Source organism: Danio rerio, chromosome 4 (genome assembly GCF_049306965.1).
Source record: "Danio rerio strain Tuebingen ecotype United States chromosome 4, GRCz12tu, whole genome shotgun sequence".
Classification (NCBI taxonomy): domain Eukaryota; kingdom Metazoa; phylum Chordata; class Actinopteri; order Cypriniformes; family Danionidae; genus Danio; species Danio rerio.
The window spans coordinates 63354500-63423656 of NC_133179.1; the positions used below are offsets into that span (position 1 = coordinate 63354500).

At 43.6% G+C, this 69157-nt stretch overlaps 1 protein-coding gene and 28 non-coding genes across 29 annotated transcripts; 17 read left to right on the forward strand and 12 right to left on the reverse strand.

Moving 5' to 3' along the window:
• Nucleotides 1–19810: 19810 nt before the first annotated feature.
• Nucleotides 19811–26619, reverse strand: LOC141381817 (uncharacterized). The gene is made up of 8 exons (XM_073948746.1): nucleotides 26188–26619; nucleotides 26030–26098; nucleotides 25358–25571; nucleotides 25167–25242; nucleotides 23566–23912; nucleotides 23401–23474; nucleotides 23200–23291; nucleotides 19811–23122 (listed from the first exon to the last, which is right to left on the reverse strand). Exons 1-8 carry the CDS (start codon nucleotides 26193–26195, stop codon nucleotides 22914–22916), a joined length of 1089 nt encoding a protein of 362 aa, XP_073804847.1. The 5' UTR covers nucleotides 26196–26619; the 3' UTR covers nucleotides 19811–22913.
• Nucleotides 26620–41922: 15303 nt separating this feature from the next.
• trnam-cau (transfer RNA methionine (anticodon CAU)) lies at nucleotides 41923–41995 on the forward strand. The gene has a single exon. It is a non-coding gene; the product is annotated as a tRNA-Met (tRNA).
• A 779-nt stretch (nucleotides 41996–42774) lies between these two features.
• trnam-cau (transfer RNA methionine (anticodon CAU)) lies at nucleotides 42775–42847 on the forward strand. Its single transcript has one exon. It is a non-coding gene; the product is annotated as a tRNA-Met (tRNA).
• An 883-nt stretch (nucleotides 42848–43730) lies between these two features.
• On the reverse strand, nucleotides 43731–43813 carry trnal-cag (transfer RNA leucine (anticodon CAG)). The gene has a single exon. It is a non-coding gene; the product is annotated as a tRNA-Leu (tRNA).
• A 94-nt stretch (nucleotides 43814–43907) lies between these two features.
• Nucleotides 43908–43980, forward strand: trnam-cau (transfer RNA methionine (anticodon CAU)). The gene has a single exon. It is a non-coding gene; the product is annotated as a tRNA-Met (tRNA).
• Nucleotides 43981–44585: 605 nt separating this feature from the next.
• On the reverse strand, nucleotides 44586–44668 carry trnal-cag (transfer RNA leucine (anticodon CAG)). Its single transcript has one exon. It is a non-coding gene; the product is annotated as a tRNA-Leu (tRNA).
• Nucleotides 44669–44762: 94 nt separating this feature from the next.
• trnam-cau (transfer RNA methionine (anticodon CAU)) lies at nucleotides 44763–44835 on the forward strand. Its single transcript has one exon. It is a non-coding gene; the product is annotated as a tRNA-Met (tRNA).
• Nucleotides 44836–45440: 605 nt separating this feature from the next.
• On the reverse strand, nucleotides 45441–45523 carry trnal-cag (transfer RNA leucine (anticodon CAG)). Its single transcript has one exon. It is a non-coding gene; the product is annotated as a tRNA-Leu (tRNA).
• A 94-nt stretch (nucleotides 45524–45617) lies between these two features.
• trnam-cau (transfer RNA methionine (anticodon CAU)) lies at nucleotides 45618–45690 on the forward strand. The gene has a single exon. It is a non-coding gene; the product is annotated as a tRNA-Met (tRNA).
• Nucleotides 45691–46295: 605 nt separating this feature from the next.
• trnal-cag (transfer RNA leucine (anticodon CAG)) lies at nucleotides 46296–46378 on the reverse strand. The gene has a single exon. It is a non-coding gene; the product is annotated as a tRNA-Leu (tRNA).
• A 94-nt stretch (nucleotides 46379–46472) lies between these two features.
• trnam-cau (transfer RNA methionine (anticodon CAU)) lies at nucleotides 46473–46545 on the forward strand. The gene has a single exon. It is a non-coding gene; the product is annotated as a tRNA-Met (tRNA).
• A 605-nt stretch (nucleotides 46546–47150) lies between these two features.
• Nucleotides 47151–47233, reverse strand: trnal-cag (transfer RNA leucine (anticodon CAG)). Its single transcript has one exon. It is a non-coding gene; the product is annotated as a tRNA-Leu (tRNA).
• A 94-nt stretch (nucleotides 47234–47327) lies between these two features.
• trnam-cau (transfer RNA methionine (anticodon CAU)) lies at nucleotides 47328–47400 on the forward strand. The gene has a single exon. It is a non-coding gene; the product is annotated as a tRNA-Met (tRNA).
• A 602-nt stretch (nucleotides 47401–48002) lies between these two features.
• Nucleotides 48003–48084, reverse strand: trnal-uag (transfer RNA leucine (anticodon UAG)). Its single transcript has one exon. It is a non-coding gene; the product is annotated as a tRNA-Leu (tRNA).
• A 94-nt stretch (nucleotides 48085–48178) lies between these two features.
• Nucleotides 48179–48251, forward strand: trnam-cau (transfer RNA methionine (anticodon CAU)). Its single transcript has one exon. It is a non-coding gene; the product is annotated as a tRNA-Met (tRNA).
• Nucleotides 48252–49134: 883 nt separating this feature from the next.
• trnal-cag (transfer RNA leucine (anticodon CAG)) lies at nucleotides 49135–49217 on the reverse strand. The gene has a single exon. It is a non-coding gene; the product is annotated as a tRNA-Leu (tRNA).
• A 94-nt stretch (nucleotides 49218–49311) lies between these two features.
• Nucleotides 49312–49384, forward strand: trnam-cau (transfer RNA methionine (anticodon CAU)). The gene has a single exon. It is a non-coding gene; the product is annotated as a tRNA-Met (tRNA).
• An 883-nt stretch (nucleotides 49385–50267) lies between these two features.
• On the reverse strand, nucleotides 50268–50350 carry trnal-cag (transfer RNA leucine (anticodon CAG)). The gene has a single exon. It is a non-coding gene; the product is annotated as a tRNA-Leu (tRNA).
• A 94-nt stretch (nucleotides 50351–50444) lies between these two features.
• trnam-cau (transfer RNA methionine (anticodon CAU)) lies at nucleotides 50445–50517 on the forward strand. The gene has a single exon. It is a non-coding gene; the product is annotated as a tRNA-Met (tRNA).
• Nucleotides 50518–51122: 605 nt separating this feature from the next.
• Nucleotides 51123–51205, reverse strand: trnal-cag (transfer RNA leucine (anticodon CAG)). The gene has a single exon. It is a non-coding gene; the product is annotated as a tRNA-Leu (tRNA).
• A 93-nt stretch (nucleotides 51206–51298) lies between these two features.
• On the forward strand, nucleotides 51299–51372 carry trnam-cau (transfer RNA methionine (anticodon CAU)). Its single transcript has one exon. It is a non-coding gene; the product is annotated as a tRNA-Met (tRNA).
• Nucleotides 51373–52153: 781 nt separating this feature from the next.
• trnam-cau (transfer RNA methionine (anticodon CAU)) lies at nucleotides 52154–52226 on the forward strand. Its single transcript has one exon. It is a non-coding gene; the product is annotated as a tRNA-Met (tRNA).
• A 603-nt stretch (nucleotides 52227–52829) lies between these two features.
• Nucleotides 52830–52912, reverse strand: trnal-cag (transfer RNA leucine (anticodon CAG)). The gene has a single exon. It is a non-coding gene; the product is annotated as a tRNA-Leu (tRNA).
• A 94-nt stretch (nucleotides 52913–53006) lies between these two features.
• Nucleotides 53007–53079, forward strand: trnam-cau (transfer RNA methionine (anticodon CAU)). Its single transcript has one exon. It is a non-coding gene; the product is annotated as a tRNA-Met (tRNA).
• A 782-nt stretch (nucleotides 53080–53861) lies between these two features.
• On the forward strand, nucleotides 53862–53934 carry trnam-cau (transfer RNA methionine (anticodon CAU)). Its single transcript has one exon. It is a non-coding gene; the product is annotated as a tRNA-Met (tRNA).
• Nucleotides 53935–54539: 605 nt separating this feature from the next.
• Nucleotides 54540–54622, reverse strand: trnal-cag (transfer RNA leucine (anticodon CAG)). Its single transcript has one exon. It is a non-coding gene; the product is annotated as a tRNA-Leu (tRNA).
• Nucleotides 54623–54716: 94 nt separating this feature from the next.
• On the forward strand, nucleotides 54717–54789 carry trnam-cau (transfer RNA methionine (anticodon CAU)). Its single transcript has one exon. It is a non-coding gene; the product is annotated as a tRNA-Met (tRNA).
• Nucleotides 54790–64251: 9462 nt separating this feature from the next.
• trnat-cgu (transfer RNA threonine (anticodon CGU)) lies at nucleotides 64252–64325 on the forward strand. The gene has a single exon. It is a non-coding gene; the product is annotated as a tRNA-Thr (tRNA).
• A 2989-nt stretch (nucleotides 64326–67314) lies between these two features.
• trnar-ccu (transfer RNA arginine (anticodon CCU)) lies at nucleotides 67315–67388 on the forward strand. Its single transcript has one exon. It is a non-coding gene; the product is annotated as a tRNA-Arg (tRNA).
• Nucleotides 67389–69157: the final 1769 nt, after the last annotated feature.

Here is a 69157-nt window from a genome sequence, read left to right on the forward strand (position 1 = left end):
CCTTGTTATATTATTCTACTTGGTCTGTATAGTCATGCAAACATTTGTTTGTAGAGCAAGTAGTTTGATCGTTTTTTGCCGTTTATTATTCCTTGTCATTTCTCCCATAGGCGACTGAAACGGAAGTTCTAAGACAATCGCGAAAACAGGCGCACTTTCGCATTTTAGAATAAGGTCAATACTGTACTGTGGTTAAGAAAATCTCTGCTAGTGACAAATAAATAACAAAAATAGACACAATTTAATTTCCAGATCAAATTAATTATTAACTTATATAGTTAGGCTAATAGATTATGGATTTTATTTATGCTATTTTCTTTTAATATATTTTATTTAAATTAGCTCTCCTTATGGATGAACTATGCTCATTTACACATCAATTATTAGCAGTTATGCAAAATATTAAAATGTGATATTTTCAGTGGTGTAAAGTAACTAATTACAAATACTCAAATTACTGTTAATACATTACTTTTTCTCAGGATTTGTCATTTATTGACTAAGTTTAAAAATCTGTCTTTTACTCTTACTTGACTACATTTTTAGTGCTGTATCTGTACTTTTACTCCACTACTTTCCTTCAACCTGCAGTCACTACTTTTTTCTTGTCTATAGAGATTAACAAAATTAGTCCTGTGATTCCTGTCCAATTAAATCACACATAGAAGGTAAATAGCATCATAATGAACTACCTCAAGGGTGATTTATAAATGCAGCAAACTGTTTGGAAGCATTAAACGTGTCCAAGAAGTAGCCATTTTTTTTGTTTAGTTTTTCTATTTGTTTTATCATGTTGTGTTCTATATACGAATATATATATATATATATATAATAGCGTTCAGTAATCACATCCTGTTCGGTAACTCCAACAGTATCCAGATTTAGTGGGGGCAGAATGGGGTCCGAGGGTTGGATTAGGGTTTTCTCCGTAACAGCAGGGTTAGGCACTTTTTATGAAGACAGCTGACAGCGAGATCCATTAGCTAGCTCAAAAGTGACTGGTCCAAGTTGGCTTTTGACCCGGAGGGGCTCAGACAGAAATAAGCTCAATTTATTACTGCGGTGTGGCCTACAGGCTCTCACCCAGTCTTGTACTCTGATCTTTGTGGGCCGAACATGATGCTTGCTGTCATACCTGGTTCTCATGTTGAGCTGATGTTGGTGAACTCGTGCTTGAACCGAAGTGTTCATCGGGAGCTGATAAGGTGGTCTCAGCTTGTTTAACGGTAATTCCAGCTCCCGGCCAAGCATGAGACAGTCAGGAGACACCCCAGTGGTGGCATGATGGGTAGCGCGATAATGCAAGAGGGTCTGGGAGAGAGCAGCCTTAAAGGGAAAACCTTGGGCAAGGTGTGCACGTATGCCATTTTTTAGACTTTGATTGAATCTTTCCACTCCGCCATTAGCTTGAGGATGGTAGAAGGCAGTGCGTATATGGACGATGCACTTAGCAGTCAAGTATGATAAAACTCACTTGAAACACACTGTGGCCCATTGTCAGTGGTAATGACTTGTGGAACTCCCCATCGGAAAAGAGTTGCTCCAAGAAATCGACCATTGCGGAGGCTGTAACTGAGCCCATAGGTGCAACCTCTGGCCATTTTGAGTGGAGGTCATACACCACAACAAGAAACCGCTGATGGTGAGAAACAGAGGCGAGCTCCCCACAAATGTCCATCTGAAGATGTGCCCATGGCTTGGTGGGCCAGTCAACAGGTTGCAAAGGTGGTGGTGCTGGGGCACCTGTTTTACCACTAAGCAGACAAGGTGCACAGTCATGTACAAGAGCTTCTAACTCCCTGTCAATCCCTGGACACCAAACTGAATCTGGGCATCTCTGCTTCAGTTTAACTATCCCCACGTGCCCCTCATGTGCCATTGCCAGCACCTGCCCCCTAAGGAATGGAGGAATAACTGCTCTGTGCCCCTGTGCAATGCATGACTCACCCCAACATGTCAGTTCTGCTCTGACTCGTGAGAAAGGTGTCAGGTCAGCGCTTAGTTGAGATGGCCAGCCGTTCTGAATGTAGGTGCTAAGGGTAATGAAGAGTGGGTCTGCCGCAGATTCTAGCTTAAGTTCTTCAAGTGACAATGCAGTCTGCAATGGCTCATACACTAACTGCACAAGTTCACTTTCTAAGTCTGATTCTGGCTGATTGGCTGTGCTAGCTGGATCTGCCATTGAGCGGGACAGGAAGTCCGCAACCACATTATCTTTTCCAGGAGTGAACAGCAGCTGTAAATTGTACTGATTCAATCTGTCAGCCCATCTCTGAAGCCGTATAGGCTTGTGTCCTGTTCCGGCAGAGGTCATGAGGGTAGTAAGAGCCTGATGGTCTGTTCTGAGTGTAAAGGATCGTCCGTATAAGTACATGTGCCAGCGCTCACAAGCTCAAATGCACGCCTCTCTCTCCCCCACCGAATATTTCTGTTCCACAGTACTCAGAGCCTGCGAAGCAAAAGCAATAGGCCTTTCAACGTCATCATGGAGCTGTGACAGGACTGCCCCAACTGCTACCGCTGATGCGTCACAGGTCACCAGGGTGGGGCTGGAGGGATCAAAATGAGCTAGGGATGGTGGAGATGTTAGAAGACGTTTAAGTCGATGAATAGCCTGCTCACAATCTGCTGTCCATGCCAAGGAGGTGTTCTTCTTTTTTTTTTTTTTTTACTTTTTTTATTATTTTATTTAGAGAAGAGGAAAAAAACAACAAAAGTGGTTATCGGAAGAGTTACAGAATCAAGTCATGATACGTTTGACATACATTATCACAAATTATTTACAATGACACATTCAGACCATTTTTTCCAGTACTTGGTATACTTTAAGTCACATCTTAGATTAAAAGTGAGTCTCTCCAAACAGTGTATTTCCTTTACAATTCCTATCCATTGAGCCCTTGTTGGAGGGTCAGCCTGCAACCATTTTCGAGTTACGGCTTTTCTGCTACTTACCAAAAGGATTTGAATTAGGTACTTGTCAATAGTTGGAAAAACTTCTGGTATTTTCCCAAGGTATAATTTATAAATGAGTAGTCCAATTCTTCTCCGGTTATCTTTTTTATTTCAGTCGCTATTTCACACCAGAAGGTTTGTATTTTTGGGCAAGCCCAAAAAACATGAAAATGGTTAGCCATTGAGGTTCCACATTGTCTCCAACAAGAGCCCAAACTTTCAACACCTGTACGTAATGCAGACAGTTTAGGAGGTTTGAAGAACCTCATTAGATTTTTCCATCCAAACACTCTCCAAGTTCTCGAGTTTGTGGTTTTTGCATGTGTGACACACATATCTGTCCAGTCTTCTTCTGTTATTTGTTGGTTTGACTCTTTCTCCCATTTTTGTTTTATGTAAATTGATTTGATTGAGTCTTACTGTTTCTTACTGTTTTGTATGCATTCATATAATTTAGAGACCAGTTTTTTGTTTTCTTCTTTTATGTATGCATCCGCAAATACTGTGATCAAATTAGAATCATGCCTAAATTTATTTGTAATTTTTTTATTAAAGTAATCTCTTACTTGCAAGTATCTGTAAAAGTCCTGCTTGTCCAGGCCAAATGTATCTCATAAGGTCTGATAACTCATTGTAGGGATAGTTTACAGTTTAACCCAAAGAATGACCAGTCTGGTAGATGAAGAAGAGCCGGAGTCAGAGATTTAAATAAATAAATCAAGTTTACTGAAGATAGTTTGCAGTTTCATCTGCAGAAGCCAGCTTCAACACTCGCAATGAGTTCCTAGGCCGCTCTGCTTACAATCACCAATCAATAACAATTATACTCTCACATAATGTCATTAACTGCGTCACACATAAAGGTGTTCTAACCTGATTGGTTAAAACACAGATAGACTAGGAACATTTCCACGTGAGGTTCGTGCGTACAATTCTGAACAATATCTAAACATAAACGTCAGACACCCTTTAGACTGATTAGAGCTGACTCCAGACCTGTGAAACGGATCAACAATCAAATAAAACACACACACTTTAAGTATAATCTGTTTCTTATCCAAGGCTGAGTGTACCGTCAGCCGTCTTTATCAAAACTGGTTAAAAACTGGTATAATATACATTCAGGCAGTTATATTCTTACTACACAAAGTCTATCTTGAATAAAAAGTAGAATCACTTTAAAAGATTTAACCGTAAAACTATAGCAAAATCACTTTAGACATTTTAGACAGTATTAACTCCTAGAAATAACAATAGAAACAGTTGTTTCCAGTCCTTAGTTCCACTCAAGATCTCCATGACCTCTGACCTAGTTTGCTGGCTCCTGAAAATAGGTATAAAGAGACAGGCAAATGCACTGAACATTCTTATATTAAGCAATGTGTTAACTTATTCATTAATTAAAATCAATTCACAGTTAAATACCAAGAAACAGGATGATGAAAAGGATAAACGTTGGTCCATGATGAGATGGACTGGAAAGCAGAATCCCGAATCCTTCAGTCCCCCCTTTTGACCCGAATGGAGTCCAAACTCCGCTTCCGGTCAACCAGTGAGGTCAGTGATGACTCATGCTCCCTTAATAAGTTCGCAGAGTTTTCTTCACCCCTTCTTGGACAAGCTGGAACCTAAAAATTCCAGTCCCCAAGCTAAGGGCTCTTTCACTCTCCACCCACAAAAGGAGTTCACGTTTCTCATCATCGGTGGGATTAAGTGTCCTGCAAGCAGAAGTGAAAACATACAAAAAACAACAGCAGACCAAAGTCCAGAATGTGAACACAAATGCGCAAGCCCTAAAAGTCCTCCAGAAGTAAACAACTCATAATTTCCATCGATACTTCCTCCGATGCATCTACAACTTGCTCCAACTCTAAATCCAAACATCCAGGCCAATTCTAGGGCTCAGAGATCCTCTGATCAGACACAAAAGGTCATCCACTCGCCCTTAGCCACACAGGATTCAAATTCATGACCTGCAAAAACATCTTTATCTTCACCAGTTTTAAAACATTCATCAGCGTGTTCTGTAACTTCAAATTAGAATAATGAAACATTTTTACATTAACACACATTAAACATGCCAATACCACAATAGTCCAATTCAGCACCATTACCATGTTTAATTATCACCTCGCTGAATTCCATGTCAGTCAAGTCCACTTAAAATATCTTTTCATTCAAATAATGATGTGATTGTAGTGATGCTACACATTCCTCTGTATCATTGATAGGAAGTGTACAAGCACCCTTGTCCTGGCTATAATTAGAAAAATTCACCTTCACTGTTAACAAACTAATATCAAATCCACTCTCTGGAAGCCGGGCTAAATGAATAAACACTGTTATTGCACTCCTGACATTGAGCCAGACCCTCAGTCACCTCAAAGAGACTAGATATAGATATAACCTGTTCCCCTTCGGGGGGAACTTCAGCACTATAAGTGGATTTGATTTGTAAAATCCACGCATTGGGAGGATTCGGATCAGAAGCCGCTTGTCTGGAGAGTATTGAACGGGCCAATGAATGAAATTAATTGGCAGCGTAAGCTTGCGCAGGTGTGCGACATCTGCAATTATCTCAGCATATAAGCACACCTGAAGCCAGCAGACGCCATCCTTTTCGCTTCAGATCCTTTCTGAGTGAGTCGATGAGGGTTCCTCTTGCTGATCAGCACTTCAGAGCGAACGAGTGTGTCTCCCGGTCCAGAGTGGGTCTTCGCGGTGGCAGACGGTCGAGCTGGGTTACTCCCTTGCCTGCGGTTCTTTGGGTCCGGTCCTCCAGAGCGGTGCGTATAGTTGCAACTTTCCTAAAAGAGCAACACAGTCGTGCAGCATGTCCTTTTCAGGATGGCGCTCCGACTGTGCGTTTCTGGATGCGGGGGTTTCCTGGCTCCGGATGATGGACACGATCACTGCATTGCATGTTTGGGGGTCCAGCATGTTAATGCGGTGCTCGCGGGCGGTTCATGTCGTCATTGCGATGCCATGACCGTTGCACAGCTAAGATCGCGGCTAACTTTCGCAAGAGAGCGAGCCACCCCAGTTGCCTCCTGTTCTAAAAAAGCAGCGGGCGCTCGGGCAGATCTGAGGGTTTCAGCGGGAGATAATCCGCCGCCCACGGGATCGCGGACCTCTCGCTCCTCACGGCGCTCCATCCAAGCTTCGGGTGGTGAGAGTGATCCGTCTAACCAGATGGTAGCTCTCACACTCGCTGACACCGGAGATCAGATGTCCTCCACGGCATCGGAGGGTGGGCTTTCACTGTCCAACGAAGATCTGGACCCGCTCGCCCCCTCCGGGCAGGTGAGCGCTGTCAAATCGGATCCTGAAGCGGACATGTTAGCCGTGCTTTCCCGGGCTGCTTCGGCCGTGGGGTTGGAGATGGTTTATCCCCCAGCTCCGCGGCCGGACCGACTAGATGGGTGCTACGTAGAGGAACAGAAGGCGAAGCCTTCGAAGCCTCTCGTCCCCTTCTTCCCGGAAGTGCACAGTAGGCTCACGCAGTCTTGGAGGGCACCTTTCTCTGCCCGTGTTGCGTGTGCCTCCGCCCTCACCGCCCTTGACGGCGGAGCTGCCAGGGGGTATGAGGCGATCCCGTTAGTGGAGCGCGCTATCGCGGTCAATCTTTGTCCGCGCGGCGCCTCTACGTGGCGGGGTTTGCCCCGCCTCCCGTCCAAAGCCTGTAGGTTGTCTGCCTCCCTCGGAGCCAGAGCTTATCAGGCTGCGGGCCAGGCTGCTTCTGCTTTGCACGCGATGGCCACCTACCAGCGCTACCAAGCGCAGGCGCTGGCCGAGCTGCACGAGGGCGGGTCCAACCCAAGCTTATTACATGAGCTGCGCACCGCGACCGACTATGCTCTTCGGACTACTAAGTCCGCCGCGTGTGCGCTGGGGAGGACGATGTCCACACTTGTGGTTCAGGAACGCCACCTCTGGCTAAACCTGGCCGATATGCGCGACGTTGACAAAGTTCGCTTTCTTGACTCGCCCATATCCCAGGCTGGCCTGTTAGGCGACACCGTCGGTGAATTCACCCAGGAATTCAAGGCGGTGAAAGAGCAGTCGGATGCGATGGGCAATGTCATCTATTGGCGTGGCCGTAAGCCCGCTCCGCTCGCCGAGCCATCCACCTCCGCTGTTCCTCGCCGAGGGCGCCCGCCAACGAGTGCTGCCCCGCCCCCGCCTGCGCCTCCGGCCAAGCGGGCGCGGCGTTCACCTCGAAAGCAGGCAGCCCCTCCTGCCCAGGGCGCCGTTAAGTCCGGTAAACGGACCGCGAAGCGTCCCTGAGACAGGCCATCCGGAGAAGAGGAAACTTGCTCTTTCCCCGCTGGAGGGCGGGGCCCCGATAACAACGGTACTTTTCAGTGCCACCAAAACATCAGTAAAAGAGCACTTTTTCCCTTCCCCGGATGTGCCTGCACGAGTTCTGCCAGTACGGGACGCGCTGCCTTCCGGCTCGCAGACTCTACGTGCTTCGCCAGTGGCTCACGAGTGCTGGGGGGACGGTCTCCCTTCCCTCAGCCCTCCAGCCCCCTCTCCGGAGTCAGGGTGCGGAGCCAGAGCGAATCGCTCTCCTCCAGCTCTTCCGCGGGACCCTCGTGCTTCCCGGATCAGCACACCCACTCCGCGCTGCCCCACCGCTGGTACGTCAGCGATTGTAGCGATGACTCCATTAGCGAGGGCTCTGCCTGCCTGGTTAGCGCGGGCCAGCCCCTCGCGGTGGCTCATACGCACAATCAGACTCGGTTACGCGATTCAGTTCGCGAAACGGCCCCCCAAGTTTACGGGCGTGTATTTCTCCAGGGTCAACCCCCTGTCCGCCCCTGTCTTGCGAGAGGAGATTGCTGCCCTCCTGGCGAAGGGTGCAATCGAGCCGGTTCCTCCAGCCGAGATGGAGAGTGGGTTTTACAGCCCATACTTCATCGTACCCAAAAAGAGCGGTGGGTCACGGCCAATCCTAGATCTGCGCGTTTTGAACTGCTGTCTGCACAGGCTGCCGTTCAGAATGCTCACGCAGAGGCGCATTCTCCAATGCGTTCGTCCTCGGGATTGGTTTGCAGCCATAGACCTGAAGGACGCGTATTTCCATGTCTCCATTCTTCCACGCCACCGCCAATTTCTGCGGTTTGCGTTCGAGGGTCAAGCGTGGCAGTACAAGGTCCTCCCCTTCGGGCTCTCTCTGTCTCCGCGGGTCTTCACCAAACTCGCGGAGGGTGCCCTAGCGCCCCTTCGGCTCGCGGGCATTCGCATGCTCAATTATCTCGACGACTGGCTGATTTTAGCCCACTCGCGGGAGCAATTGATTATGCACAGGGACAAGGTGCTTCGGCATCTCCGCCTACTGGGGCTTCAGGTCAACCGAGAAAAGAGCAAACTCGCCCCCGTGCAGAGGATTTCTTTTCTCGGGATGGAGCTGGACTCGATCACCATGGTAGCGCACCTCTCCGAGGAACGCGCTCGCCTGTTGCTGAACTGTCTGAGGGAGCTCGACAGCAAACTAGTGGTCCCACTAAAGTTCTTTCAGAGGCTCCTGGGGCATATGGCATCCGCAGCCGCCGTCACGCCGCTCGGGTTGCTCCAAATGAGACCACTTCAGCACTGGCTTCACGATCGGGTCCCCAGACGCGCATGGCACGCGGGCACACACCGGGTCTCGGTTACTGCGCTGTGTCGCCGCGCCCTCAGCTCTTGGAACGACCCCTCGTTCCTACAGGCCGGTGTGCCTCTAGGACAGGCGTCCAGCCATGTTGTTGTTTCAACAGACGCTTCCAACACGGGTTGGGGGGCCGTGTGTCGCGGGCATGCGGCTGCGGGCCTCTGGAAGGGTGCCCAGCTGCATTGGCATATCAATCGCCTAGAGCTGTTGGCAGTGTTCCTCGCTCTCCACCGCTTTTTACCGGTGCTGGAGCGGCAACACGTGCTGGTCAGGACGGACAGTATGGCGGCGGCGGCGTATATCAACCGCATGGGGGTATGCGCTCTCGCCGCATGTCTCAGCTCGCCCGCCGTCTGCTCCTCTGGAGTCACCCGCGGCTGAAATCGCTGCGCGCCATTCACGTCCCAGGCACGCTCAATCGTGCAGCCGATGCGCTCTCACGACAGCTGTTACGTCCTGGAGAATGGAGACTCCACCCCGAGTCTGTTCAGCTGATATGGGCGCGATTCGGGGAGGCCCAGATCGATCTGTTTGCTTCCCCCGAGAACGCTCACTGCCAGTTGTTTTTTTCCCTGACCGAGGGCTCTCTCGGCACGGATGCACTGGCCCACAGCTGGCCTCGGGGCATGCGCAAGTATGCGTTTCCCCCAGTGAGCCTGCTCGCGCAGTTTCTGTGCAAGGTCAGGGAGGACGAGGAACAGGTTCTGCTAGTTGCGCCCCTTTGGCCCAACCGGACCTGGATATCAGAGCTCTCACTCCTCGCGACGGCCCTCCCCTGGCGGATCCCTTTGAGAGAGGACCTACTCTCTCAGGGACAGGGCACCATCTGGCACCCTCGCCCCGATCTTTGGAACCTCCACGTGTGGTCCCTAGACGCGAGGAAGACTTAGGTAACCTACCGACTGCGGTGGTTAATACCATCACTCAGGCTAGAGCCCCCTACACGAGGCGCGCCTACGCCCTGAAGTGGAGTCTATTCACTGAATGGTGCGTCTCTCGCAGAGAAGACCCCCGAAATTGCCAGATTAGTGTTGTGCTCTCTTTCCTTCAAGAGAAGTTGGACAGCAGGCTGTCGCCCTCCACTCTCAAGGTTTACGTGGCCGCCATCTCCGCTTATCATAGCGCGGTAGCTGGCGGCACCGTGGGAAAGCATAACCTGGTCATCCAGTTCCTTAGGGTTGCTAGGCGAATTAATCCATCTCGCCCCCCTCTCATGCCCTCTTGGGATCTCGCCCTCGTTCTCACGAGTCTGCGATCCGATCCCTTTGAGCCACTCGAATCAGTATCTCTAAGATTTCTGTCCCTGAAGACAGCTCTGCTGGTTGCGTTGGCCTCCATCAAGAGGGTCGGGGACCTGGAGGCATTTTCGGTCACTGACTCGTGCCTGGAATTCGGGCCGGATTACTCTCACGTCATCCTGAGACCCCGCCCCGGTTATGTGCCCAAGGTTCCTACCACCCCCTTTAGAGATCAGGTAGTGAACCTGCAAGCGCTGCCCCCGGAGGAGGCAGACCCAGACCTTTCTTTACTTTGTCCAGTTCGCGCTCTGCGCATTTATGTGGACCGTACTCAGAATTTTAGATCATCTGAGCAGCTCTTTGTCTGTTATGGCGGTCGGCAGCAGGGAAGTGCCGTATCAAAACAAAGATTATCCCACTGGATTGTGGATGCCATTTCACTCGCTTATTCGAGTCGAGGTCAGCCGTGTCCCCCGGGAGTTCGTGCACACTCCACTCGGAGCGTTGCATCCTCTTGGGCGCGTGCACGCGGCGCCTCTCTAACAGACATCTGAAGAGCTGCGGGCTGGGCGACACCCAACACATTTGCAAGGTTTTACAATCTGCGAGTGGAGCCGGTTTCCTCAAGGGTATTAGATAACCCTTTGGTGATTGAGGAGACAACTCGGTAGGGTGTTGAAACACGCTTGCTGCGCCATTCTCCCTAACACGGAGGTACGTGCGCCTTTTTTATCTGTCAGTAAAGTTCCCCGTCAGGTGAGCCCTGCAGATTCCTCCGTGGCCCCCAGCACTGACTCAGCGGAGGAGTCACTTGCTGGCCCACTACGTTGTAGGTCTGCCCGCTGGTCAGCCCGCGTTTTGGGTATAGGTGCCTGCTATGCGTGATCCCCACTAGGCGATCCCATATGCTTATTCCGCCACGGTTAAGTCCCCCCCCCCTGGGTGGACCCGTGTCTTCCCTCTCCGCTAACCACTCTTTTGCTATGCGTACTCCCCCTTTTTAGGGCTAGTTCATATGTAAATTCTGCCATCTATCCCCCCCTTGGGAAACGGATGGCCTCCGCAGCGTCCTCCCTATCGGGATTGCACGCTTCCCAACGTACTGTCGTATTTCCTAGAATTATCTAGATGCTCACGACTTCCCAAAAAATATATCTAAATCCGTAAAACTTCTGTTGAAGTAGGATAAATTAGGGCCAGGGACACGTTGGAGGACCGCGCCCCCCATGATGTGGGTGCGTCACGCTTGCTCTCCTCATCGGGGGTGTTGGTAAGGTGCAGTCATTATGGCGCTTTCAATGGGCTCCCAATGCGTGGATTTTACAAATCAAATCCACTTATAGTGCTGAAGTTCCCCCCGAAGGGGAACGTTCGAGGTTACTAAAGTAACCCTTCGTTCCCCGAGGAGGGGAACGGAAGCACTATACTCCGTCGCCATAATGACTGTCCCTTAGCTGTTTGAAAGTCTCTTCAGCTTAAAAGGATGGCGTCTGCTGGCTTCAGGTGTGCTTATATGCGCAAGCTTACGCTTAATTTCATTCATTGGCCCGTTCAATACTCTCCAGACAAGCGGCTTCTGATCCGAATCCTCCCAATGCGTGGATTTTACAAATCAAATCCACTTATAGTGCTTCCGTTCCCCTCCTCGGGGAACGAAGGGTTACTTTAGTAACCTCGAACGTTACCTAGAGACCAAGAAAGATGTAATGGTTTTTACAAACTATTAATCCAAGTCATTAACATGCAATAAGAGGGATTGTGAATATATTTCTTTTGTTCCCACGTTTTAGGGGTTTAACACAATTTTAGTCTAATTCAACAAAGATCAAACCTGAGTAATTCTAACTCAAGCATCTTTTAACAGAAATAAGACTAAACCTTATAATCATCTTCTCAACTTGTCATTTGTACCATTTACTTTACTCTGACTAAACCAGTCAACATAATCAGAAGCAAACAGTATGATCTTGTATAAAATTCATTTGATTCTTACTGTCTGGTCAATTTGAAATGCTCACAGGTTAGCTATTTGCTCAAACTATTGATTACTTGAAAATCTTTCATACCTGTCATTTGACAGTGAAACCTGTTTGAAAGCATTACCAATTGAACAAGAACAGACTGATTTAACAACTCTATTACCACATATAATCAAGACTCTTGCTTGGATATGGACTACTAAATTTTCATTTAAAGACAGTCTAAGTTTCTGTACAACTTGTCAGTATTCACAATAATAATATTGACTTGAGTTGACTTGACTGCTTAAAAATGCTGTTAAAGTTCAAGCTGCATTTTTGTTTCCTAAAATGTTAATTTTCGCTGCAGCAGTATAAATACTTCTTACTGAATTCAACCATCAGATGCAAATACTTTCATTCAACTTTATCTCTCTGTTCTACACAACATCGAAACAATTATGTTCCTCTACCATTGAGGACACACACATAGACAGAGTGATTTACTGCAGCATTTGCCTTTAACACAAATGACTTCGACTCAATTCTCTGCTTATTTTTCCTATGCTAGAGTGAGGATGCTTTCTGGACTATTGTGGTTAGTGACTTAGCCAATGTCACTGTTTAAATGCCATCAAGTCTAAAATATTTAACATTACATTCAGATAGCAAAGAATTAACTGTATTTAACCTTTGAACTTCTCAGTCAATTTAGACATGGGTTTGTAACCTGAAATGGATGGCAGTCTTCAATTTCACAGCTATAAGCTAATAAAACTTGTTTTAAAATTATTATTATTCCAGAGAGTAATCTGAATCAGGAAAAGAAGTCATTATTAACGATTGCAAACAGAGCAGGATAACCCATCCATTTAAAGCTCATCTCATGTTCTGCATCATCTTTTCATCAGATTAACTCAGCATTATTGACTTCTGCAATGTCTGGCATTTCGCTTATACAATCTGTAATAACATAACACTCATTCCAGAGGTTAGTGACAATATTCATACAACAGGGACGAATCATTCCCTCAGGACAATAAGCATTATTGTACCATAGATATGAATATTGTGACAGCTCATCACTAAGTTTGCTTTAGGTGTTGAACTCGCACAAATTTATTCTTAAAATTCTCTGTCCAGTTTCAACTGGATTTACATGATCTTTTATCAAGTTTCAAAGTTTCTGTTCATAATCAATGTCTTTTCTGAGACAATCAGCTGGTGTGTTTTGTTTTCTTAATATCGTTGCTAAGCAAGTCGATAACAGAAACAAAACACAACTCATGGCTTCACTCAAACAGTCTCTGTCTCTCTGTTTCATGCACATGAATTTTCAATAGTCTTAGACTATAACATTAAAATTATTACAATTCAGAATCTTTAATCATTCAACGTTCCAAATGTCAAAAGTTTTTATCTCTCAAAACTCAGTTGGAACTATTTAAAGACTAAGAGAACTTCTTGTAATTATTTTACCTTAACTGCTTAATTCCATTCAGCTGTGTTATCCAAACCATCTCACAGCCAGTTTTTATCTTTAGCCAGCACCATCTCAAAAAAGTCCTTTGTCATGAATAAGGACCTGCATCAGTAAAATACTATGAAAAATCAGACACATCAGTTAAAAATCATCTCAGCTTCACATTCAGGAATTCAGCATTCTTAAAATTCAGACATATAAAATATCCAGTGCTGTTAAAGCAGCCAACCACATTGATATTGGTAAAATTTTAAGAAACTTTACTGTATCCAATGGTTCTTGAAAGCCCATTGCCATTATATTTTTACCAATCATCTCCTTCAGGGTATCATACCCTGGCATAGTCCGTTGATGCTTGTCACAAGGACTGACATGTCCTCAATAAAGGCAGGATTCTCGTGATCAGGTCTGGACGGGGCCACTGAGGCAGACTACTGTAACTTCAAACAGTTCCCCTCTAAGGATGCTTTAGGCCGATAGAGCATCACCCCAGTCCAGCACCATCTTTCACATTAAACATCCCCCTTTTCGGGTAGATGCCCCGGGGTTTACGAGGGGTCCCATACCTTAGGTTGTTTTCCGCTTTGGCCAAGGGAAAATCTTACCCGTCTTAGGGAACCCCCCTTCGTGCCCACCGGTCAACTGCCACTCACACTGCAAGCTCCTGTGCAGGCTTCCTCCTTGATTCAGAATTTTCTGCAAACTTGGGAAAGCGCAGTCAAGAACCATGAAAGCCATTGAGACTAACTACTAGAATTTAAACATTGAGACAGGTTAATCAAACACTTAAATCAACTGAATATTAAGCTGAGATTATTCAGGGAGTTTAGATATCACCCTGATCCATTCAGTGTCAGGGTCTACTACCTCAGTATAGCCATCAGGCCCTGTATGTGATGGTGGAGACTAAAGATAAGACAAAAGTTACAAACAGTAATAAACCACTGAAGACAAGACAAGAAATTTCCAAACAGTATTAACAACTGTTCAAATTAATTATCTCTATAGCTCAGCGGGTATATTAGTGTTTTTCAAGATGCTTTAACAAAAGCATTTTCCTTCATTCATTTATTTCTCTGTTCACTTAGTCCCTTTATTAATCCGGGGTCGCCACAGCGGAATGAACTGCCAACCTATCCAGCACGTTTTTATGCAGCTGGTGCCCTTTCCAGCAGCAACCCATCACTGGGAAAACAAACAAAAACATTTTGCAATATTTTATTTGTTAAATTTGATGTTTAATTACTAATACTTCTATTAGTGTATACAAATTGATATGTAGAATTTCTGTATTCATTCTAGCATTTCCTTTACTTTGTGATTTCCAACTGAGCACTGTGCTTATCAATTGTTATGGAACAGGCAGATAGCAGCTCTTAGCTGACATCTAATGAGAGAGAAAGAAAGTTTTGAGCAATCTAGAATGAAAATGCATGTTTACTAAATTTAAACATACATTAAACATAACATTAACTTCAATAACATAATTTCATTGTAATATCTTTTTACATAAGCCCGTCCTAAAACATATAAAACAGAGTTGACATGCATTTTCAAAGTAATGCTGTTACAGTCAACAATAGTTTTAGATCTTTCAGGGGTTAACTGCATCCATCCAAGTATTATTTAAAACCCCCATTTATGTTACATATATATTATTAAAAATATATAAATCCAACCATGAAGCTGCTTGTTTGCACAGACTTACATGGCATATTTTTATTCAGACATGTGTCTGTTACTTTTACAGCCAAAACCAGTCATGTTGAGGGCTAAACCAAGATAGCAGTGCAGTCACACAGAATCTTATCTTCTAAGACAAAACATAAGCTATTCTTTATTCCCATAATGTTACTGTCAGTTTTTGTGCTTGCGATTTTGCTACTCGACACTCAATATTTAGATTTTAGCTTTTCAATGACAATTAAATGCCAAAGGAATAAATTTTTTATTTTTTTTAATCAGTTCTAAAATCATTTTAAACCTGAGAGCTTAGCTGAGCCATTTACTGCATTCTGCTCTCATCTATTTCTTTTTATATCTGAGTTCAACACCAAAAGCAACAAGAAATTGAGAGGGCCCTCTTACCAACAGCGCTTGGCTTCTGCTTGATGAATCTGTAAAACATCCCAAGATGTGCAAACTTTCCAGACCGGTCCAATCCAGTTAGGGTCATAATTTTCTCGGGATTGCTCCTGGTGCATCATTGATCAATCAACCTCACCCTGATATTTCTTTTTTTTTTTATACTTTATTTTTATTTCTTTTAAGGAGAGAAAAAAAAAACACACAAAAAGTAGGTTAAAAAAAAAAAAAAAAAAAAAGGAATAAAATTAGGTAATTAATACAATAAAACACCAGAACTTAAATGAACGGTTGACAGGTCACATATTTCCTTACAGGTCACATGAACAAATACATATATAAATCAGGTTACACTGTATAAAGGCATAAGTACAATCCATTTCTCCCAATATTGCAGGTATTTGTCCATTCGTAGTTTTAAAGAAAAAGTCATCCTCTCCATATTTTGAACATTAGATATGATATCCAACCATTCAGATTTTGTAGGGGGTTCCAATTGTAGCCACTTTCGAGTCACAGTTTTCTTACTGGTTGCTAGGAGTATTTTTAATAAGTACTTGTCTTTTACCGTTAGGTTGGCTGCAATATTTCCCAGATAAATTGTTGTAAAAGAAAGATCCACATCATCACCAAAAATATTACGTATTATTTGCTTTACATCCTTCCAATATGGCTGGATGGCTGGGCAACTCCAAAATATGTGAAAGTGGTTTGCCAAGTCTTCTCCACATTTCCTCCAGCACTGCCCCCTGTCCTTGTCCTGTGTTTGCATGTATGTTAATTTGGGGGTTATAAAGTATCTGGTAAGATTCTTCCAGCAAAAATCTCTCCACATACCAGAATTGGAAGAGGTGGCCTGTACTGAGCAGATATTCAACCAATCTTCCTCTGAGATAACTAGGTTGGATTCTCTCTCCCATTTTAGTCTGATATAATTTGTTGATTCTTCCTTGGTCGATCGGATGGCAGAATACAATTTTGAAACAAGTCTTCTATTATCTTTGTTCTTGTAGATGTCTATAACTAAGTCAATTAAATTGGGGGGATGGTTCTCTGAGCATCTAATCTCACTATTAAAATAGGTTCTGGTTTGCAAATACCTAAAGAAATCACATTTGTCTAGACCATACTTATCTGAGATTTTCTGGAAGCTATCTAATTCCCCATTTGAGGAAATCAAGCTAAATGTAGTGATGCCGAGCCTATACCAAGCTTGAAACCTCCCATCGATTTTAGTTGGTTTAAAGTCAGGGTCAAATGCTACCCATTTAATCAGTCTAGACTGTTTTTCGAGTAGTGGAGAATTACATTCTTTAAACCAGATTCTAAGGGGAACCCTGGACCACTGATTTAAGCTATTTAAATAGTGTTTATGTAAAATCTTGCTACCCAATAATGATTGTAGTGGGATATCAATTTGTGAAGTTTCCAGGTCTTTCCATTTTGCAGTGTATTCTGAGTTACAACAGATTACTAAGGGCCGTAACTGGGCAGCTTTGTAATAGTCAGACAAGCAAGGCAATGATCTTCCCCCTTTCTCCTTAGACAACTGCAATGTTTTATATTTAACTCTAGGTCTCCTGCCCCTCCATAAAAAATTTGAAATCCACTTGTCCCATTCTCTAAACTGTTTTGATGAAATTTCGATTGGTAGGGATTGGAAGAGGTATAGAAGACGAGGAACTATATTAATTTTTATTGTCTCTATTCTATTGTGCATCTCTAAGGGCAACTGGGACCACCTATCTATGTCAGATTTTATACTCTTATTTATAGGGCCAAAATTACTATCAAACAATTGTGTAGAATCTTTAGTTATTTTAATACCCAAGTACTTAAAACTTGTTGAGTTCCATTTGAAATTAAATTTATTTTGCATATCTTTCTGAGGGAAATAATTAAAGCTTAAAATTTGTGTTTTTTGGATATTTAGCTTGTAACCAGAGTAGGTGCCAAATTTATTTAAAACTGACATCAGATTAGGAATGCTAAGTTCTGGTGTTCCAACAAACAAAAGAACATCATCTGCATACAGACAGATCTTTTGCTCTGAACCTCTAACTGTTATTCCTTTAATTCCCGGTTCGTCTCTTATTAACTGTGCCAAAGGCTCAATAAATAAAGCAAAAAGGGTTGGACTAAGGGGGCAACCTTGACGACAGCCTCTTTCCAGAACAAAACTTTTGGTAAGATGACCATTAATCCTAATTTTTGCATTTGGTGATGAATATAAATTTTTAATACATCTAATAAAGTCTTCATTAAAGCCAAATCTTGTCAGTGCTAAATATAAATACTCCCAACGAACTGAGTCAAATGCCTTTTCCGCATCTAAGCTAATAACTACAGCTCTGGTTTTCTTTTTGTTGACATGATCAATAACATGTAGCACCCGCCTAATATTATCTTGTGTTTGCCTATCCCTTATAAATCCGGTTTGGTCTAGGTCCACCAATTCTGGTATTATATCTTCCAATCTTTTAGCTAGTATTGATGCATATAATTTATAATCCGTGTTTAATACAGAAATTGGTCTAAAAGAACTACACTCTTTCTTATCTTTACCCTCTTTAGGAATAATCGAAATGATTGCCTCACTCCATGTTCTTGGTGGTTCACCACCTTTAAGCATGTAGTTAAAACACTCGTGAAGCATGGGGATTAACTGGTCTTTGAAGACCTTGTACCACTCAACTGGGAAGCCATCTGAGCCAGGTGTTTTATTTACTTTTAATCTTGAAATTGCTTTCCCTATTTCCTCTTTTGTGATCTCTGCCATTAGGGATTTATTCTGTGTTGTGCCTATAGAGGGTAAGTCTAATGATTCTAAGAAGATATTTATTTCAGTGGGATTAGTTGTACTTATTTCACTATATAGATTTCTATAGTAGGTTTCAAAAATGTTATGGATATCATCTTGGTTGTGTTTAATTCTATTAGTTATAGGGTCTCTAATTTCCGATATAGTCCGCTCCGCCTGCTGTTTTCTAAGCCTCCATGCCAATAACTTCAAAGCCTTTGGGCCGTTTTCATAAAATCTTTGCTTAGTGAATTTGGCTTTTTTCTCTATTTCTTCCTCATATAATGTATTTATTTGCTTCTTAATATTTTTTATTTGGTTTAAAATATGAGGTTTCTTTTCCATAATATGTTCTCTCTCTAAGGTCTTAAGGTTCTCCTGCAAGTCAAACATCTTTTTACATTTTTCCTTTTTCTTATGTGAAGTAAGAGCTATGAGTTTACCCCTAATCACTGATTTTGATGCATCCCATAAGACACTCGGTGATACTTCCCCATTGTTATTGTTATCGATATAATCCTTTATTTCCTTTTGAATAAATTCTTTGTATGTACTATCATTCAGTATACTTGTATTAAGCCGCCACAGTGAGTTGTTCTTTTTGTTATCTAAATGTATAGTTAGGTAAACAGGTGAGTGGTCAGAGATATCTCTGGTTCCTATCTTGCAGTCTATTAGCCGGTGTCTGTCTGAATTAAAAACAAAGAAGTAATCAATTCTTGAATAGGAAATTTGGCTTGCGGAATAAAATGTGAACTGTTTATCTAGTGGATGGAGCTCCCTCCATACATCTATCAATCCCAGTTCCATCAACAGTTTTTTAGTTACCCTTGCTCTAGGGGTTAGCCTCTTTAATGCATTAGTGGAATCAAGCTTAGGTTGCATCTGGGCATTCCAGTCTCCTCCACATATCAAAACTCCTGATGCTTCAGAAGCTATTAATTGAAAAACTTCCCTTATGCATGAGTTGTCTTGCTCAGGGGGTATATACACATTAATTAACGTAACTTCTTTTTTATCTAAGAGGCCCTTGACAAGAACATATCGACCCTCTTTGTCTGTAAATTCAGCAAGCAGGCGGAAGTTCACACAGTTAGAGATTAATATTGCTACCCCTCTTCGTTTTCCCCTCCTGTAAGATGAATAAAATACATTCTTAAACCCTTTTTGTTTTAATTTTTCGTGTTCTAGATTATTAAGGTGCGTCTCCTGCATAAATATAACATGCAACTTTTCCTTTTTCATCTTTGCGATAACCTTGCTTCTTTTGATTGGATTGTATAAGCCATTCACATTAAGGGTAATCACCCTATATTCCTGAAACTGCATGTGATCATGTTATAAAGCACTTTCTGTAAGGTATATGTTATTCGTGACCTAGTCTGAACTACATATGAACTATATACAATAAAAAAAGAACCCTTGACTTTACAGTCGGAAATAACAAAACTAAACAGAATACATAGAGAAACCTCCATTCGAAGTAACAAACAGTTCTTACTTCTTATTGTAGGGGAATAGTCTAGATAAACACCAGAGCCCCTCTTCAGTGCAGCCTTAAGTGCCCTTTAGGGTATTCTGCGTGCACTAACGAAAGTCAAAAGCAAATAATAAATATATATATATGTTCCCGTGTTTGTCGGTCAACTACGTTATTTATTAAGGGCGATTTTACCCGTTGCAGATCAACAGAAAAATAATTGAGGTAAGTAGGATAACAGCAACAGCCTACATGAGATAACAGTCTTAGAGTAGTAACGTTAGGGGAAAGAAAAAAAAGAATTCAGTCTTACTCCATCCCGTTGCGGGTGTTCGCAGCTGTCGCCTGACACACACTAAAATGTCCATAACAAACGGCTGGTTCCTTCACCAACTGTATAGTTTACAGTCATTTGTCACTCACAGCTAACAAACCATAAACCTTTAAATCTATCTTGGTCGGCGAAAATTCCGGAGCCTCTCTTTAATCCAATCCTGACGGGTCTGCCGGTTTGTCGTATTCGTAGAGCGTTGCCAGCCGGTCGTCCGCGCTTTGCTCAAAACCTCAACTTCTGAAGATGTCTCGCGGCCGAACTGGAAGCCCCTTTTTTTCATGTCCTCGGTCGCTTCGTCTGCGCTTCCATAGGTGATCGGCCCACCGTCAAAGAACACTCGCAATTTCGCTGGCGGCGGTGTTTGAAATCTTATACCCTTCTCTTTGAGTATCCTCCTGATCTGAGAGTATGCCTTCCTTTTCGTCAAGGTTTCAGCAGGGTAGTCATGATCAAAATAGATCCTGCTGTTGTTGTGAAAGATTTCCTTTTTCTTCCACGCAGTGTGCAGAACCATTTCCTTAACTTTGAATTCTTGAAAGTACACAATCACCGATCTTGGCTGTGCCTCGTTAGGCGGTCTTGGTCCGAGCGCTCTGTGGCATCTTTGAATCCTGAGTTCAATATCAACGAGGTCCAGTTCTTTTTTAATAAGATTATCGATGAATTGGTAGATGTTGTTATTTTCGGCGCCTTCCGAGATCCCGAAAATGCGAACATTATTACGTCTCGAGCGTGCCTCCAGGTCCGTTAACTTCATCTGCATTTTTTCCTGGGCTTGTAGTGACTGGCTCAGAGCTTCCCTGAAGTCCGTGGACCACTCCTCGGCTTCGGCGATGCGGGCCTCGGCCTCACTCACTCTGTCAGTTGTAGTTTTTAGATCAGTTGTGAATTCGTTTAGCGTCTGATAAATTTCCTTTCGAAAGTCCACTAATTCTCTTTTCAGATCGTCCCGGAAGTTATTTAGCTCTGACTTCATCTCCAAGGCCATCATCTTTATGTCTGCGCGGATGGCCGCGACGCTATCATCCACTATTGCTAATTTTAGATTTTCCTCTTGTCCGCCATTACGTTCTCCTTGTTCCTCAGCCACGGCGGTATCCTCTAAATTACTACCTTTATCCGCTTTCCCAAGCTGTTTTCCTTTGCCCTTTTTGATCTTCTCCCCTTCCATCATTAAATTCGATCAGTAACTAAGTTTTAATTGTATTGTTTGGGGAATTAATCTCCGACCGAACGGGAGACAAAAAGTTAAGCGGCCATGCGCTTCAGTTAACCGCCGGAAGTCCCCTCACCCTGATATTTCTAGGTATTTTGTCTGACTTTTGTGGCCACTACTATCAAATGGATCCCTATTATAATGTTATTTGTTATTTTTATTCAATTATTTCTTTCCCTAATAATCTGACCTACACTATTCTTATGGCATGCCTTTTGTCTGTGATGCAGTTAGATAGCAGTGGTGGAACTCAATTACAATCTCGGGTTAATTTAGTCCACTACTAAATAGAAAACCAGTCCAGGTTTTATGCCCGAGAATGTCCCAAAAGCCTCCTAAACACCCATCAAATGAGTACCCTAACTCCGGGTAAAGGAGAAGGTACACCTCTCAACTACTGTTACACTTATCCGTATCGCTATAGGTGTACCACAACATGCACCAGCTCGCTAAGGGATTCCACAGCAATCTACCACAAAATCCTGTGAATCCACCGGCGCCTTTCATTTACGTCTAAATGAGAACCAAAAACGTTCCGTTACTACCCACTACTTCACAGACAATCCCTAGTATATAATTTTTAAATCTACCTACCTTCATTTTGTTGATTGATCAATGGTGTTACCAGTAAACAAGTGCCACGCGTCCTCCACCAAAACTGTAGGGATTGTCTACAGTTTAACCCAAAGATTGACCAGTCTGGTAGATGAAGAAGAGCCGGAGTCAGAGATTTAAAAAAATAAATAAATTAATTTTACTGAAGATAGTTTGCAGTTTTCATTCGCAGAAGCCAGCTTCAACACTCTCAATGAGTTCCTAGGCCGCTCTGCTTACAGTTTCAACAATCGAACAATAATACTCTTTACACAAGTCCAGAAAGGGTGGGATCCAGGTAAACAGTTCTCATTGGTTACAACAGAAATAGACAATTCTAAATACATGCGTCAAAGAAACATAGTATCTACTTCCAGATATGGATGGCCTTAATGCGTGCGTCAAAGAAAGCATTGTATCTGTCTCCAGATATGGATGGCGACCTGATGCCTAGAGGTGAGGTCACCCTAAGTTATTAGGAGCTGATCTCCGACCTGTAAAAAGCTAAACCAGGAAAACAATAGACACAAACGACCATTTGGGTTAAAGACTCAAGGATAATTCTTGTACGTTCAGCTGTGTTATCAGGCTGGTTCAAGACTGTTTCCATCAACAGTCTGCTGCAGTATCTTTACTACACACAGTCTATCTCCACACGAAAAGGAATTACATTAAAATGTATTATACTCAAAAATAGATCAATCAAACAGCTATAATATTATAGGCAATATCAGGACAATAAAACAGCTGTCTTCTCCTCTGTATTGGACCTCCAGTCATAAGAACAGATGGAGAGAGAGAGAGAGAGAGGTCTCCATGACCTATGACCTGGTTTGTGTGTCTCCTGAAAACAAAGTTAAAATAGACAGGCAAAAAGAGAAGCAAGGACACAGAACATTCTTGCAGTAAGCAGTTATAACTTATTCATTAGTTAACATCAATTCACAGTTAAATACTGAGAAACAGGATGATGAAAAGGATAAACGTTGGTCCATGATGAGACGGATTGGAAAGCAGAAATCCGAATCCTTCAATATAGTAACTAAAGCTATAAGCATGAATATGCTATATGAACTGTATATTTTATTGCATCCAAGTTTTTCTTTCTTTTACTCTAGGCTGCACCTTGAAGCTGACATTTAACAGGACATGCCCACTCCACGTTTCTTTGCTTGTAGAAGTTGATTAGCTGCCTGTCCTGTTCTTCCACACTTGATCTTAGATCCATGGACATGAAAAGGGGCTTCCCTGTCTCATGTAGCTGAAGTATTTGTTTTCTGTACAACAATGCAGCTGTCTTTGGATCCAAATGAGTCTTCCAATCTGTTCAATTAAATTACATTATTTTAACAATGCATCAGCAGCACAAGAATGTAAAAAACACACACACAAATAATTACCATTATCCATGATTGAAAAATCAGCAGTGTTGTTCACTTCTTTATTCATGAATGAAAACTCAGCTGTGTTGTTACTGTCATCATTCACTGGACTACAATTTAAAAATGGTAAACAATTAAAATTATGGAAAATGTTACAGTGCAAGGTAAATATAACATATTTTCCGTGTCTCACAAAATAAATATTTACAGCTAGCACACCTTTCCCCACATTCACTGGCATGGACTTCTAAAATTCCAAATGGCATTACTTCTTGACAAATAGGACAGCAAGCCTATAATGCCGATAACCAAATAAACACAAATTACCACAAAAATTCAAATTTATATCACCTTGGGTCAAATATACATAAGGAAGAAACTAACCTGTTCATTGTTCTTGACTTCGTTGTCCTTGTTCTCACATTCTGCCTCCTGCTGATACTCATCTTGAGAATCATTCTCATCCTCCACCACAACAACATCAGTACAGGACTTAATGTGATTGGTTAAAAGCTGAAGTGGGTAGGATTCGTTGCATTTTTTGCAGATTGCCTTAGGCATATCACGAAAGGCTTCAGAAGATGGTGGTAAGGGAGCAGTATCAAGCTCATCCTGAAGAGGAGCTATGTAGAGGACTGAATTCTCTCCTATTTTGGTAGCTTTAATAAGCCTGCCAGTGTACCCACAGTCTGCAGGTGCCATTAGGACAAGTTTACGACTTCCCCAACCTCCTAAAAATTAAAAACAAGACTGCTACGTAATGCCTTATTATATGTTATTAATAAAATAAAAAATTAGTAATCTAAAATTCATTTTCTATTACTTATAGGGGTGTAACAATACACTCAGCTCACAATATGATGTTCACGATACAATATGCATCACGATATTTTATTTATATTCAGTTAGCAAAATCCAACTTTTTCGATCATAGAAAATGGCATTGTCTTTTACCATAAATACTTCTATGCATCTTGTCATTTCTTCAGCTTTGGCACTTAATTGAGACACTCGATTGCACTTTGGTGTTATGGTTGAGGCTTAAATGATACATCATATTTGTTGTGTTCGCAGCTTTGTATGGCAGCATTTCTTTACAGTCTTTATACACAGTTTGTGTTTTGTCTGTTTTCTTGTTACCGTCCTATTCAGTAACTGGAAAAACCAAAATGTTGCCAGATGTTGGACTTATAAGAGAATGAGCCATCCTCTATTTTAGCTACACACATATTGCTCTGCTACTAGTTCAAGCAATCTGAATGCATGTGACAGCAGGTGGAATGTAGCTTAACCAATAAGAGAATAGATGTCATATTGCAATAAAATTGTCATAACGCCACAATGCATATTGTGACATTTTTGTATTGCAATAAATTGTACTACGATACATTGTTACACCCATAATTACATACATTTTTTTGTTTACCTAACAACATATTAAAAGCAAATTGTACTAACAGCTTGTGCCAATGTAACACATTTTGAAGTTAAACATTATTAGCGTTTAGTATAATAAACAGAAAAACGGGATGTGGTAATTGAGCTTGGACTCCATTCAAGCCAACATTGTCTTGTGTGCATACACCCAGGTGTAAAGGGATATCAAAAAATAGAATCTTGGCTTTTATCCACCCTCAGATTTTTTAACACACATTTCTTTGTTCTATCAAAGACAAGTATTTAGTATTAGCCTTAATATTTGTGTTTCTACTACAGATAGGTGCTTCTTAACATTTAAAAAAAACATATTTTATGCTTAACAGAAGACTGGAACTTAGAACAAGATATAGAGTAGTAAATGGCAACATTTTTAATTTTAGGTTAACTATCTTTTTAAGGTTGATGTGGTCTGAAATTGGTAAAAAACTAAATATGACAAGAACAAATGTGTAAAGCAACTAGGCACAAACTGCATATTTACACACATTACTATTTACTATGCTTTTATACAATTACAATATCTTACTCAAGGCAGTGAATATTACCTGATGCTTTGTAAAGAAGCCAACCACCCATTACCCCACCAAGCTTAGGATATAATTCGATGAGCTTATCACATAACTGTTAAGGACAACAAGAATAATTAATCAAGCTGCTATCACTTCTCCGTATGAACATTCATAAAAATAATATGAGCAGAATTTAAAGGCACATTATGTTATGTAGGGTTAGGTACCTCCTGATGAGTCATATTTTCATCTAGCATTGCAGTTCTGCGCCCTAGTCCTGCTTGAGTATGTAGAAGCTGATCTGGACCACTAGGAGATCGTTCACACTGGCCCGGAAGTAGGTGAAATGTCACCTGAAATGGTTTGGGTTTAATTGGTAAAGGACCTGTGCCAGTGAATCGTCGTTTCCCTCTACGATTTGTGAATAATCCAGGAAAGGATCTATCAGAATACCAGAACAAAATCAGAACAGAAATAATACATCAGAAAATGTAGGAATGCATTTTACAGCTTTGGAGCTTTGATGGTCAAAAGAGAACAAGCCCTCCAGACTAAGCCTATTTATTGTCTCCATTCAGAGTTTAGGTTCCTCGCCAATGTTGCATTCGCCTTAATTAGTTGAGCAATTAATTTTGTGCCATAGAGACACCTTTTTAACTGTATAGTGGAATTAAATTATTTCACATCTCAACTGAGTTTGCTGGATACAGCACTGTTTTCTGCAGAGCTGTAGTATAGATTAAATTATCCAAATTAATAACCGATTAACTAAACTAAGTCAGTTCACTTAATGTCCAATTGGCAAACATCACATATTTTTTCCCACTGTTTAACTGCTTGGAAACAATTTGTAGTTATAAAAAAAAGTGTTATATAAACAAAGGTGACTTTGTACTGACCTAGTCATTCCTGACTGAACCGATGATGGCCCCGGAGTTGCAACTCTTGGTCTGACAACCTGAGATGATCTGACAAACCACAAAATAAATTAGCTATTAAAAGTTATCATTACATATGTGTTGACATTCACTTGAAATTCTTTCAAATGTTGCTATACCTGTTCATATCTTGACTAGTCGAAGGCCCGTCTCGCTCTTGACGTGTCAAAAGTGAGAGAAGGTGCCTTGCAGACCTTAAAACATCGTTGTCTCCCTTGTGAGACAAGCACAACAGAGATGGAAAGTGAAATTAAAAAACAAAAAAATCTGTCAATGGTGTAAAGTAGTTTTGCTTTTTGAATTCCTATTAACATATATATTTTGTTTACCCCACTGTAGATTTGTATGCCTGTTTCTTAATTTCACTTGATTTAAATAATATTTCTCTTACAATTATATTTTTTTTCAGAAATCAAAACAATAACCTTGTTGGTTTCATTTAAGATAATGTATCCAGATATAAATGTGTAAATTTAAATGTCAACACTGGGGCAAATGAGCTCACATAATCAATATACTCGGTGCTGTAAAAGTATGTTTTCAATTCTGGCATTTTGAAAACAGGTTCATGGAAGTGCTTTAATGTAGTCGTGACTTTTGACCATTCAAATTCTTGTAAAAAATAAAATTTTATTCTTTGTCTCCTGCTAGGCTGGTAGTTTGGCAATATAGATTCAAATTACTTGCTTTATAAAACAGCAAGATGATGGACTGACACATAACCTTTCTCGAATATTACAATCAGTCATCAAATAAGGTAGCCTAACATATTTCAATGGCTGAGTTTTAGTCATTTTCAGTGACTACTGCAAGCTATATACAGTACATTTTAAAATAAACCTTTCATCATCCAGGCACAGTTTCTAGAAGTGTTGATAAACTCATAGAGCTGGTGCACGTCTGAGGGGACGCCCCTTCCATGACGATAATCCGCGTCTATTGCAGCGGGAATTTTACGCGCGAATGAAGCGTGTAGCAAGTTAACTCAAAATGTCCACGCGTCTATTTACGCGCAAATGGCGCGATATATTAGCGCAAGCCGCATCTGGCGTAAACGACCCAATACGTTTATTGCGTTTATTATATACAAAGATCTAGCCGACCTCGCTCCCCATCAATCAACCCCCATCTCCTCTCCCTCGCTGTTAACAATCAAAAACAGTCGACTCCTTAATTTCAAGCCAAAGTTTTCCTTAAACTTGAGAGCCCTTTAACGTTACAGTGACATAAACTCGCCTTTAATTCAGAAGAATTGCATATTATTATAAGCAATTTGAAGAAGTAATCTTAGATGTTATGTCTTAATTAGTGATTAATACTCACCTCTTGGTCCATCTTCGCCCATTAACACGTCGTCTTGCGTTTGCTTGTTGATGAAGAAATAACTGCCGCTAGCACCACCTGCTGTCGAGGACGTCTAACAGCAGAGAGTGATCTTGGATCCGTACTCCATTGCTTTTCCTGCAGTTCCCGGATGTAATGTCGAATTTCAACAGTCGAATTTGAACCACTGAATTTATGGAAGCGAATTTTTGAACTGAAATAAAATGCACTGAAAATTGCATTTTGAATAATATATATCGTATTTTTAAACAGAACTGAATGTTTTGGAATTGAATTCTGAATGGTGAATTATGAACTATTGAATTTAAGTATAAAAATGTGTGCAAAATATTTTTAGTTGAAATATTCACAGCTCAAATAAACAGCTATATTAAATTTTGGGACATAAAAATACAAACCCTGGCAATTCATGTCATTAGAATGCAAGCACTTGTTAATTCAATGCATTATTTTTTTCAGTTAGTGTAATTCGACAAGCTTTTTATTTCAATACTTTAGGCATTGATTTTGTTCCATAGAGGACCTTGCTTGGAGGTGTGCTGAAATGCACATGTGGTTTTCACACTTAAAAGGTACATTTATGAATCAATATGTGTTTATAATTATTTACTAGAATGGCTTTCCTTTTTCATGATTATATGTATTTTTTTGATTATTTTTAGCAGAGTACTGCCTCTGCTGCTCCAGCAAAAACGGTGCAACAACCTGCCCCTACTGTACCAGCTCAGGAGATGATGGAGAAGAGACAACTTAAGGCCCAGCCCCTGTACTCCACCAGTGGCATCAAAGATTTCACCGGACCAACCAGGAGAGCAGCACCAGTACATGTTGGCAGAGAGTACAGCAGGTCAGGCAAGGCAGAGGCAGACATCTGTTGGGTGACCCCCACTCAGACCCAAGGCACCAGCACAGACCCAGGTCATCAGGTCATGTTTACACCATCAGCACCTGGAGCATCGCTGCAGATGGTACCCAACATTTACATCCTGGCTACACCAGGGTACCAGGGTGTGCCGATGTTTCAGGGTGTACCAATGTTCCAGGCTGTGCCAATAGTCCAGGGAATCCCTATGGCCCAGGGTATCCCGATGATGCAAGGAGTGCAGATAGCCCAGGGTATCCCAATGGTGCAGGGGATGCCACTCAGACAGCCACCACTTCAGCCAACAATGTCCAGTACCAGCTCACAGCCTGCTGCATCACTGTCCGCATCTAGAGCCATTCCCAAAAGACCGTACTGAAGATCTATTCAAGCGAACACTTGTAAAAAGTGTGGGCAGTTCAAAACAATTGCCACAGGCCATAGCCAACTCAGGGGCAGGGTGTACTGCCCACAGACTGAAACTTTGACTAAAGAAGAGTGGCTAGAGGAAATGAAAAGGACCACTCCAAAATAATATGTTTGTTTGTTTGTTTGTGTATGTATATAGTGGAATAGTTCTTCAGTTTTTCAATTTCACTTGTTGTTGATTTATATTTTTATTTCACATTTTCTTTATCTTATATATTATTGTGGAGAGGTAAGCGTGATCAAACACCCAATCAGGGGGGAGAGCATGCTAGGAGCCCGGCGGCTAATCAGCGGGTCAATCAGAAATGATAAATAACACCTGTCTTTCTAGTGATTGGGCCGGAGAGACTCCCTTCTTAAGGAGAACGGGAGGAGCAGTCGGGAGAGGAGAGAACACACACACACACACGCACAGACGGGCACAGTTTGCTAGTGCTGTGGAAAAGCAAAATAAAATATATTGCTTACCTGATATCGCCGACCCTGTCTTCTTCTTCCCACACAACAACGAAATATACTACAGTGGTGCCGAAATCCGGGGAAGGAGAAGAGCCTCACTGCCAGAATGACCACTCCGTCAAGAATGCCATTTGCGGAAGCTATCCAGGCCCTCTGGGTCCTCCACCAACAACAACATGAGACGCTGGTGGAACTGAAGAACATCCAGGAACAACATTTCCAAGTCCTCATGGAGGCCCAGCGGGAGGACCGCGAGCAAATCCGGAGTCTGCTGTCCCAGGGGATCCGGCCCGCTCCGACATCTGCCGCCCACCCTCCCATCGCCTTACAGAAAATGGTGCCGGAGGATGATCCGGAAGTGTTCCTGGATCTTTTTGAAAAGATGGCTGAGGCGTGTGGCTGGCCGCGGGCTGAGTGGCCGGTACGAGTCATCCCGCTGCTCTCGGGCGAAGCCCAGATCGCCGCACAGCAGCTACCGGCCCAGAATCTCCTGGAATACGCTCATCTGAAGCGAGCTATTCTCCAGCGGGCCCTTTGCGTTCGCCCAGCAGCTCCGTGACGCCTGCCGCAGATGGCTGGTACAGGATGGCCGAACCACCGCCCAACTGGTGGATGCCGTGGTGCTGGAGCAATTCATTACCCGCCTCCCCTCCCGAACATCGGAGTGGGTCCAGTGCCACCGGCCTGATGATCTGGAGACGGCCATCCGACTGGCGGAGGATCACCTGGTGGCGAGGTCCAGGGTCGGCGAAATAACCTCTCTCTCTTCTCCCCCTCTCTCTCTCTCTCTTCCTGTTCCCAGGCCCAGACTGCGGGGACCGCCCACACCTGCACCCAGACGGCGGTGCGCAATGGCGGATCTGCCAAACGTCCCAAGAGGGGCGGGGCCCCATTCGGGCAGAGGGGTGGAGCAACGACCCCTGGCGGTTGCCCAGACACTGCCAGGATTCTCTCCGGTTCAATCGGTTGCTCCTGCTGGCCCCGGGGGTATAGTGGGAAGGTCTGGGCCGATGCATTTGCGTCCCGGGCACGAGGATAGCGCACCAAAAATCTGCTCCGTGAAGGAGGCGAGTGCGCTGATTCGCGTCCCCGCCACGCCAATCGTCGCCCCCGGTCGCAACGGGCTATACCGGGTACCAGTGAGTATAAAAGGGGGTACATATCAAGCTTTGGTGGATTCGGGGTGTAACCAGACTTCCATCCACCAAAGCCTGCTTCAAGACCCGGCATTGGATATGAGCCGCACGGTAAGGGTAAGGTGTGTGCACGGGGATATAATTCACTACCCGCTGACGGCAATAGACATTCAATTTCGGGGGAAAAAACATAGAGTAGAGGTAGCAGTTAACCCGCACCTCAAACACCCGCTAATTCTGGGAACTAATTGGCCTGGATTTAATAGATTATTGGGAGTTTTATGTGCAGGTGCTTCTTGGAAGAAGAAATCGCCGGATAGGGGACGTGTCGCTCAGCTGGGGGAATCCCAGGCGGTGACGTCACGCGCTGACTCAGGGGAAGGGCTGGGAATTTCCCGGTGTAAGGACTTTCCCCTGGAGCAGTCGCGTGATGACACGCTAAAACATGCACTCGAAAGAGTGCAGGTTATTGATGGGAAAATCCTCCAGCCTGATCGACCCCTCTCCTATCCGTATTTTGCGGTGATTGATGATAGGGTGTATCGAGTGACCCAAGACGCTCAGACAAAAGAAGATACAACCCAGTTATTAGTACCAAAGAGCCGCCGGGAAATGCTTTTTCAGGCGGCTCATTCTAATCCTATGGCCGGACATTTAGGTCAGGCGGCCACACTAAATCGCCTCATGACCCGATTCTTTTGGCCGGGCATTCACGGTGACGTCAGCAGATGGTGCGCGGCGTGCAGTGAATGTCAGCTGGTAAATCCGCCGGCCACCCCAAAAGCGCTGTTGCGCCCTTTACCAATTATGGAGATCCCCTTTGAGAGAATTGGTATGGATCTCATCGGGCCATTAGAGCGATCTGCACGCGGGCATCGGTTTGCATTAGTTCTGGTGGATTATGCAACCCGCTACCCGGAAGCAGTCGCGCTCCGTAACATCTCAGCAAAGAGCGTTGCGGAGGCGCTGTTTCGCCTCATCTCCCGTGTGGGAATCCCCAAGGAGATTCTCACTGATCAAGGCACCGCGTTCATGTCACGCACGATGCGCGAGCTTTACGGATTATTGGGCATTAAATCTATTCGCACCAGCGTCTATCACCCACAAACAGACGGGCTGGTGGAAAGATTTAATCGCACGCTTAAATCAATGATCCGTAAATTCGTTCACGAGGACGCGAAAAATTGGGATAAGTGGTTGGAGCCCTTATTATTCGCTGTGCGGGAGGTTCCCCAAGCCTCCACGGGGTTTTCCCCCTTCGAGCTTCTCTACGGCAGACAGCCCAGAGGGGTTTTGGATGTTGTTAGAGAGGCTTGGGAGGACGAGCCTTCTAATAGTAAGAATGAAATTCAATATATCCTGGACCTTAGAGCAAAACTCCACACACTGGGGCGGCTCTCTACAGAGAATTTGCTTAAGGCCCAGGATGAACAACGCCGGCGATATGATAAGGGCACTAAACTCCGTAAATTTTCACAGGGAGATAAAGTACTTGTACTGCTACCCACTTCCAGCTCTAAATTACTCGCCAAGTGGCAAGGGCCGTTTGTGGTCACACGACGAGTCAGTGATCTCGATTACGAGGTGGTTCGTTCGGACAGGGCTGACTCGCGTCAGATTTATCACATTAATCTGCTTAAGCAGTGGAGGGAGCCGGAGGACGTGGCGCTGGCTACGCTTGTTACTAACGAGGATGACCTGGGGCCGGAGAGCTCCGGCGGAGAACGGCCGAGCGCTCTGGTCACCGGGGGCGATCATCTCTCAGCGAGCCAGCTCCTCGACATCCGGCACCTCCAACGTGAATACTCTGACGTGTTTTCGCCCCTGCCCGGTCGTACTAACCTGATTCAGCACCATATCGAGACCGAACCGGGCGTGGTCGTTAGGACCCGGCCGTATCGCCTACCTGAACACAAGAAAAAAGTGATTCAGGAAGAATTGAATAATATGTTGAAAATGGGAGTAGTAGAAGAATCCCACAGCGACTGGGCCAGCCCAATTGTCTTGGTGCCTAAGACGGACGGCTCGGTCCGGTTCTGTGTGGATTATCGCAAGGTGAATGCTGTGTCAAAATTTGACGCTTATCCAATGCCGCGTATTGACGAGTTGCTCGACCGGTTAGGTGCTGCTCGATATTACTCGACATTGGATTTAACGAAGGGCTATTGGCAGATCCCCTTATCTCCAATATCCCGCGAAAAAACAGCCTTCACTACGCCGTTTGGATTGCACCAATTTGTGACGCTTCCGTTCGGGCTGTTCGGGGCACCGGCGACGTTTCAGCGCCTGATGGACAAAATACTCGGCCCTCACACAGCATATGCCGCTGCTTATCTAGATGATATCATCATTTACAGTAATGACTGGCAGCGGCATATGCAACATTTGAGGGCGGTATTGTCGGCGCTGAGACGGGCCGGGCTCACGGCCAACCCACGGAAGTGCGCAATTGGGCGAGTGGAGGTAAGGTATCTGGGCTTCCACTTAGGTCACGGGCAGGTGCAGCCCCAAATTGATAAGACTGCAGCTATTGCAACCTGTCCGAGACCTAAGACCAAAAAGGAGGTGAGACAGTTTTTGGGGCTGGCAGGTTATTATAGGCGTTTTGTCCCTAATTATTCGGCCCTTGTCAGCTCATTGACTGATCTCACTAAAAAGGAGGGACCGGATACCGTCCAATGGTCGGAGCAGTGCCAACAGGCCTTCTCAAAGGTAAAATCTATACTTTGCGAGGGGCCACTATTGCACGCTCCTGACTTTGCTCTCCCCTTTGTTTTACAGACGGATGCATCCAATCGGGGACTGGGGGCGGTTCTCTCGCAGGAGGTGGCGGGAGTGGAACGGCCGGTGCTGTACATTAGCCGCAAACTCAGCAAGAGTGAGGCTAAGTACAGCACCATAGAGAAGGAGTGCCTGGCGATCAGGTGGGCCGTTCTCACTCTCCGCTATTACCTCCTGGGTAGGGAATTCGCTCTCTGTTCAGATCACGCTCCTCTCCAGTGGCTTCACCGCATGAAGGATACCAATGCGCGGATCACCCGTTGGTATCTAGCTTTACAGCCTTTTAAGTTCAAGGTGATCCACAGGCCAGGTGTACAAATGGCTGTAGCCGACTTCCTCTCGAGGGCGGGGGGGGGAGGGCTGCAGGCCAGACGGCTCCCCGGCCTGAGGCGGGCGGTGGGGGTATGTGGAGAGGTAAGCGTGATCAAACACCCAATCAGGGGGGAGAGCATGCTAGGAGCCCGGCGGCTAATCAGCGGGTCAATCAGAAATGATAAATAACACCTGTCTTTCTAGTGATTGGGCCGGAGAGACTCCCTTCTTAAGGAGAACGGGAGGAGCAGTCGGGAGAGGAGAGAACACACACACACACGCGCACAGACGGGCACAGTTTGCTAGTGCTGTGGAAAAGCAAAATAAAATATATTGCTTACCTGATATCGCCGACCCTGTCTTCTTCTTCCCACACAACAACGAAATATACTACAATTATTTATATGTGTGTGTGTGTGTGTATGTATATATTGTTTACAGTTTACAACCATAATAGTTCAATTTATTGTATTTCACTTGTTTGTTTTTTGTTTTATTGCACATTTTACTTTTTAATTATTTATTTTGTTAACATTTTACAACTTATTTATTATTTATATATGTGTGTGTATTTATATAGTTTATAACCATAATAGTTCTACAGTTTATTCTATTTCACTTGTTGTTGGTTTTTATTCATTTTTTTAATTGCGCATTTTATTTAAATAGTGTATTTATTTTGTTAATATTTTATTTAACTTATTATTTATGTGTGTGTGTGTGTGTGTGTGTGTGTGTGTTTGTGTGTGTGTGTGTGTGTGTGTGTGAGTGTGTACAGAGTGTAAAAAGTTTACAACCATAATAGTTCTTCAATTTATACTATTTCACTTGTTGGTTTCTATTTTATTCCATATTTTATCAAAATAATTTCTTTTGTTAACATTTTATTTAACTGTTTATTACTTATGTGTATGTCTATTGTTAATACAGTTTATAACCATAATAGATCTTCAATTACCTTGTTTGTTTCTGTTTTTTTTTGCACTTTATATTTAAATAATTTATTTATTTTGTTGACATTTTATTTAACTTATTTACTTATATGTGTATGTATAAAGTGTATACAGTTTACAACCATAATAGCTCAATTTATTCTATTTCATTTATTGTTGGTTTCTAAATTTATTTAACATTTTATTTGTTAACTTAGTATTCATTCTGTTTATATTTAACTTATTTAATTTTTTTTTATTTTTTTATGCTATGTTTATTACTGTTTTGTGGACCAATATTAAATAAATATTGCATTTATAAATGACTGCTCCTTGACTTTTAAGTCCACTTTGTGCTGGTTTCTGTTTTTATTTAACATTTTATTTACATTGTTTATTTATATTGTTAATATTGTATTTAACTTATTTATTATTTTTTAAATTTTCTACTCTATATTCATTACTGTTCTGTTGACAATTGTTAGATAAATAATGCATATATAAATAACTGACTACTCCTTGACTTTTAATTCCATAACACTGTAGCTCTATAACATTCCTGTAGAAGATAATTTGTACATCAAAATACAGAACAATAATAATGATAAGCATAACAATGCTACAACAACTACTAAATAATGACATATTCAAGTTAGTATGCTTTATTTTTCATGAAAGAATGTCAAAAAACACAAGAACAAAGTGCTTAGGCATATTTTATTTACCTTGGAGCATTATACATTCAAACAGTTAGTTTATTGAGTAATAAGTAACCAATAACAATAAAGCGTCTTTCAAGAGTTCACACTTAGCTCATGATTTATACATAGCTTGTTTGGCATGCTGTCCCGGGAGAGAGCCCTGAGCTCAAGGGATCCTCGAGCCCAGGGCTCCCCCCTTTTGCAGGGCGAGTGGACATTGAGCTCAGGTCTATCTCAAACTCCCCCGCTGCTGAGGCCAAGGCGAACTTCCTGAGAGTAAGACATTATAAAAAAGGTTTAGGCTTGTTTTATCTATAATATAGAGCACATTTGGATGGTGGGAGGAAACCGGGGAACCCGGGGGAAACCCACGCGGACACGGGGAGAACATGCAAACTCCACACAGAAATACCAGATGGCTCAGCGAGGACCCAACACCATTGGTATTCTTGCTGTGAGGCAACAGTGCTAGCTTGTTTGGCATGCTGTCCCGGGAGAGAGCCCTGAGCTCAAGGGATCCTCGAGCCCAGGGCTCCCCCCCCCCCCTTTGCAGGGCGAGTGGAGATTGAGCTCAGGTCTATCTCAAACTCCCCAAAAAGCCAATGATAAGCGCTCGGGACAGCAGCCGCGTGTTTACACAGGAACTCCCCAAAGTGCAAAGAAAAAGTGCTATATCCGGCTGCTGGATATATATGTGAAGAACTGATAAAAAGTGGGGGAAAAGCTTTCTAGGGAGTGTGTGAAGGGCAGGGTGGGTTTGGTGGCTAAGAAATAAAGTTAGGAAGTCTAAGGGAGTCTGAGTGGCTTAGAGGGTGGGTGGAGTCTCGTGTGTAAATTGGGGCTTAAATGGGCCCTCTACGGGAGTCAGTGCTTAAGAGAAGGTTTGTGAGATGCAATAATGAAGGGTGTGGAGCTGGCTGTTTAAGAGGAGGGAAGAGATTTGGTAGCGGAAGCATAAAAAGCTGTTGGGGGTAAACAAAGGAGAGAAGCTGGAGGAAACAATGCTATATAAATTACTGTATGGAATATACAACTGCTATGCAGCAGAAGCACTCAATGCTGGCATGTTGCTAGAAACTGGCAGGGAGAAAGAGAGGGGAAGGAAGCTGGTATTAACACAGATTTAATATATTAACAATAAAATAAAAACATGAAACATTAGGGAAATACTATGCATAATAAAATGCAGTAAGCAGCGGAAGCACTTAGCGCTGGCAGAAGAAAAACTGCTTTAATTAACAAAAATATGCTATACAATTACTATGCATAATGTGCAAAATAATCAATAAGAAAGGTACTAATGCAGCGGGAGCCTACAATGCTGGTAAGGGGAGAGAAAAAGGGGGGTGCTGTTGAAGTAACAAGGTTACTATGCAAAATACAGAACATGAAATGCTAATGAACTACTATGCAGAATAAACATGTTAATGCCGATACTGGTGAATAACTATAAAGAATAAATAAACTGATGCAGCGGAAGCACTCGACACTGGCAGGGGAAACTGGAAGGTGAAGGCGATAGGTGAGGCTCTTGCGAGAGCCAAAACTCCTATTGACTCCGGCGGGAGTCAGAGCTTAGGGTGATGTTAATGTGGAGGAAGGAGGTTGGATGAGAGTCAAAGACAATGAGTAAAGGGCTGGTAGAAAACAGTAAGGCACTCAATTCTGGCAAGTGGAAAGGGGAGAGCTGCTGGGAGTAACAACTTGGGTTCTTTGAGATGAAAAGACTGAGGCGAATGTAGGATTTGAAAGGCTTTAGAGAACCAATGACCGAGGGTCTGGATCTGGTGCTGGGAAAGCCTTTTAATAATGCCAATTCTGAATGAATGGCTGGAGATTGGTTCGGGAGGAAATCCTGAGAGGTGGACAACTTTGAGGTGTTTCTGGAACCAGAGTTGTGATACTGGACGATTAGCGTCATCAGTAAAAAGGGAGGCTAGGGGGTTTGTTTCTTATAATCCTCGAGTGTAGGTATACTAGAGAGTTTGGACTGGGTGGGTGAGGGCAGGAATGTTGAAGATGTAAATGAAATGTTCTTGTCAATAGATCTATCTTACTTTGCAGGACGAGGAAACCCTTTCTTTCCTCATTACACAAAATTAGATCTGCTATGGTGGGTTGGAGTGAGGGTTGAGTTTGAATGTTTCATGCTGTGATGTGTAACTGAAGGGTCTGAAGGCTACTACTTTAATGGTAAGTGATATGGAGTTTGGTGGAGGTTATAATGGGGGTGGCTTAAGGTAATGTCATTTGTGGAAAGGGATGGACAGGCGTTGAGTTGGGGTCCACTTCTGTAGCCAGTGACCAAATTTTCTGGAAAGAAAATGAGAGAGAGTCAGTGATTTGGTTTTGCAACCTGGCACATATTATGCAGACATGATAAATTGACTAATGTCAAATAAGACATCTCAAAAGTAGCATTAAAGCGTAGAGAGTAGGAACGCCTTTGTCTATGCATAATATTGTTTCTTCCTCAACACAATGAACGAGAATCCTAGAGGTGGACCATTCGTCTCCCCATAGTATGGCGGCAGCGACTATTGGGTACAGTTTGAAGAAAGCTGATGAACAATGGTTTCTAGAGTGGAAATAGATTGAGGGGGCCATGTGGTGGCAACCAGTGGCCTCTGAGTACCCTTGGAACCCAACTGATGGGGTAGCACCAGTAAATAGACAAATATCTAATGGGGGTGCGAACAATCTCTGCAGAAGAAGGAACAGCCGTTCCATAGCTTAAGGAAGCAATCCATAAGCGGAGTTCATTGTGGGTGGGTTTTGAGAGAGAAATTGTGCCTTTTAAATCGTGACTTGTGGTAGGGAGCTGGAGTAGGCAAGTTTGAGGTAAATTTGCACTGTGAATTTTAGGTGGCCGAGGATAGATAACAGTATGTGTTTAATTCAAGTCTCTTTCTTATAATAGAAGAGAAAGAGAAATTATTCAGCCAATTTTCTCTTTAGGAAGAGAAGCTCGGAATTTGAGCAAATCGAAGTTGATGCCTAGAAATCCGATAAATGTATTGGGTCCAGCCTTCTGCGAGCAGAATACCTAGATTGGCGAAAACCTTTTGGTGATCTCTAGGTGTTTGGCTGGAGGCAATGTGGGGGGGTGATTAGAATATCATATAAAGTTGGATAAGGTGGGGGATTCTGCGATTGTTAGAAAGAAGCAGGTGATGGAGAATTTGCGAGTTGCACCGCTTATGGGACAAATGCGTGAAACCTTGAGTGGTCGGGCAGAGAATGGTCAAACATAAAGTGGTTGTCGATCTCTTTTTAAATAAGATGATCCACAATTTCTGGTTCAATCAGCAAAAGCTGACTGAATATTAGGATAGGAAGGGAGAGCTGAGGTGCCCGGGTGGAATCCATAGGTTAGACCTGAAATGAGAAAATCAGAAAAAATTAGTGGAGAGAACGCAGTTCTCTAGCGAGGTGAGGAATCGACAGACAGATAGTGTTTTAAATGTTTTGGTAGACGTTCATTACCCCCCAGGATAGTTGAGGGCCAAGGATATTAAGCATGGCTTGGCTGGTGATCTTAAAAATACCTCTTTAAAGTGGAATAGGTGAAGTGATAAGTTTAAATTCCTGTGACATATTACGATCTGACTTCTATGATCGATGTGATGCTTATTGTCATTAGGTGGGTAATTTTATTTTAGAAGTTAAATAGCTATTGGAAGTGGCAGGGTTTGTTTACTTATATGTATGTTTATTTATTTATTTATGTTAGTTATTTGTTTAATTTATTTATTTATTTAACTTCTAAAATGATGTTGTCATTTAATTTGCACTTGAACATACTTATTAAACTGTGTCAATTAAATGTTTACTATGGGGTTTACTTTAATCTGATTGATTAAATAACATTACATTTGGAATCTTAACATGAATGAAATCAGAAGCATAATTGGCCCAATTCATTCACAAAGTCTTTGCAACTAAGTCTGTTCATAATTAAGAGAGGGCGGGACCATCTCATGTTCTGACAGCTGTGGATGGTGACACTTCTCTTTTCAGCTATTGGCTCAATGAAGTGTCAATCAAAAGGTCGGCAGCCATTTTGTTAGACCATAATACAAGTGTTTTTGTCTGAAAGATACTACTGTACTGAAAGCACTCCAGCAACAAGTTTGGATGACAGCAGTGTATCCATGTATGTTTATCAACATGTAAACATGTTGTGGACTAAAGTTTTATGGATTGGATTGCTTTGATCCTTGCAGTCAAATCAGCCAGGCTGTTAAAATGTTTTGGACCTGTGAACTGACAGCAAGCTTGAAAGGTGGGTTTATTTGGTTTGTTATAATCTCTGCTTGTTTACAGATTATAGGAGGACGTTAAGTCCATAGTGTTTGTGTCTTTAAAATGGTTTAAATTATTTTTTATTTATGAGAGTCTTGCTTTTCTAAAAACATAAGAAATGTTTAATCTTGTTGGAGAGTAGTTTCTCCTTAAAGAGAGAAGTTTCCCCTTAAAGCATACTACGTTACCACAGGTGGACCGCTAAGAGCGGTGCGAGTTTGGCTTCATTGCAGTGGCTGAAGTCTCAGGGAGAGCAGGGCTCTGGTTGCAGTTGTAGATATTGTTGGTTATTTCCATATTGATGGGCTAAAAAGTGCAATGCTGTAAAAGCTTTTAGAGCTAAAGCTTTTAAGAAGCAGGAAGCTTTCTTCCAGACGAAGATAGTTGTAGAAAGAAAATGAGGATATATATAGTGATTTGGGATCCTTTGACTGGAGGATCATAATTAGTTAATGTGAACCAGCTGGGTAAATCATGAGCACATGCTCCTCTTGAAATTAGTTTAAAACTAAACTTCACTTAGCTGGATTCGAACCTCGGTCTTGGTGAGCACCTGCAATAGAAATCAATGTAACTCAAAATGTGTTGTTTTAACACAGAACGGTATCACTATGCGTGACGTAAAGAAGTTGCAGTGAAGGCATGTCCTGGAAGCTTAGAATGCACCCTTTCTTTTCTTCGCTTTTTCCCCCTCTTCTTCCCTTTTTCTTTTTTCCCCCTTTTCTTCCCTTCTACCCTGGACAATTGTTCCCCAGCTTAACGCAGCACCTTAGACCGCTCGGCCATCCTGACATACCTGCCTGGCCCGAGCTGTCTCCTAGGAGCCACACCGAAGCACCGTGACATGGAAGCTGTTGTTTCACAGTTTGCCCAGGTCCAGAAGTATACCTTGTTGTCACAGTAGGCAGCGCATCAGTCTCATAATCTGAAGCTCGTGAGTTCGAGCCTCACATGGGTAAGGGTGGTAACTTATGGCACATGGAAGCGCTTAGATGACTGGGCGGCATTTTTTATGCCCTTCCGTGTGGATCATGCTTCCCGGGGGCAAAAAAGCTACAGCTCCTCTGGAGGCCTGGCGGTGTGAAAATCCAAGAACATTTCCTGAGTCTGAAGCAATGATGGTGAGATGCTCCCATTCCTATCACGTTGTCGCTTGATGTTTGGCGTGGATCTGTCAAATGTCATGAATTAATGTTGTGCGAGGATTTGACTAAAAGTCTTGCGAATCCCATTGCCTTAAAAATCAACAGCACCCCAGGACATTCCACTACATGGTATTCCAAGACAGTTCTTTTGATCCCCTTTCGGTGCACTTGCATTAAAGCCCTCGTCCATTGTTTTGTTCACATGCTTTTCCGAGCTTTTGTGGACAATACATTGATCGCAAACGCCTTAAAACCTACAGTCTAAAGAGCCCATTAAGGCTGCCAAGGACACTGCTACCCTGCATGAACTTTGGCGCAACGAGATTGATGCGGTGCTTTGTCAGTGTTACTGTATCACTCACACATGGTGCCAGAGAGTTAAAGACTTGAGCCTGATCGTGTTGCCAAAGATTAAGTTTGTGAGAAGTGTAATTCAAACCCACACTTCCAGGGGAGACTGCAACCTAAAGGCAGCACCTTAGACCGCTTGGCCATCCTGACATGCTTGCCTGACCCAAGCTGTCTCCTAGGAGCCACACCATAGCACCGTGACATGGAAGCTGGTGTTTCAAAGTTTGCCAAGGTACAACAGTCTACCTCTTTGGGGCAGAATGCAGCGTGTCAGTCTCATAATCTGAAGGTCGTGAGTTTGAGCCTCACACAGGGCAAGGTGCTACCTTTTGGCACTTGGAAGCGCTTAGATGACTGGGCAGCATTTTTTATTCCCTTCCGTGTGGATCATGCTTTCCCGGGGCAAAAAAAGCTAAAGCTCCTCTGGAGGCCTGGTGGTGTGAAGTTCCAAGAACATTTCCTGAGTCTGAAGCAATGATGGTAAGATGCTCCCATTCCTATCACGTTGTCGCTTGACGTTCAGCATGGATCTGTCAAATGTCATGAAGTAACGTTGTGCAAGGATTTGACGAAAAGTCCTGCGAATCCCATTGCTTAAAAATCAACGGCATCCCAGGACATTCCACTACATGGCATTCCAAGACAGTACTTTTGATCCCCTTTTGGTTCACTTGCATTAAAGCCCTTGTCCATTGTTTTGTTCACATGCTTTTCCGAACTTTCATGGACAATACCTTGATCGCAAACGCCTTAAAACCTACAGTCTAAAGAGCCTATTAAGGTTGCCAGGGACACTGCTACGCTGCAAAAACTTTGGCACAACGAGATTGATGCGGTGCTTTGTCAGTGTTACTGTATCACTCGGACATGGTGCCAGAGAGTTAAAGACTTGAGCCTGAACGCGTAGCCAAAGATTAGGTTTGTCAGAAGTGGGATTCAACCCTCGCCTCCAGAGGAGACTGCGACCTAAACGCAGCGCCTTAGACCGCTCGGCCATCCTGACATGCTTGCCTGACCTAAGCTGTCTCCTGGGAGCCACTCAGCAGCACTGTGAAATGGAAGCTGGTGTTTCCCAGTTTGCCCAGGTCCAACAGTCCGCCTCGTTGGCGCAGTAGGCAGCGCGTCAGTCTCATAATCTGAAGGTTGTGAGTTCGAGCCTCACACGGGGCAAGGTGCTACCTTTTGGCACTTGGAAGCGCTTAGATGACTGGCCAGCATTTTTTATTCCCTTCCGTGTGGATCATGCTTCCCCGGGGCAAAAAAAGCTACAGCTCCTCTGGAGGCCAGGTGGTGTGAAGTTCCAAGAACATTTCCTGAGTCTGAAGCAATGATGGTAAGATGCTCCCATTCCTATCACGGTGTCGCTTGACGTTCGGCGTGGATCTGTCAAATGTCATGAATTAACGTTGTGCGAGGATTTGACGAAAAGTCCTGCAAATCCCATTGCTTAAAAATCAACGGCATCCCAGGACATTCCACTACATGGCATTCCAAGACAGTACTTTTGATCCCCTTTTGGTTCACTTGCATTAAAGCCCTTGTCCATTGTTTTGTTCACATGCTTTTCCGAACTTTCATGGACAATACCTTGATCGCAAACGCCTAAAACCTACAGTCTAAAGAGCCTATTAAGGTTGCCAGGGACACTGCTACGCTGCAAAAACTTTGGCACAACGAGATTGATGCGGTGCTTTGTCAGTGTTACTGTATCACTCGGACATGGTGCCAGAGAGTTAAAGACTTGAGCCTGAACGCGTAGCCAAAGATTAGGTGTGTCAGAAGTGGGATTCGACCCTCGCCTCCAGAGGAGACTGCGACCTAAACGCAGCGCCTTAGACCGCTCGGCCATCCTGACATGCTTGCCTGACTTAAGCTGTCTCCTGGGAGCCACTCAGCAGCACCGTGACATGGAAGCTGGTGTTTCCAAGTTTGCCCAGGTCCAACAGTCTGCCTCGTTGGCGCAGTAGGCAGCGCGTCAGTCTCATAATCTGAAGGTCGTGAGTTCGAGCCTCACACGGGGCAAGGTGCTACCTTTTGGCACTTGGAAGCGCTTAGATGACTGGCCAGCATATTTTATTCCCTTCCGTGTGGATCATGCTTCCCCGGGGCAAAAAAAGCTACAGCTCCTCTGGAGGCCAGGTGGTGTGAAGTTCCAAGAACATTTCCTGAGTCTGAAGCAATGATGGTAAGATGCTCCCATTCCTATCACGGTGTCGCTTGACGTTCGGCGTGGATCTGTCAAATGTCATGAATTAACGCTGTGCGAGGATTTGACGAAAAGTCCTGCGAATCCCATTGCCTTAAATATCAACGGCATCCCAGGACATTCCACTACATGGCATTCCAAGACAGTACTTTTGATCCCCTTTTGGTTCACTTGCATTAAAGCCCTCGTCCATTGTTTTGTTCACATGCTTTTCCGAGTTTTTGTGGACAATACCTTGATTGCAAATGCCTTAAAACCTACAGTCTAAAGAGCCTATTACGGCTGCCAGGGACATTGCTACTTGGATCTGTCAAATGTCATGAATTAACGTTGTGCGAGGATTTGACGAAAAGTCCTGCGAATCCCATTGCCTTAAAAATCAACGGCATCCCAGGACATTCCACTACATGGCATTCCAAGACAGTACTTTTGATCCCCTTTTGGTTCACTTGCATTAAAGCCCTCGTCCATTGTTTTGTTCACATGCTTTTCCGAGTTTTTGTGGACAATACCTTGATTGCAAAAGCCTTAAAACCTACAGTCTAAAGAGCCCATTAAGGCTGCCATGTACACTGCTACGCTGCATAAATTTTGGCACAACGAGATTGATGCGGTGCTTTGTCAGTGTTACTGTATCACTCGGACATGGTGCCAGAGAGTTAAAGACTTGAGCCTGAGCGCGTAGCCAAAGATTAGGTTTGTAAGAAGTGGGATTCGAACCCACGCCTCCAGAGGAGACTGCAACCTGAACGCAGCGCCTTAGACCGCTCGGCCATCCTGACATGCTTGCCTGACCTAAGCTGTCTCCTGGGAGCCACTCCGCAGCACCGTGACATGGAGGCTGGTGTTTCCCAGTTTGCCCAGGTCCAACAGTCTGCCTCGTTGGCGCAGTAGGCAGCGCGTCAGTCTCATAATCTGAAGGTCGTGAGTTTGAGCCTCACACGGGGCAAGGTGCTACCTTTTGGCACTTGGAAGCGCTTAGATGACTGGCCAGCATTTTTTATTCCCTTCCGTGTGGATCATGCTTCCCCGGGGCAAAAAAAGCTACAGCTCCTCTGGAGGCCAGGTGGTGTGAAGTTCCAAGAACATTTCCTGAGTCTGAAGCAATGATGGTAAGATGCTCCCATTCCTATCACGGTGTCGCTTGACGTTCGGCGTGGATCTGTCAAATGTCATGAATTAACGTTGTGCGAGGATTTGACGAAAAGTCCTGCGAATCCCATTGCCTTAAAAATCAACGGCATCCCAGGACATTCCACTACATGGCATTCCAAGACAGTACTTTTGATCCCCTTTTGGTTCACTTGCATTAAAGCCCTCGTCCATTGTTTTGTTCACATGCTTTTCCGAGTTTTTGTGGACAATACCTTGAATGCAAAAGCCTTAAAACCTACAGTCTAAAGAGGCCATTAAGGCTGCCATGGACACTGCTACGCTGCATAAATTTTGGCACAACGAGATTGATGCGGTGCTTTGTCAGTGTTACTGTATCACTCGGACATGGTGAAAGAGAGTTAAAGACTTGAGCCTGAACGCGTAGCCAAAGATTAGGTTTGTCAGAAGTGGGATTCGAACCCACGCCTCCAGAGGAGACTGCGACCTGAACGCAGCGCCTTAGACCGCTCGGCCATCCTGACATGCTTGCCTGACCTAAGCTGTCTCCTGGGAGCCACTCCGCAGCACCGTGACATGGAAGCTGGTGTTTCCCAGTTTGCCCAGGTCCAACAGTCTGCCTCGTTGGCGCAGTAGGCAGCGCGTCAGTCTCATAATCTGAAGGTCGTGAGTTCGAGCCTCACACGGGGCAAGGTGTTACCTTTTGGCACTTGGAAGCGCTTAGATGACTGGCCAGCATATTTTATTCTTTTCCGTGTGGATCATGCTTCCCCGGGGCAAAAAAAGCTACAGCTCCTCTGGAGGCCAGGTGGTGTGAAGTTCCAAGAACATTTCCTGAGTCTGAAGCAATGATGGTAAGATGCTCCCATTCCTATCACGGTGTCGCTTGACGTTCGGCGTGGATCTGTCAAATGTCATGAATTAACGTTGTGCGAGGATTTGACGAAAAGTCCTGCGAATCCCATTGCCTTAAAAATCAACGGCATCCCAGGACATTCCACTACATGGCATTCCAAGACAGTACTTTTGATCCCCTTTTGGTTCACTTGCATTAAAGCCCTCGTCCATTGTTTTGTTCACATGCTTTTCCGAGTTTTTGTGGACAATACCTTGAATGCAAAAGCCTTAAAACCTACAGTCTAAAGAGGCCATTAAGGCTGCCATGGACACTGCTACGCTGCATAAATTTTGGCACAACGAGATTGATGCGGTGCTTTGTCAGTGTTACTGTATCACTCGGACATGGTGAAAGAGAGTTAAAGACTTGAGCCTGAACGCGTAGCCAAAGATTAGGTTTGTCAGAAGTGGGATTCGAACCCACGCCTCCAGAGGAGACTGCGACCTGAACGCAGCGCCTTAGACCGCTCGGCCATCCTGACATGCTTGCCTGACCTAAGCTGTCTCCTGGGAGCCACTCCGCAGCACCGTGACATGGAAGCTGGTGTTTCCCAGTTTGCCCAGGTCCAACAGTCTGCCTCGTTGGCGCAGTAGGCAGCGCGTCAGTCTCATAATCTGAAGGTCGTGAGTTCGAGCCTCACACGGGGCAAGGTGTTAACTTTTGGCACTTGGAAGCGCTTAGATGACTGGCCAGCATATTTTATTCTTTTCCGTGTGGATCATGCTTCCCCGGGGCAAAAAAAGCTACAGCTCCTCTGGAGGCCAGGTGGTGTGAAGTTCCAAGAACATTTCCTGAGTCTGAAGCAATGATGGTAAGATGCTCCCATTCCTATCACGGTGTCGCTTGACGTTCGGCGTGGATCTGTCAAATGTCATGAATTAACGTTGTGCGAGGATTTGACGAAAAGTCCTGCGAATCCCATTGCCTTAAAAATCAACGGCATCCCAGGACATTCCACTACATGGCATTCCAAGACAGTACTTTTGATCCCCTTTTGGTTCACTTGCATTAAAGCCCTCGTCCATTGTTTTGTTTACATGCTTTTCCGAGTTTTTGTGGACAATACCTTGATTGCAAACGCCCTAAAACCTACAGTCTAAAGAGCCCATTAAGGCTGCCAGGGACATTGCTACGCTGCATAAATTTTGGCACAACAAGATTGATGCGGTGCTTTGTCAGTGTTACTGTATCACTCGGACATGGTGCCAGAGAGTTAAAGACTTGAGCCTGAACGCGTAGCCAAAGATTAGGTTTGTCAGAAGTGGGATTCGAACCCACACCTCCAGAGGAGACTGCGACCTGAATGCAGCGCCTTTGACCGCTCGGCCATCCTAACATGCTTGCCTGACCTATGCTGTCTCCTGGGAGCCACTCCGCAGCACCGTGACATGGAAGCTGGTGTTTCCCAGTTTGCCCAGGTCCAACAGTCTGCCTCGTTGGCGCAGTAGGCAGCGCGTCAGTCTCATAATCTGAAGGTCGTGAGTTTGAGCCTCACACGGGGCAAGGTGCTACATTTTGGCACTTGGAAGCGCTTAGATGACTGGCCAGCATTTTTTATTCCCTTCCGTGTGGATCATGCTTCCCCGGGGCAAAAAAAGCTACAGCTCCTCTGGAGGCCAGGTGGTGTGAAGTTCCAAGAACATTTCCTGAGTCTGAAGCAATGATGGTAAGATGCTCCCATTCCTATCACGGTGTCGCTTGACGTTCGGCGTGGATCTGTCAAATGTCATGAATTAACGTTGTGCGAGGATTTGACGAAAAGTCCTGCGAATCCCATTGCCTTAAAAATCAACGGCATCCCAGGACATTCCACTACATGGCATTCCAAGACAGTACTTTTGATCCCCTTTTGGTTCACTTGCATTAAAGCCCTCGTCCATTGTTTTGTTCACATGCTTTACCGAGTTTTTGTGGACAATACCTTGATTGCAAAAGCCTTAAAACCTACAGTCTAAAGAGCCCATTAAGGCTGCCATGTACACTGCTACGCTGCATAAATTTTGGCACAACGAGATTGATGCGGTGCTTTGTCAGTGTTACTGTATCACTCGGACATGGTGCCAGAGAGTTAAAGACTTGAGCCTGAGCGCGTAGCCAAAGATTAGGTTTGTAAGAAGTGGGATTCGAACCCACGCCTCCAGAGGAGACTGCAACCTGAACGCAGCGCCTTAGACCGCTCGGCCATCCTGACATGCTTGCCTGACCTAAGCTGTCTCCTGGGAGCCACTCCGCAGCACCGTGACATGGAAGCTGGTGTTTCCCAGTTTGCCCAGGCCCAACAGTCTGCCTCGTTGGCGCAGTAGGCAGCGCGTCAGTCTCATAATCTGAAGGTCGTGAGTTCGAGCCTCACACGGGGCAAGGTGCTACCTTTTGGCACTTGGAAGCGCTTAGATGACTGGCCAGCATTTTTTATTCCCTTCCGTGTGGATCATGCTTCCCCGGGGCAAAAAAGCTACAGCTCCTCTGGAGGCCAGGTGGTGTGAAGTTCCAAGAACATTTCCTGAGTCTGAAGCAATGATGGTAAGATGCTCCCATTCCTATCACGGTGTCGCTTGACGTTCGGCGAGGATCTGTCAAATGTCATGAATTAACGTTGTGCGAGGATTTGACGAAAAGTCCTGCGAATCCCATTGCTTAAAAATCAACGGCATCCCAGGACATTCTACTACATGGCATTCCAAGACAGTACTTTTGATCCCCTTTTGGTTCACTTGCATTAAAGCCCTTGTCCATTGTTTTGTTCACATGCTTTTCCGAACTTTCATGGACAATACCTTGATCGCAAACGCCTAAAACCTACAGTCTAAAGAGCCTATTAAGGTTGCCAGGGACACTGCTACGCTGCAAAAACTTTGGCACAACGAGATTGATGCGGTGCTTTGTCAGTGTTACTGTATCACTCGGACATGGTGCCAGAGAGTTAAAGACTTGAGCCTGAACGCGTAGCCAAAGATTAGGTGTGTCAGAAGTGGGATTCGACCCTCGCCTCCAGAGGAGACTGCGACCTAAACGCAGCGCCTTAGACCACTCGGCCATCCTGACATGCTTGCCTGACTTAAGCTGTCTCCTGGGAGCCACTCAGCAGCACCGTGACATGGAAGCTGGTGTTTCCAAGTTTGCCCAGGTCCAACAGTCCGCCTTGTTGGCGCAGTAGGCAGCGCGTCAGTCTCATAATCTGAAGGTCGTGAGTTTGAGCCTCACACGGGGCAAGGTGCTACCTTTTGGCACTTGGAAGCGCTTAGATGACTGGCCAGCATTTTTTATTCCCTTCCGTGTGGATCATGCTTCCCCGGGGCAAAAAAAGCTACAGCTCCTCTGGAGGCCAGGTGGTGTGAAGTTCCAAGAACATTTCCTGAGTCTGAAGCAATGATGGTAAGATGCTCCCATTCCTATCACGGTGTCGCTTGACGTTCGGCGTGGATCTGTCAAATGTCATGAATTAACGCTGTGCGAGGATTTGACGAAAAGTCCTGCGAATCCCATTGCCTTAAATATCAACGGCATCCCAGGACATTCCACTACATGGCATTCCAAGACAGTACTTTTGATCCCCTTTTGGTTCACTTGCATTAAAGCCCTCGTCCATTGTTTTGTTCACATGCTTTTCCGAGTTTTTGTGGACAATACCTTGATTGCAAATGCCTTAAAACCTACAGTCTAAAGAGCCTATTACGGCTGCCAGGGACATTGCTACTTGGATCTGTCAAATGTCATGAATTAACGTTGTGCGAGGATTTGACGAAAAGTCCTGCGAATCCCATTGCCTTAAAAATCAACGGCATCCCAGGACATTCCACTACATGGCATTCCAAGACAGTACTTTTGATCCCCTTTTGGTTTACTTGCATTAAAGCCCTCGTCCATTGTTTTGTTCACATGCTTTTCCGAGTTTTTGTGGACAATACCTTGATTGCAAAAGCCTTAAAACCTACAGTCTAAAGAGCCCATTAAGGCTGCCATGTACACTGCACCGCTGCATAAATTTTGGCACAACGAAATTGATGCGGTGCTTTGTCAGTGTTACTGTATCACTCGGACATGGTGCCAGAGAGTTAAAGACTTGAGCCTGAACGCGTAGCCAAAGATTAGGTTTGTCAGAAGTGGGATTCGAACCCACGCCTCCAGAGGAGACTGCGACCTGAACGCAGCGCCTTAGACCGCTCGGCCATCCTGACATGCTTGCCTGACCTAAGCTGTCTCCTGGGAGCCACTCCGCAGCACAGTGACATGGAAGCTGGTGTTTCCCAGTTTGCCCAGGTCCAATAGTCTGCCTCGTTGGCGCAGTAGGCAGCGCGTCAGTCTCATAATCTGAAGGTCGTGAGTTCGAGCCTCACACGGGGCAAGGTGCTACCTTTTGGCACTTGGAAGCGCTTAGATGACTGGCCAGCATTTTTTATTCCCTTCCGTGTGGATCATGCTTCCCCGGGGCAAAAAAAGCTACAGCTCCTCTGGAGGCCAGGTGGTGTGAAGTTCCAAGAACATTTCCTGAGTCTGAAGCAATGATGGTAAGATGCTCCCATTCCTATCACGGTGTCGCTTGACGTTCGGCGTGGATCTGTCAAATGTCATGAATTAACGTTGTGCGAGGATTTGACGAAAAGTCCTGCGAATCCCATTGCCTTAAATATCAACGGCATCCCAGGACATTCCACTACATGGCATTCCAAGACAGTACTTTTGATCCCCTTTTGGTTCACTTGCATTAAAGCCCTCGTCCATTGTTTTGTTCACATGCTTTTCCGAGTTTTTGTGGACAATACCTTGATTGCAAATGCCTTAAAACCTACAGTCTAAAGAGCTTATTACGGCTGCCAGGGACATTGCTACTTGGATCTGTCAAATGTCATGAATTAACGTTGTGCGAGGATTTGACGAAAAGTCCTGCGAATCCCATTGCCTTAAAAATCAACGGCATCCCAGGACATTCCACTACATGGCATTCCAAGACAGTACTTTTGATCCCCTTTTGGTTCACTTGCATTAAAGCCCTCGTCCATTGTTTTGTTCACATGCTTTTCCGAGTTTTTGTGGACAATACCTTGATTGCAAAAGCCTTAAAACCTACAGTCTAAAGAGCCCATTAAGGCTGCCATGTACACTGCTACGCTGCATAAATTTTGGCACAACGAGATTGATGCGGTGCTTTGTCAGTGTTACTGTATCACTCGGACATGGTGCCAGAGAGTTAAAGACTTGAGCCTGAGCGCGTAGCCAAAGATTAGGTTTGTAAGAAGTGGGATTCGAACCCACGCCTCCAGAGGAGACTGCAACCTGAACGCAGCGCCTTAGACCGCTCGGCCATCCTGACATGCTTGCCTGACCTAAGCTGTCTCCTGGGAGCCACTCCGCAGCACCGTGACATGGAAGCTGGTGTTTCCCAGTTTGCCCAGGTCCAACAGTCTGCCTCGTTGGCGCAGTAGGCAGCGCGTCAGTCTCATAATCTGAAGGTCGTGAGTTTGAGCCTCACACGGGGCAAGGTGCTACCTTTTGGCACTTGGAAGCGCTTAGATGACTGGCCAGCATTTTTTATTCCCTTCCGTGTGGATCATGCTTCCCCGGGGCAAAAAAAGCTACAGCTCCTCTGGAGGCCAGGTGGTGTGAAGTTCCAAGAACATTTCCTGAGTCTGAAGCAATGATGGTAAGATGCTCCCATTCCTATCACGGTGTCGCTTGACGTTCGGCGTGGATCTGTCAAATGTCATGAATTAACGTTGTGCGAGGATTTGACGAAAAGTCCTGCGAATCCCATTGCCTTAAAAATCAACGGCATCCCAGGACATTCCACTACATGGCATTCCAAGACAGTACTTTTGATCCCCTTTTGGTTCACTTGCATTAAAGCCCTCGTCCATTGTTTTGTTCACATGCTTTTCCGAGTTTTTGTGGACAATACCTTGAATGCAAAAGCCTTAAAACCTACAGTCTAAAGAGGCCATTAAGGCTGCCATGGACACTGCTACGCTGCATAAATTTTGGCACAACGAGATTGATGCGGTGCTTTGTCAGTGTTACTGTATCACTCGGACATGGTGAAAGAGAGTTAAAGACTTGAGCCTGAACGAGTAGCCAAAGATTAGGTTTGTCAGAAGTGGGATTCGAACCCACGCCTCCAGAGGAGACTGCGACCTGAACGCAGCGCCTTAGACCGCTCGGCCATCCTGACATGCTTGCCTGACCTAAGCTGTCTCCTGGGAGCCACTCCGCAGCACCGTGACATGGAAGCTGGTGTTTCCCAGTTTGCCCAGGTCCAACAGTCTGCATGTTGGCGCAGTAGGCAGCGCGTCAGTCTCATAATCTGAAGGTCGTGAGTTCGAGCCTCACACGGGGCAAGGTGCTACCTTTTGGCACTTGGAAGCGCTTAGATGACTGGCCAGCATATTTTATTCTTTTCCGTGTGGATCATGCTTCCCCGGGGCAAAAAAAGCTACAGCTCCTCTGGAGGCCAGGTGGTGTGAAGTTCCAAGAACATTTCCTGAGTCTGAAGCAATGATGGTAAGATGCTCCCATTCCTATCACGGTGTCGCTTGACGTTCGGCGTGGATCTGTCAAATGTCATGAATTAACGTTGTGCGAGGATTTGACGAAAAGTCCTGCGAATCCCATTGCCTTAAAAATCAACGGCATCCCAGGACATTCCACTACATGGCATTCCAAGACAGTACTTTTGATCCCCTTTTGGTTCACTTGCATTAAAGCCCTCGTCCATTGTTTTGTTCACATGCTTTTCCGAGTTTTTGTGGACAATACCTTGATTGCAAACGCCCTAAAACCTACAGTCTAAAGAGCCCATTAAGGCTGCCAGGGACATTGCTACGCTGCATAAATTTTGGCACAACAAGATTGATGCGGTGCTTTGTCAGTGTTACTGTATCACTCGGACATGGTGCCAGAGAGTTAAAGACTTGAGCCTGAACGCGTAGCCAAAGATTAGGTTTGTCAGAAGTGGGATTCGAACCCACACCTCCAGAGGAGACTGCGACCTGAATGTAGCGCCTTAGACCGCTCGGCCATCCTAACATGCTTGCCTGACCTATGCTGTCTCCTGGGAGCCACTCCGCAGCACCGTGACATGGAAGCTGGTGTTTCCCAGTTTGCCCAGGTCCAACAGTCTGCCTCGTTGGCGCAGTAGGCAGCGCGTCAGTCTCATAATCTAAAGGTCGTGAGTTTGAGCCTCACACGGGGCAAGGTGCTACCTTTTGGCACTTGGAAGCGCTTAGATGACTGGCCAGCATTTTTTATTCCCTTCCGTGTGGATCATGCTTCCCCGGGGCAAAAAAAGCTACAGCTCCTCTGGAGGCCAGGTGGTGTGAAGTTCCAAGAACATTTCCTGAGTCTGAAGCAATGATGGTAAGATGCTCCCATTACTATCACGGTGTCGCTTGACGTTCGGCGTGGATCTGTCAAATGTCATGAATTAACGTTGTGCGAGGATTTGACGAAAAGTCCTGCGAATCCCATTGCTTAAAAATCAACGGCATCCCAGGACATTCCACTACATGGCATTCCAAGACAGTACTTTTGATCCCCTTTTGGTTCACTTGCATTAAAGCCCTTGTCCATTGTTTTGTTCACATGCTTTTCCGAACTTTCATGGACAATACCTTGATCGCAAACGCCTAAAACCTACAGTCTAAAGAGCCTATTAAGGTTGCCAGGGACACTGCTACGCTGCAAAAACTTTGGCACAACGAGATTGATGCAGTGCTTTGTCAGTGTTACTGTATCACTCGGACATGGTGAAAGAGAGTTAAAGACTTGAGCCTGAACGCGTAGCCAAAGATTAGGTTTGTAAGAAGTGGGATTCGAACCCACGCCTCCAGAGGAGACTGCGACCTGAACGCAGCGCCTTAGACCGCTCGGCCATCCTGACATGCTTGCCTGACCTAAGCTGTCTCCTGGGAGCCACTCCGCAGCACCGTGACATGGAAGCTGGTGTTTCCCAGTTTGCCCAGGTCCAACAGTCTGCCTCGTTGGCGCAGTAGGCAGCGCGTCAGTCTCATAATCTGAAGGTCGTGAGTTCGAGCCTCACACGGGGCAAGGTGCTACCTTTTGGCACTTGGAAGCGCTTAGATGACTGGCCAGCATATTTTATTCTTTTCCGTGTGGATCATGCTTCCCCGGGGCAAAAAAAGCTACAGCTCCTCTGGAGGCCAGGTGGTGTGAAGTTCCAAGAACATTTCCTGAGTCTGAAGCAATGATGGTAAGATGCTCCCATTCCTATCACGGTGTCGCTTGACGTTTGGCGTGGATCTGTCAAATGTCATGAATTAACGTTGTGCGAGGATTTGACGAAAAGTCCTGCGAATCCCATTGCCTTAAAAATCAACGGCATCCCAGGACATTCCACTACATGGCATTCCAAGACAGTACTTTTGATCCCCTTTTGGTTCACTTGCATTAAAGCCCTCGTCCATTGTTTTGTTCACATGCTTTTCCGAGTTTTTGTGGACAATACCTTGATTGCAAACGCCCTAAAACCTACAGTCTAAAGAGCCCATTAAGGCTGCCAGGGACATTGCTACGCTGCATAAATTTTGGCACAACAAGATTGATGCGGTGCTTTGTCAGTGTTACTGTATCACTCGGACATGGTGCCAGAGAGTTAAAGACTTGAGCCTGAACGCGTAGCCAAAGATTAGGTTTGTCAGAAGTGGGATTCGAACCCACACCTCCAGAGGAGACTGCGACCTGAACGCAGCGCTTTTGAACGCTCGGCCATCCTAACATGCTTGCCTGGCCTATGCTGTCTCCTGGGAGCCACTCCGCAGCACCGTGACATGGAAGCTGGTGTTTCCCAGTTTGCCCAGGTCCAACAGTCTGCCTCGTTGGCGCAGTAGGCAGCGCGTCAGTCTCATAATCTGAAGGTCGTGAGTTCGAGCCTCACACGGGGCAAGGTGCTACCTTTTGGCACTTGGAAGCGCTTAGATGACTGGCCAGCATTTTTTATTCCCTTCCGTGTGGATCATGCTTCCCCGGGGCAAAAAAAGCTACAGCTCCTCTGGAGGCCAGGTGGTGTGAAGTTCCAAGAACATTTCCTGAGTCTGAAGCAATGATGGTAAGATGCTCCCATTCCTATCACGGTGTCGCTTGACGTTCGGCGTGGATCTGTCAAATGTCATGAATTAACGTTGTGCGAGGATTTGACGAAAAGTCCTGCGAATCCCATTGCCTTAAAAATCAACGGCATCCCAGGACATTCCACTACATGGCATTCCAAGACAGTACTTTTGATCCCCTTTTGGTTCACTTGCATTAAAGCCCTCGTCCATTGTTTTGTTCACATGCTTTTCCGAGTTTTTGTGGACAATACCTTGATTGCAAACGCCCTAAAACCTACAGTCTAAAGAGCTCATTAAGGCTGCCAGGGACATTGCTACGCTGCATAAATTTTGGCACAACGAGATTGATGCGGTGCTTTGTCAGTGTTACTGTATCACTCGGACATGGTGCCAGAGAGTTAAAGACTTGAGCCTGAGCGCGTAGCCAAAGATTAGGTTTGTAAGAAGTGGGATTCGAACCCACGCCTCCAGAGGAGACTGCAACCTGAACGCAGCGCCTTAGACCGCTCGGCCATCCTGACATGCTTGCCTGACCTAAGCTGTCTCCTGGGAGCCACTCCGCAGCACCGTGACATGGAAGCTGGTGTTTCCCAGTTTGCCCAGGTTCAATAGTCTGCCTCGTTGGCGCAGTAGGCAGCGCGTCAGTCTCATAATCTGAAGGTCGTGAGTTCGAGCCTCACACGGGGCAAGGTGCTACCTTTTGGCACTTGGAAGCGCTTAGATGACTGGCCAGCATATTTTATTCTTTTCCGTGTGGATCATGCTTCCCCGGGGCAAAAAAAGCTACAGCTCCTCTGGAGGCCAGGTGGTGTGAAGTTTCAAGAACATTTCCTGAGTCTGAAGCAATGATGGTAAGATGCTCCCATTCCTATCACGGTGTCGCTTGACGTTCGGCGTGGATCTGTCAAATGGTATGAATTAAAGTTGTGCGAGGATTTGACGAAAAGTCCTGCGAATCCCATTGCCTTAAAAATCAACGGCATCCCAGGACATTCCACTACACGGCATTCCAAGACAGTTCTTTTGATCCCCTTTCGGTGCACTTGCATTAAAGCCCTTGTCCATTGTTTTGTTCACATGCTTTTCCGAGCTTTTGTGGACAATACCTTGATCGCAAACGCCTTAAAACCTACAGTCTAAAGTGCCCATTAAGGCTGCCAGGGACATTGCTACGCTGCATAAACTTTGGCGCAAAGAAATTGACGCGGTGCTTTGTCAGTGTTACTTTATCACTCTGATATGGTGGCAGAGAGAGTTAAAGACTTTAGCCTGAATGCGTAGCCAAAGATATTGATCACAAGTTCAAAGGCGACAAAGGTGTCAAGGGTGAGAAAGATACCAGAAGATGGAGAAACTGGAATGTGATGGATGGCGATGAAACCTGCAGAGCCTGTGGTGCACGTAAAGAGAAACTGTACCAAATGTCTGCGCTTGCCACTTAGATGGACTTTGGGCTAAGGATTGACCCGAAAGGCGCAAACCAACATCAAGGATCTGATGTGCAGAGAGGGAAAAGCAGAACAGAGAGGGTCTGGGCAAGCAGCCAACAGCTACAGTAAAGGGAAGTGAACATATTTTTACTAACAAGTTTAAATGCAGACACATTTTTATACACACATATTCACATACACTGACATACTTTTGGCTCTCTCCAATGAAGAAAAAGCTTGCATTTCCCACTGTAATTTTGATCACAGTAATGTTGATCATTTTTCTGATGAAATGGCATTGTTTTTTTTTTGTGAAGCATTTTTTAAATATGCCAAAATATTCTATGTTGATTGAGAATACATTGGTTGAGTTTGTAGCTGATAGTGGAGCTAGCAGATCTAGCATACGACCATGTGACCTACAGTGTGAAATACCTTTGAAAAACAAATTTCACGAGATGTCTGCATCTGGTCATACAGTGATCGAGCGATTTACAGCTCTGCTGACCTGTGAGACAGAGGGGGGTAAAATTTTCAACCACACATTTGTTTGTTTGCCAAAATGTCTGATACCACTCATTGGAGGGGATATTTTGTGTAAACTAAGCTTAGTTCTAACAGCAGACTTCTCAGGTGTGAGAGTGGAAAAAAAGGAGGAATTTTGTTGTTTGCTGGTTGTATCACAGACTCATTGAAAACAATCAATGGGCTGATGTAATCTGCAAATTGGCTAAAGATTGAGTAAAACGTTTCGACATTGATATGTCTCTTGGTGAACTGCATTGCACATCACATGTCGTAATTTACAGATGAGGAATTTGAGAAAGCTTGGTTTGAGACAAATGTGAATGAAACGTTGATTTTAGAGAAAATGTACTGAAAGGATAGTCTGTGTGCAGTTTCAGTGTCTCTGTCAGAAAAGCAGCTTTCATTCTATCTCAGCACAGGCTGTGCCTCACATATCAGTTTGCAAGGGTAAACATCAGTCTTGGGCTGATTTAGGCCCGTTTGTGAAGCAGTGTTAAAGCCGAAGACTGGGAGAGCAGAGAGGGTGGGCAGTGAAACTGAAACAGCTGTTTCAAGAACTGTGACTGCTATTGACAAAGTGTGCGTGAAGAATTCTTGCATGGTTGATTTTAACGCTGCAGACATACACCCAGCTTTAGCAGAAATGCCAAGTGAACTGTAGGCAAAAAGCAAATATGATGTTGGTTTAATCAAAGGTTGTGATCCAGTGACAATCACTGCAAAATCTGATTACAGACCTCAGATTATTACAGATTATATCCTTTGAAAAGGGAAGCCATTGAGGGCATTACCCCAGTATTTGAAGCTTTACTGGAACAGGGTGTTATTGTACCATGCAACAATTCTGAGGTTCGCACCCCTATTTTTCCTGTAAAAAAGATAAGGGATAATAGGATGCCTACAGAATGGCGTTTGTACAGGATTTACAAGCAGTAAATGCAGCTGTCAAACAAAGGAAAAAAAGAAAAAAGGGTGAGTGGTATAAAAAATTTACCAAAACCATTAACAAAAAAACAAATGTTGTCTTTTTTGGGTATGTGCTCATATTGTCGCACATTTATTCCAAATTATGCAATTTTGGAACAACCCCTGAGAGCCCTAACATTAGGGAAGGGAATGAAATCCACTGATAAACTAGAGTGGTCGACAGAGGTAGATCAGGCATTTGTAAACATGAAATTACAAATGGCTGAAGCCCCTGCATTGGGTTTGCCTGTACCAACAAAACCATTTGTTCAGATGATAGATGAAAGAAGTGGTTTCATGACGTCATTACTCCTACAGGACCATGGAGGTAGACTGTGACCTGTGGCCTACTTTGAGCAAACTTGACCCTGTAGCAGCAGGCCTGCCACGTTTCTTAAGAGCACTGGCGGCTGTGGAAAAAGCTGTTATGGCTTCAAGAGATTTTGTTGGTTATTCTGATCTGATACTGATGGTGCCACAATTTGTGTCCATGATACTCCGAGAACAAAAAACATTGCATCTGTCAACAGAACGCTGGCTGAGATATCACACTATCTTGTTAGATATGTCAAATGTGACTGTTAACCGATGTACTGGTTTGAATGCAGCTACTCTTCTTCCTACTGAGGAGGATGGGGAAGAGCATCGTTGTTGTTTAACAGCACTTGAACAGGTGTGTTCGCCACGACCGGACCTTTCTGATGAACCACTTGAAAATTGTGACAATGCCCTCTTTGGGGATGGTTCAGCATTTAAAGATCCACAAACAGGCCAGAATAAGGTTGGTTACGCTGTAACAACTGAATTTGATGTGGTGACCTCTGGGAAATTACCAAGGCACTATTCGGCACAGGCCGCAGAGCTCGTGGCGTTGACAGAAGCATGTAAATTAATGGCAGAAAAAGAGGCTACAATTCACACTGACTCAAGATATGCATTTGGGGTAGCTCATGATTTTGGGGCTCTGTGGAAACACAGAAAAATTCTAAAGTCTGATGGTCAACCAATACTCTATGCTCCTTTAGTGACTGCGCTGCTGGATGCGATTTTACTACCTGACAAACTGGCCAATTGTAAATGCGCAGCGCATACTAACAATAAAGATTCTGTTTCTGTAGGTAACTCCAGGGCAGATGGAGCAGCAAAAGTCGCGGCGTCCCACGACAAGGACAACTCTGAATGTTCTTTGCTATCTGTTGGTGATAACAATGACGTGTGTTCTTCTTTGCAGGATATGCAGACCTTTGCGACGGGGCTAGAGAAGAACAAGTTGAGACAGTCTGGCTGTGTGATGAAAGATAATGTGTGGAAGTGTGCTGAGGGCAAGGCGTGTTTACCAAAAATATTTTTCCAACATTATGCGAAATCACTTCACGGTAAAGATCATGTGTCAAAAACAGCAATGGTTGCGGAAATGAGGGAACTGTGTTTCACAAAGGGGTTCACTGCATTTGCGGACAATTTCTGTAGACGATGTGTAATTTGCAACACACATAAACACATAATGTGGCCAGAGCGATAAAAGTTCCACAATCTCATCCACCTCCAACAGGGCCTGAGAGACCACTGCACAGTCTGAGGCCTGGCGATTTCGTGGTGATCAGGGACCTGAGGAGAAAGAGCTGGAGAGCGAAACGCTGGCTGGGTCCATTTCAAGTGAGGAGATTCCCCCCATTGTGTGTAAAGTGCTTTGAGTGCCCAGAAAAGCGCTATATAAATGTAAGGAATTATTATTATTATTATTAAGTGCTACTGACCACTGAGACAGCGGTGAAGGTCGCAGAGCGGGCGACGTGGGTGCATGCTGGGCACTGCAGGAAAGTTCCATCACCTGAGAAGGATTCCACGAGGGAGTAGGAGAGAAAGAGTCTCTGAAGCTCTGAAGCTTTCTGAAGCTATCTGAAGAAAACAGCAGGCTGCTATCTGAGTAAAGCAAGGTCACAGCTGCAACAAAGCAACAAAAAAGTTAAGAGGTGTGTGTGTGAAACAGTAACTTCTGCATACAACACCAAACAGCAAACAGACGGAGGAGAAAGCGACCAAAAGAGAGGTGAATAAGCTGTGCTTAAACGTCATCAAAGCTGAAGATGGATAAGATTAATTGCCATCGATTTCGAAGGGCGTGGAGTATGTACTGACGTTGCTAGTATCATTACTGAGTGTTCTGCTGTTTTCATTAACCTGTTTCCAACAAACCATTTCTGAGATTGTAGCCCACATGAGAATGGCCGTAAAAGAGCCTAAGAACGCTAACAACTCATGGCTAGATTGGCTGTTGTTTAAGAGGGGAAACTGGATCTACTGGGCCTTTACTGTGGTGTTACCTGTATTGGGGGTGGGTCTAGTGATATTATGTTGTCTGCCATGTATATTCAGATTTGTATCATGGTCAGTGGGCAGACAGATTACATCTACAACATCCCATCAGATGGTAAAGATGGCCGTGAATGAAGAAGGTATGAACATTGACATGGGTGATGATTTTGATTGTGACTTTGACGATAACAGTAGCTACATGGATATGGATAAAGAAAAACCTTAAACAAATTGAGAACAAAATTTTAGGTGACAGCTGTTACTTAATAGGGAAAATATTAACAGACCTGACTTTTTGAAATTTGAGATAACTATCTGTTTGCTTATATGTATTTTGGGTCTATCCAAACAAAAACAGCAAACTGCATGAGTTGGTATGTTCTGTAACAAGTCTTAAAAGAGTGATCATTTGCTTAAAAATCGAGAGAAGAGTGTAAATGTGATGTTTAGAAATCAATTGAAAAATGAATTTATTAATGAGTTATCAATGAATGATAAAAAGAGAGGAATTGTAATGGAAATTCATTTTTAGATAAACATGTGTAGTGGAAACTTACAGCAGAATCAGCGGAGCACCTGACGCATGTACAGAATGGGCCTTATTAGGATTTGACCTTGCAAGCAGTACAAACTAGATAGAACAGATGATCCCTGATGATCCCTCGGTTCCAGCTCGCATCTCAGCCTGCCTGTTGGTTATTTCACACTGGATGAAAGATCATCATCTTCAGCTGAACCTCGCAAAAACGGAAATGCTTGTAGTTTCTGCCAACTCGACTCTACACCATAACTTTTCAATCCAGATGGATGGGGCAACCATTACTGCACCCAAAATGGTGAAAAGCCTTGGAGTAGCCTCCATCTCCTTAATTCTTAAAAAAGATAAGGACCCCCTTCAGTGTAATAATTATCGTCCTATTTCTCTACTGTGTGCAGATGTAAAAGTACTTGCTAAGATACTAGCATGTCGCTTGGAACCACTACTACCAGCTATAATCTCCCCAGATCAGACTGGTTTCATTAAAAATAGGCAGTCTTTTCACAACATCAGACGTCTCTTAAATATTCTTTACACTAGCCCACATAAAAAGACTCCAGAGTTAATTATATCCATGGACGCTGAAAAGGCTTTCGACAGAGTTGAGTGGGATTTTTTATTTTACACTCTTAAAAAATTTGGAGTGGGTGATTATTTTATATCTTGGATAAAGCTTTTGTATACTTCCCCTTTAGCCTGCGTACGCACAAATAATTACTACTCAAAATACTTCCCTCTTGGGAGAGGAACAAGGCAAGGATGCCCACTCTCCCCTCTTCTGTTCGCTCTGGCTATCGAACCTTTGGCCATTGCAATTAGAGGCAGTTCAATGTTGGGCATCACTAGGGGGGGAGTTGACCATAAATTATCCTTGTATGCAGACGACCTTTTGCTGTTCATTGCTGACCCGGCCAGCTCTATCCCAGTGGTGCTTGCATTGCTAACAGAATTCGGCAAAATTTCAGGCTACAAATTAAATCTGACTAAAAGTGAAGCAATGCCTATTAATAATGCTGCCTCTGAATACCCTTTATCCTCCTTGCCATTTAAGGCCACTTTACACAGCTTCAAATACTTGGGTGTACAGGTGACAAAAAAATTTGAAGAGCTGTTCGACCAAAATTTTTCTCCATTGCTTAGTCGTCTCACACATGATTTTCGCCGCTGGTCTCTTCTCCCATTATCAATGGCAGGCAGAATCAGCTGCGTAAAGATGAATGTACTCCCTAAATTCTTATACCTTTTTCAGTGTATTCCAATTTTTATCCCAAAATCTTTTTTCGCTACATTAGATAGTTCTATCTCTCAATTTTTGTGGAATGGTAAGACCCCGAAGATTCGAAAGGACATTCTACAGAAACCTAAGGGCTTGGGTGGGATGGCCCTCCCTAATTTTTTGTCTTATTATTGGGCTGCGAACATACGATCCTTATTATATTGGAAAAATAAAAAAAAATCTAGACGGTCCCCCAGCATGGTTAAATATTGAGAACGCCTCATGTAGATCTTCGGACTTAAAAGCTCTCCTCTGCTTTCCCATCACGCTATCTCCACTTAAATACACTGATAATATAATTGTGAAAAACAGTCTTAAAATTTGGATTCAGTTTTTACGTAACTTTGGCTTTCAATCTACCCCTTTAACCGCCCCAATACATCTAAACCCATTGTTTTCTCCATCTATATTGGATGGAGCATATGCCTCTTGGAAGAATCAAGGGATACTCTCAGTAGCAGATCTTTATATCGAAGGTGTTTTTGCCTCATTTGACCAACTGAATGCATTGTATAACATTCCGAGAAATCATTTTTTTAGATATTTACAAGTACGTGACTATGTTCGTAAACATTTCCCTGGTTTTCCCAATGTCCCTCAACTATCGAAGATCGACAATATTTTATGTCTTGAAGCAAGCAGTAAAGGCCTAATCTCTAAACTAATCAGTATTTTTGCAAATTTACAGTCTTTTCCAGGTGACAGTCTCCGCACCAGCTGGTCTGCGGACCTTAATATTGAAATAGATCAAGATACATGGGAGGCAGTTCTGGACAGGGTTCATTCTTCATCTATATGCGCACGTCACTGCCTCATTCAGTGTAAAGTGGTTCACAAAGTACACTGGTCGAAATGTAGGCTCGCACGGATCGACCCAACTATTGATCCAGAATGTGATAGGTGTCATTTGGGTTTAGGTACTTTAACCCATATGTTTTGGACATGCCCAGCTCTTTCCTCATTTTGGGGCTCAGTATTTCAGTCTCTTTCAGCCATTACTTCTATAGATATAACACCATCACCCATTATTGGCCTGTTTGGCGTGATGCCGGATAATTATGCATTACCCACTTACCTTTTAAACTTCGTGGCCTTTCTTACTTTGCTTGCTAGGCGTGTCATTTTATTATACTGGAAGAACCCTCAGCCACCCTCGCATGTACGGTGGCTGAAAGATGTTTTGTATTTTGTAAAACTAGAGAAGATTAGATATTCCCTTCAAAGACCTAACAGAACATTTGCCAAAATTTGGGATGCCCTTTCTTTATATGTTAAAACTCTCCAGCTGGATCTAGACTGATCACCTCAACTTTTGATCACAATAGTACATCAGTTTGTAATCTTTCATCACTCGAAATGTAACATTTGAGATTACTGTATAAATGTAGACATCTGCCTCGCATTAATTGTTTATTTCATTTTATTATTATCTTCTTTTTTATTTTAATTTATTTATTCACTTTTTTATCAATATGTTATTTGTATTTATATTTATACATTTTTTTCTATTATTATTTATGTAAGGGTTGTTTGATATGTTTGTAAAATGGAAAAATGTTAAATAAATCATAAAAAAAAAAAAAAAAAAAAGAAAAGCCTTGGAGTAACGATTGATGACCAACTAAACTTCTCTGACCACATTTCTAGAACTGCTCGATCGTGCAGATTCGCACTCTATAACATCAGAAAGATCCGACCCTTCTTATCTGAACATGCAGCTCAACTCCTTGTTCAAGCTCTTGTTCTCTCCAAACTGGATTACTGCAACTCTCTACTAGCTGGGCTTCCAGCTAACTCTATCAAGCCTCTTCAACTGCTCCAGAACGCAGCAGCACGAGTGGTCTTCAATAGACCTAAACAAGCACATGTCACTCCGCTGCTAGTCCGTTTGCACTGGCTGCCAGTTGCTGCTCGCATCAAATTCAAAGCTCTGATGTTTGCCTACAAAGTGACTTCTGGCCTAGCACCTTCTTATCTGCTCTCACTTCTGCAGATCTATGTGCCCTCCAGAAACTTGCGTTCTGTGAATGAACGTCGCCTCGTGGTTCCATCCCAAAGAGGGAAGAAATCACTTTCGCTCACGCTCAATCTGCCCAGTTGGTGGAATGAACTCCCTAACTGCATCAGAACAGCAGAGTCACTCGCTATTTTCAAGAAACGACTAAAAACTCAACTATTTAGTCTCCACTTCACTTCCTAATCTGCAATTGCCTCTCTGAATATCACAATAACTGTACCCAAAAAAAAAAATTTCAAAAAAATTTTAATACTACTAATACTTCCCTTCTTAGACTTTACAGACCTGAAACTTGCCTATAGCACTTATTCATTGTTGCTCTTAGTTGTGTAAATTGCTTCCTTGTCCTCATTTGTAAGTCGCTTTGGATAAAAGCGTCTGCTAAATGACTAAATGTAAATGTAAACAGTGAACACACTTTGTTTCAGTGTCTCATTCTGTAGAAACTGTCGTCAGAATGGGCATTATTAGGGTTTGACTTTGTAAGCAGTAAAAACCAGATAAAAGGGTGAACACACTTGACTTCTGTGTCTCACTCTGCAGAAACTGTTGTTGCTGTATGACTGTGACCTTCTTTGCAAAGAATAAAACTTTGAAAAGACATCCCGGGTAAGACTTTGTTTCTTGACCACAGAGAGCGCCTCTTTAAAGAAAATTGCCACTACACCGGTCAGGTCTGAGACATGATCATCCAGACTCTAAAAGACCGCGTCCGTCTTGACAGCATTTTCTGCATCCTGACATGCTGGTTTTTGTTGTGTATTATTTTTTCTTCTTCGATTTTTGTTATCGGGCAAATGTCTCTTACTATGAATTTTTGTGGTGCTGTGGCTTAGCTGGTCAAAGCGCCTGTTTTGTGAACATGAGATCGTGGGCTCAAATCCCAGCAGCGCCATAGTCCAGGTGGTGCATGTGTGTGTTTTATAGAGCTTACCGGAATGAATTATAAAAATGTATAGCTTTGAGGCGTAATGAATAGTGCGACAAATAGAGTTAAACAACCTCTTTGCTTGCCATTTTTAGACTTGCTGTCTTTTTTTAGTCTGTGTGCAAAAATGTCTTGCCTTCTTTTTGGCATTGGCGCTGTGGCTTAGTTGGTCAAAGCGCCTGTCTCGTAAATAGGAGATCCTGGGTTCAAATCCCAGCAGTGCCTAATGTACAGGTGTCCGGGTTGCTTTTTGTTAAGAGTGACGAGTGTTTACGCAGCGGGATGTTTAGCAGTCGGTTTCTTAACAAAACTCAAATCCTTAAGAACGCTGCTCGTTCAAGAGGGCTTTGGACGATGGCTTTATATAGCATAGTTTGGTAATGGCAACCAATTGGACTTTAATATTTCAAGTCCAGACATTCACATATGCAGCGCTACCGTTGTTAGTTTTTTTTTCTTTTTTCCAATTAAACAATTAGCTCCTGTCAAAATTGTTTGGCGCTGTGGCTTAGTTGTTTAAAGTGCCTGTCTAGTAAACAGGAGATCCTGGGTTAGAATCCCAGCAGTGCCTTGTCAGCAGTTGGCTGTTCTTTCATGAGCCAGGGAGTACTAAAAAGTGCTTTCTGTGCAACAGTGCTAGAGACAGCAGAGCACTCAGGCTCTGTGGCACAATGGATAGTGCATTGTACTTCTAGGCTGTGAGCTGAGCCATTCAAAGGTTGTGGGTTTGAGTCCCACCAGAGTCGCAAGCCTGGCTCTTTTTCTTCACTGACTTAAGGTGTGGTGCGTTTCTAACATTTTAGGCATCTGTCCATCCCGTTTTGCTTCTTTCTTTCATTGCGCCGATGACTTGAGCTGTTTTAAATAAGGGAGATTAGAAAACAGTGTAGGGCCTAGTGGGCTTGAGGAATGACTCAAAGGCAACCTGTGGTTTTGGGGAAAAGTAACTGCCACCTATTGTTGAGATCACGCCTTTTGGATTTGTTGCACAAGAGCCTCTTTATGCATGTGCAAAGTAACTGAGTAGAAAGCACAGTAAATTTTGCTTCCCCCCCACTGTCTTAGATGAAACTGCGTTTGGAAGTATCGTATTCAGAGGTTTTTTTTCTTTTAGTGTTAAGACTAAGTTGTCCAGAGCACCTGTCTTGGGAACAGCAGGTGCTAGGTTCAAATCCAAACTGCACCTTTCCCTCAGATTATGGGAGAGTGGCTTTCTGATCTGAACCTCTTTCAATGGCCGATAGCATATGTTTGTCCTGATTTCCATTTTCCGAGCTGACTCTGGGTTTGGATGTAATGAAACTGGAGGTTCCAAAAAACATTAAACACATGAATAAGGATAGATTAAATAAAAATAAATTCACACATTTTTTGCTTTGATCTTGAACAGAGGCCAGGTTACCGGTCAGGTTTGAGACATGATCATCCAGACTCTAAAAGACCACGTCCATCTTGTCAACATTTTCTGCATCCTGACATGCTGGTTTTTGTTGTGTATTATTTTTTCTTATTCAAATGTTCTTCAAATGTTTCTTACAGTCAATTTTTGTGGCGCTGTGGCTTAGCTGGTCAAAGCGCCTGTATTGTAAACAAATATACAAATATAGTTACAGTTTTTTACAATTGCTATGACACTTTTTTAATACATTTAACAAGTTTCCTAAACTCTTAACACGGTTAGCACAACATTCGTCTTCGTGGGCTATACAATTAACACATTTCTAGTTGCTTTGACACAAAATGCATCCAGTTAACATAAATTTAAAATGCTTGAACTTCTTTTACACACAAACTCAACCAAAACCAAAACAATGTAATTTTACAGTCTAATTTACCAATGCTTTCACACAGTGTCAGAACAAATAACATTATTTTCTAAACAGAACCTATATAGGCTAAAGCCGCCACAATAAACAGCTGTTCATATTGTCAATTGAAACACAAATATATTCCCTGTATATATGAATGTATACACACACACACATATACATGTATGTATGTATATGTATATATATATATATATATATATATATATATATATATATATATATATATACGACAGCTCCCATATGAACATGATTCCCATCTAGAAAGCACACGTGTTGGGATTTTTCAAATCACATGATCATACTGTATGTTCTAAAAAAGGACTAATGAGGTTTTTGAAAGGAACAATGAGCACATTGCAGAACTCCATCACCAATACGTCCACATAAGGTTATGCAATACAGTCATTACTTTATGCACAGTGTGTTTTTCAGTAAGCGACTCTATAAACCTGGCGTTCATTAGTACATACATTAGCTATAGTACAGTGAACCATTTACACTGTGTCAAATTACTTTTAGAGAGTCATGAAGTTGGAGGTCAATCAAATACCACATGAAAATATCTATGTTGACGAGGCTGGCTTCAACTTGGTGAAAAGGCGTCGCCGTAGGAGAAACATAATAGGCCAAAGGGCCACCGTTACCATGCTGGGCCAGAGAAGAAGTCGGGTAAATGCAGAAGACCAGGCAGAATAGAAAATTATTTTGTTTTTTAATTATAATTGCGGTGCTTTTTCTGTTGGTATATCTTGCAGTGATGTCCTTTTGCAAATAAAGTCTGTACTGCAGCAATTCTGTGTCTGTATTTTTTTTACATCAACTGTAAATTTTATAAAGCAATTTATTTCTTTATTTTTGTATTGAATTTTTGCAGTAAAAGAAAGAAAATGCCTGCATTTACTAAACCAAACAAAATGAAAATGTAGAGTCTTAAAATATAAGGACAGAGCTGACGCATAAAATAATGCAGTTTCTGTACTTTTAGCTGATGATAGTGTTTTTATTGTCAGTGTTTTCTGATTGACTGAATGTTTCTGTTGAAAGAGAACATGTGTTTGTGTTTTGAACAATTATGTAATTTTGAAACATATTTGCAGTGTTTTGTTAGACATGGTGTAGTGTGTTCGTTTATTATTGTATTTTGAAAAGAAGTTTAGAGGTTTAGTTTACAATGTGTGATTTTGAGCATAAAATTAACTGTTTTGCCAATTGTGTGTTTTAGGTGTGTTGCTGCGTTAAGAGTATAGCAAACTTGTTAAATGTATTGAAAAAACTGTCATGGCCATTGTAAAAAACTGTGAACAACCTCTTTGCTTGCCATTTTTAGACTCGCTGTCTTTTTTAAGTCTCTGTGTGCAAAAACGTATTGCCTGCTTTTCATGGTTGGCGCTGTGGCTTAGTTGGTCAAAGTGCCTGACTCCTAAACAGGAGATCCTGGGTTCAAATCCCAACAGTGCCCAATGTACAGGTGCCAGGGTGGCTTTTTGTTAAGAGTGCATGCAGCGCTACAGTTGTTAGTTATTTTTCTTTTTTCAATTAAAAAATTAGCCCCTGTCAAGGTCGTTTGGCGCTGTAGCTTAGTTGGTCAAAGTGCCTGTACTGTAAACAGGAGACCCTGGAATCAAGTTCCAGCAAAAGTGCAAAAGTGACTATCAGCTATTGTTGAGATCAAGCCTTTTGGATTTGTTGTACAAGAGCCTCTTTATGCACACACATACACACACACACACACACGTGATATGAAAAAATATGAAAATGAAAAAATGTAAACAGTGATTTTGACAAATTATTGACTATTATGAGATTTTAAATACAGTATGTCGAGACCAGTTGTAATTTCCATATGTTGCCATATATTATGCCATACATCAGCTTTCTATATGGGGACTTGCAGTGAGAAAAAATGACAGTAAACCTACATTATGATGGAATGAGAATTAGCCACTAAATCAAAAAGTTACGAATTGCCATGAGATTGCGTTGGAATAAACTTAGTTTAGTGTATCCACTGTCTGTACTGTTCCCTCTACACTTATGTATAAACCATTATGAAACCTGTATCATATATTTTAAACAAAAATGACTGTAAAAGATTGTTTATTGTAACAATGTGCATCTTGTGTGCTGGTGATCTAAAGTTTGTTCCTGTAGTATTTATATGATAACAGGATTATGTGAACCAATGATCCTTCAAATGCAAGACTTCTTAAAGGAAATGAATGCAGCATGCAGAGTATTGAACACTGGAGAGTCTGTGTTTAAAGTAGTGGATGTTCGAGTTTTGAAAATTGATAACAGGGTTCTGAAATTTGTGGCAAAACAAATGAAAAAAAACTGTAATCTGGGGTTGCCACAGTGGAATGAACCACCAACTTATCCAGCGTATGTTTTACATAGCAGATGCCCTTCCAACAACAACCCATCACTGGGAAGCACACTCACTTATTCAGAGACTCATACACTACAGTCAATTTTATCATGCTCAATTCACCTGTACTTCTTGCTGTGAGATAAGGTGCAACCCACTAGCATCACCCATTAGCAGGGCTCGAAATTAACCTTTTTGCTTGGTAGCACCGGTGCTCATAACTTTAAAAATGTAGGCGCATCAGCAAAAATGTAGTCGCACCCACCAATTATAAGCATCATTACTACAATTTTTATACAAACTTATTAATTGCATTTGAAATCAACAGTATAAATGCAAGCGTGAGGAAAATATGTCTCGTCCCATTATCTCAAGAAAATACATTTTTATAACATAACTGAGTGTCCAAAAGATACACAGAGCGCCCACCGGCCCTGCACGCACTGCTTGACATGAAGAAATCTGTTAATGATATAACTGTGCGGTTCTCACGGGTGCTGTCTGATACTGCACTGATGCTTTTGACATGTACTGCACCTTATTATATGCATAAGTCATGTTAATAGCAATACCGGTTTTTTTGTGAGTAGCGATATTAGTTTACTTAGTGTAGGCCCGTTTGCGATGTCCGTTTAACTGAGTAATTAACAACTGATATTTCAGTGCTAGAGCAGTGGGCCAATAAGAAGAGCGCGAAGGCGGGGCAAGGATTACGGACTTGGCTTTGTTTACTGCAGCAAACTGACATGACAACTGTTTTAAACCATTCCTGAGCGCTGCGTCTCCCGTTTCAAGCACAGAGATGCATTCAGCATGAATGTCTCCCGAATCCGCGCATGTGGTGAACATTTTGCAAAGTA

Coding starts and splice junctions, on each gene's coding strand:
- LOC141381817 (XM_073948746.1), bottom strand. Junction 25,243..25,357: donor AAAATATGACTCATCAGGAG/GTACCTAACCCT, acceptor TGTCCTTAACAG/TTATGTGATAAGCTCATCGA. Junction 23,292..23,400: donor GCCAGTGAATGTGGGGAAAG/GTGTGCTAGCTG, acceptor TTTAAATTGTAG/TCCAGTGAATGATGACAGTA.